The 72,089-nt window shown below is 43.6% G+C and overlaps 2 protein-coding genes across 3 annotated transcripts in view; one reads left to right on the forward strand and one right to left on the reverse strand.

Moving 5' to 3' along the window:
* Positions 1–12,753: 12,753 nt before the first annotated feature.
* Positions 12,754–22,223, reverse strand: LOC111536741 (endogenous Bornavirus-like nucleoprotein 1). Its single transcript, XM_023203170.2, has 2 exons — positions 22,081–22,223; positions 12,754–14,804 (listed from the first exon to the last, which is right to left on the reverse strand). Exons 1-2 carry the CDS (start codon positions 22,203–22,205, stop codon positions 14,315–14,317), a joined length of 615 nt encoding a protein of 204 aa, XP_023058938.1. The 5' UTR covers positions 22,206–22,223; the 3' UTR covers positions 12,754–14,314.
* Positions 22,224–67,803: 45,580 nt separating this feature from the next.
* Positions 67,804–72,089, forward strand: part of PAX5 (paired box 5) — a 200,449-nt gene continuing 196,163 nt past the window's right edge. For both annotated transcript variants that reach the window (XM_023203171.2, XM_026456150.1), the window contains exon 1: positions 67,804–68,594. In XM_023203171.2, the coding sequence (XP_023058939.1) occupies positions 68,549–68,594 (46 nt within the window). In that variant the 5' untranslated portion in view covers positions 67,804–68,548. The remainder of the gene's footprint in view (positions 68,595–72,089) is intronic.

Raw genomic sequence — 72,089 nt, forward strand, 5'->3', positions numbered from 1 at the left:
GACAAAGAAGATGTAGTCCCTACTCTAGAGGAGCTCAAAGTCTAGATAGATGGGAGAGGGCATGATTCAGAGAATTCCTGGGGAAGGCAACACTGAATAGAGTCTCCCTGGAAAGAGCAGAGAGGGAAGACCAGTGAAGACAAAGGAAACAGCAAGTGCAAAGCTACACTGACATGAGGGAGGCCGGCTCAGTTGGGCACACATAAACCTTGCTCATACACCATGAAACCCGAATATGGAGGGTGTATCAAGGGGTACAGAGCAAAGCCAGAAAGAGAAATATGCTACCCTACCTTTGTTAAAAGGCAGTGGTTGAGCAGTACAGGAGAAAGTGGAGAAGATGCAGGCCTGGGGATCTGGAGACTGGGGTCCAACCTGAGCTCTGTGCTAATTCAGTAGGTGACCTTGGGCAGGTCTCTTCTGCTCTCTTGGGCAGGTCTCTTTGACCTTCTGTAAAATGATGGAATAGAATTATGATGATGTCTTAGGGGCTCTCTTCCAGCTCTATCATTCTGTGATTCTAAATCCTTTTATAACAAACTCTAGGAGAGGAGCTTTTCTCTTGCAAATGGAGTGTAAAGTTAATCCTGCCTGTGCTGAGGCTAACTAATGTGCGTGTGTGGTTTATCCTACTTCATTAAATCCCGACTCCCCACAGAGCAATGCATGAGGCAGCCTAGGCAGGTAAATACTGAAGTGTTGCTGCACTGGGTCTGTTAGTGGAAAATGATTTCCCCCAACTCTTTCTCAAGTTTATCAACACAAAGCCTATAACCCCCATTTTCCACACTGTTACCTTGCCACATGTGCAGATTTAGACCCAGTCACAGGGTATGGCAAGTTGGATCCTCATACCTTATTTTTGTGGGCATCCTCCACACCCCCCACCGTGCTACCAGCAACATCATTGTTATCCATATGAAGAAACTGAAGCTCAGACAGGTCAGGCCACTTGGTAGGTGAGGCACAGCCTTATGTGATATGTGACCCATATAGTGAAGGTAATGCTTCTGTTGACTGAATACTCACCAAGGAGTGAAAAAAACACAAGCTCTGAGGTAAAGTTCTCATGTGAAAAACTTCCCTAAGGTTCTTGTCATTTGTAAAGATCTTGTAGGTTCCAAGTCACTTTTTTTTTTTTGAGAGATGGTCTCACTATGTGGCCTACACTGGAGTGCAGTGGTACAATCTCAGCTTACTGATGCCTCAACCTCCCAGGGTAAGGTGATCATCCTGCCTCAGCCTCCAAAGTAGCTGGAACTACAGGTGCTCACCAGCATGCCCAGACAATTTTTATATTTTTTGTAGAGACAGGGTTTTATGATGTTGGCCAGGCAGGTGTGAAACACCTGGGCTCCAGTGACTATCCTGCCTCATCCTCACAAAGTGCTGGGACTACAGACGTGAACCACCACGCACAGCCACTTTTTCTACAAGTGGCTAAAAGAGAACGCTCATTCCAGGTTGTCTCTTGAAAACAAACAGTAATTGTCTTGGACTCCCTCAATTCTTTTATTGTGAAGTATAGTGCAGATACTGAAAATGCATAAAGTATATGTATATGTATATACTTTAATGAGTAATTAAAAGTGAATGCTAATAACCCCCATCCTAGCAAGTATATAGAATGTAATGTTGGTTGAAAGAAGCAAGACACAGGCCAGGCACAGTGGCTCACACCTGTAATCCCAGCACTTTGGGAGGCCAAGGTCTGCAGATCACTTGAGGCAGGAGTTCGAGACCAGTCTGGCCAAATGGTGAAACCTGGTATGTACTAAAAATAGAAAAATTAGCTGGCCATGGTGGCACGCACCTGTAATTCCAGCAACTCAGGAGGTGAGGCATGAGAATCACTTGAACCCAGGAGGCGGAGGTTCTAGTGAGCCAAGGTCGCACTACTGCACTCTAGCCTGGAGAACAGAGTGAAACTGTGTCTGGAAATTTAAAAAAAAGAAAAAAAAAAAGGCAGCATGACACAGAGAATACATCCGGTATAATGCCATTCATATTAAGTTAGTAAAACTAACAGGCTCAACATTTTGCAGAAGTGGCCCACTCTTTGCACGGTCCTATGTGGTAAGTAGACCTGACAAGACTTTGTCCTCTTTCACCTCACTGAGGATGAACCCTCTGAGGACAGAGAGGGACAGAGGCATTGATTGTTACAGCTGGAAGGAAGCTCATATGACATTCACTCACTCAACCATTCATTCATTTCTCAGATACTTTTGGGGATTTACTATGTAGGGGATCTCTGGGCTGGGAATGTGGCGGATAAGGTATCAGGGGATCTTTCATGGATCTTGTCTTGGAGGAACAGGAAAAGCTAGAATGAGTTGAGTCCTAAATGGAGGAAAGAAGTGAGAGTTGAGGAGGTGCCTGGCTCTGGGCCAGAACACACCCTCAGCCCCTCTGAAAGAGCTGGAGGGGTGCGACCCACCAAGGGTACAAGGCAGAAGAGACTCCTTGGGCCTCAGGAAGAATGGGTAGGCTACCGCAGATGAACCCAGCCAGCCTCCCTGACCAGTCTCTGTATTCAGTCACCTAAGGGTGCTTTATGTGCAAACAATGAATCCCAAAGGAATCAGAATTAGGCTGCAGAATGTGAGAGGAAGAGCCCTGACACTGCCTGCTCCAGTGCCTTTACTTTGTGGATGAAGACACTAAGGTCCAGAGTGAAGTCCCTTTCCAGTGTCCCCTGGATAGCTTGAGGGGAGCCCTAGGACTCGAATCCAGGTTCCTGCTTCCCTTACCAGTGTTCTTCTTCCGCCCAGACATGCAACAGTATCTTCCAAGATGAGTTTTTAGAATCATCAGTTTTGATGGTCATGAAATCTGGAAAAGATCTTAGTGGTAATGTCTAGTCTAGAGGGTCCCAAACCTGCCTGATCATCAAATCACATGAAAAATTTATTTTTCAAAATATGAACTCTGGGACCCCCAACCCTCAGAGATTGGAGTTTTGGGGTCTAGTAGGAATGGAATTTAGTAGGACAGGTTGGCCATGTATTTTGTTTGCATTTTTTTTGAGAAAGAATCTCGCTGTCGCCCAGGCAGGAATGCAGTGGTGTGATCTAGGCTCACTGCAACCACTGCCTCCTGGGCTCAAGCAATTCTTGTGCCCCTGAGTAACTGGAATTACAGTGTGCTACTGTGCCCAGCTAATTTTTGTATTTTTAGTAGAGACGAGGTTTCACTATACTGGCCAGGCAGGTATCAAACTCCTGACCTCGTGATCCACCTGCCTCAGCCTCCCAAAGTGCTGGGATTACAGGGGTAAGCTACCGCGCCCGGGCCCCAGATGTATTTTTTAAAGCTCTCACTTGCCACCCTCCAGCCCCAGCTGATTCTGATGATTAGCAGGTAGGACACTCACAGACCTAGCCGACTCTGTCCAGTTGAGAGGAAGAAACTGAGGCCCAGATTAGGCGAGGTAGAGTGACTGGACAAGGTCACATGTCATTCTACCACAAATTCTTCTATTGTCCAGGATAGAATTAAGCCAGCCTGCATATCTAAGAGCCTTGATATGTTAAGAGTGTTTTCTCCCAATATGGTTCTTTAGGTGAACACATTTCATTTTTTGAAGCAGCTTAAAAGATTCCCAGCCACACTGCAAGGCACTCAGATCTGTGCAATATTTACAGTGATTTTGTGGTTCATTAAACAAATTTACCTAAGGAACATGAAAGAAATCATCTTGTTTACAGTGAAATCCTGACAAATATATGTGTAGCAAAGACAGACAAACACACATAAACCTGGATTGCCGGGTGGGACATGGTTTGCTGCCACATTCAATTTTTCTCATTAGAACTTGTTTTATTTGAGCATGACTCAGTACCCCATGTAAATGCAAGGTTGTTAATCTTACTACTATATGGAAAACAAATTAATTAGTATGTATGCTTTTGGAGATGAGTTGTTAGATTGGTGTTGGAAAGATTGGGAAAATACACTCATTACTCCAAATGATATCTGATAACACATCTGACTTCCACTTGAAGATCTGTTCCAATATATGGGCAACAAATATAGCTAATAAAAATCAAGCTTTTGTGTTCAGCAGCTAAATGTTCATGTTGGCCAGATTCACACATGAATAACTGCTTGTCACTGTCCATCGTCCAGACTCACCTGCAACAGGCAGCTTCTCAGTTCTCAGGTCTGAGCTCACGTCCAATATCCAAAACCAGCTGAGATGATTTCTTTTCTCTTCTTGCCTACTACACTTTATTTCTCTCTCTCTCTCTCTTTTTTTTAATTTTGAGACAGTCTTGCTCTGTCACCCCAGATTGGAGTGCAGTCGTGTGATCTTGGCTCACTGCAACCTCCGCTTCCCAGGTTCAGGTGATTCTCATACTTCAGCCACTGGAGTAGCTGCAATTAAAGGCATGCACCACCACCCATGGCTAATTTTTGTATTTTTGTAGAGACGAGGATTCACCATGTTGCCCAGGCTGGTCTTCACACTCCTGAATTCAAGTGATGCACCCACCTCGGCTTCTCAAAGTGTTGAAATTACAGGCATGAGCCTCTGTTTCCAGCCAAACTTTGTATCTCTTCCCAGTTCACCTGCTCCCTTCTTTCAGCAGTCATAATGAACACACCTCATTTTTCCAGAAGACTGTAAACTCCCTGAGGGTAGAGACTATATTCCAATTAGAGAGTCAAATACATGTTGATCAGAATACCCTGCTGCAGGAAAAATATACAAAGAACAACAAGGAAGCCCTTAAAGTACCAGTGTGGAACAATCACCAAGATATATTGTTAAGTGTACACATACCTCTGCAAGCATACGGTGACACTGATTACCAAGTAAAAAATAAGTAAATAAATAAACAACACACACTAAAAGTAAAATCTAATAAAAAGGATATATTTCCTCAAAGTAAAAACAAACAAAACCAACCAAATACCCACAAAACACTAAAACTAAATAATAAAAAATTGTCATTTGGGGTATCAGACTATAGGAAATCCTTTAATTTAAAAAAATCTGTTTCATATTAACATATTATTACCCAGACTATTTCATCAGGGATCTCCAAAAGAAACATAAGGTATCCAGTGTTTCTCAAATGGTTCTCATTGCTTTTAAAAACTGTTCACTTAAGGGTCAGGCACAGTGGCTCATGCCTGTAATCCCAGCACTCTGGGAGGCTAAGGCAAACGGATTGCTTGAGCTCAGGAGCCAAGAACAGAGCCTAGGCAAGCAGTTCAAGACCAGCCTGGACTACATGGTGCAACCCCATCGCTACCAAAATGCAAAACATTAGCTGGACTTGGTGCCGTTTTCCTGTAGTCCCAGCTACTCAGGAGTCTGAGATGGGAGGATCGCTTGAGCCTGGGAGAGGAGGTTGCAGTAAGCCAAGATTGTGCCGCTGCACTCCAGCCTGGGTGACAGAGTGAGACCCCATCTCAAAAAAAAAAAAAAGAAAAGAAAAGAAAAAATATTCATGTTTTAATATCTCATAATATACAAGCTGCCCACTTATATACTCTAGGCAACATTTTTAAAGTAGGTTTTTTTTTCATTATTTATGTATTTGTTTTCAAGACAGGGTCTCTCTGTCACCCAGGACAGAGTGCAATGTTGCAAACGTGGTTCACGGCAGCCTCAACCTCCTGGGCTCCAGTTATTCTAACTCAGCCCCCAAGTAACTGGGACTACAGGTGCACACCATCATATACCATGCTAATTTTTGTGTTTTTTTATAGAGACAGGGTTTCACCATTTTGCCCAGGCTTGTCTTGGCTCCTGAGCTCAAGCAAATCCACCAGCTTTGGCCTCCCAAAGTGCTGGGATTACAGGTGTGAGTCATGGCACCCGGCCTAGGCACCATTTTAAACCAGAATGTAGATCCTAACTCTGCTGTCAGCTCCATGAATGAACTCGGGAAAATTCTTGCTCTTCTTTGGGCCTGTTTCTCCATCTCCATTCTCCCAGTAGAATGAGATTATCTCTGACGTTCCGTCGAGCTCTGAAAGTCACAGATTCTCTGGCAAACAAAATATATCAAAAGTCTCCTCCAAAGTAAGCACATGCTTTGAATAGCAATTGGAGGTTGAAAGGTCTATGAGGCCTGTTGAAAATAAGTTACAAATGTACCTGATGTGAACATGCTTTCCTAGCTTCAAAACCCAGAAGACATTCCAGGAGGTTGTAAGAAACCAATGCATCATCTTTGGTTCACAACAGCTGATGTTATTACCAAAGTCTCAGCATTTCCACTTACTCACCGTCCAGCCTATTGGGCAAAACCCTAAGTTGAAACTGAGTTTCCTCAGCTATAAAATGGGTATAATAATTGCTTTGCCTCTTTCCCAGATTCTTGGTATAGGCACTTAATTTATGACAGCAACAGAGATAAGAGAATCAAGAGCCTGCCACAGGCTTGTCAAGCCATTTGTAAAAATGAAGTAACAATGTTGCTTATTAAGTTACATTTGTTGCTGATTTCCCTTGGTTGTGGCAAGAGCATGGTATGAGACTATCCTACTCATCCATTACTACAGGCAAAGTAAAAGTGTAAAAAGCCTTTGGCAAAGCGATTTGCCCATATATATCAAGAGCCATGCAAGCATTCAGGCCCTTTGACCCAGCAAATCTAGATCTGGGGATTTTACAGAAATGACAAAAATAGGAGAACGTGATATCAATGAAGACATGCACTTTGGGATTATCTCTGGTAGTGAAAAATTGGAGTCCTTCTAAATATATAATACTAGGGAATGATAAATCCACTCAAAAGAGTATTAAGCAGCCATTAAAATAATTATTAAAACATTTATTTTAAAATGATAATTATGAAGACCTGTGGCATTATAATGATAAACTGTCAAGTGAGAAAGCCGAATGAATATGAAGCTGTAACTACACTCATAAATCACCTATGTAAATTTTGCCTGAAGTAAGAGGAGCACCGAACAGTTCATTTGTTACACTGGTAGGATTATGGATAATTTTCTTCCGTTTTAATTTCCCTTATTGTTGTAACATTACAAAGTAAATAAAAATCTGGGAAAAAATAAAATAAGGCAACAGATAGGTACACTGTGTTGTATCCTTCGTAAATCCTTTCACTGAAGAAAGGGATTAAATGTGGCTTACCATAGCAAATCATAAAATAAGACTCACATTTTGCATTTCCTCTACACCCTCCTACCTCTCTGAGAGTAAATTAAAATATAAACACCAGAGCTGAGTTTTTAAAATTAGGATTATCTCAGCCTGGCCGCATAGCAAAACCCCATCTCTACTAAAAATACGAAACTTAGCCAAGCATGTTGGTGGGCGCCTATAGTCCCAATTACTTGGGAGACTGAGGCAGGAAAATCATTTGACCATGGGAGGCAGAGGTTGCAGTGAGCTGAGACTGCAACACTGCGCTCCAGCCTGGGCAATAGAGCTAGAGTCCGTCTCAAAATAAATAATTAATTAAAAAAATAAAATAAAATCCAGGATTATCTCATTATTCTATTTGAAACATATAAAGAGAGAAACTACACTTTTTTCTTCTGGATTAAGTTTCCCTGGCCAAGTTCCATATGTCTGTTCTTCCCTATTGGCAGGTCATGGGTCTCCCTTCCTACCACAGGAGTTTCTCAACCTGTTGACTTCGCTCGGCTATCGCACAGATGGTGGTGAAATCATTAGATTGAAGGAAACCCAACAGTTCTTGCTTTGTGAAATGAGCATGCTATTTCTGCCCAGGCTACCACCTGGGTCTGGGATCAGGATCTCCTGAGATGATGTGCAGGAAGACACAGAAGTGCTTTGCAAATCCTCCAGAGCTGTGTCCATTTGGATCTTTTTTCTTTAGGAGACAATGTAACATAATGGAGGACTACAGGGATAGAGTGGACTTAAGGGAGTGAGGAGATGGGGCCTGGGTTTTAGGCAACCCTAAAGTGTTAGTGGTCAAACGATTTGTGTGGAAAATCAGACTGGCTTTCAAATTCCAGCTCTGCCGTCTCCTAACTGTGTGATCCTGGGCAACTCCCAGTGTCTGAGTCTCAGAGTTGAGGCTTCATCTGTGAACCCGGAGCACTAACAAAACTGGCTGCACAGGTTTGTTTTGAGGATGGAATATGATCATGTATGCAAAGCACAGTGCCCAGTGAGTGTCCAAGAGATGTCCGTTTTCTCATGAGTCTTGCCCCTCCCATGAACTCACTGTAGAACCTGTGGCAATTCTGCTTCCTTCTCTGGGCCTTAGTGTCTCCATCTGCAAAATGGGAGAAGGGGTGGACTCAACTGTCTCCCAGGGCTGTTTTAGCATATGGGCCTGTGGTTTCACAGTGGTGGTTGTAGCAATATCCTAAAGGCAAAATCCATCTCTACAAAAAATACAAAAATTAACTGGGTATGGTGGCACATGTCTACAGTTCCAGCTATCTGGGAGGACGGCTTGCACCTGGGGTCAAAGCTGCAGTGAGCCACGATTGCACCATTGCTCTCCAGCCTGGGTAACAGAGGAGAGACCTCGTCTCAAAAGAAAACAAACAAACAAACAAAAAAACAGAAAAAAACAGAGTGGAAGGTATAAGCCCATGTTTGCCACAATGATCATGAACTTATCATGTAGTTATGAAGACTTTTATCAAAATATTTGCCTATTACATTAAATCTACTCATTCTCTCATTTTAGCTCTATAACTTTAATGAAAAAAATGTATTTTTTTCACCAATAAAGTAATTAAGTTACCCAAAGTCAAAGCTAACTACTGCAGAGTCCTAACAGACCCAATAACAACCACTAATTGAGAACCTATGACCATTACACCTCATTCAGAAGTGACCTTTTAAACTGTATTTGAGGGATGAGTAGGTGTCAGCCAGGCAAGATGGAAATTAACTCACACAGGAGGGAGAAAAAAAAACTACGTATGTGAAGACCTGGATCAAATAAAATATCATATATTTGAAAACCTGAAATTCAAATAGGTAACCCACTCTACTCAAATTTTAATTAGTTATCAAGTCCTGGTTGACTGCCTAATAAATTTCAGGAATTCATCAACTGCCTCTAGATGAGTTCTCCATCCTGTGAAATTATATCTAAAACTTTTATGTACATGTTTTTGGGAGAAAAGGGATTTGACATAAAACGGAAGACTTACTGCCCTAAGTTGTTGAAGCCATAATTTTATTTCAATTTCAAAAGCCATTTACCTTAATCAAACCATTATTTCACTTCAAATAATACTATGTAAAGAGCTCTAATCTATACAAAAAAGCAGAATTCTAACTAAATTTACCCATGATCTGTTAGGTATCCCCTATGTGCCAAATGCTGACAAACTAAAGGGGCTACATTCCAAATTATACATATTGAAGGAGTTCTACGTTAACATACCGTAAGACTCACAAACTAGGAATATGGCATCTTCAACTCTTAAAAATGTCATATCCTTCCATTTTCAAAACAAATATTCTTTTAAAATCCTCAGCCTGGCCAGGCGCGGTGGCTCACGCCTATAATCCCATCACTTTGGGAGGCCAAGGCAGGAGGACCACTTGAGGTCAAGAGTTCGAGCCCAGCCTGGCCAACATGGTGAAACCCCGACTCTACTAAAAATTACTAAAAATACAAAAATTAGCTGGGTGTGATGGCGCACGTCTGTAATCCCAGCTACTTGGGAGGCTAAGGCAGGAGAATCGCTTGAACCGGTGAGACGGAGGTTGCAGTGAGCTGAGATCATGCCACTGTAATCCAGCCTGGACAAGACAGTGAGACCTCGTCTCAAAAAAAAACCTAAGCCTAATAATTTTTTGCTAAACCTAAATCTTACAAAAATATTAAATGAGAAAGAAACATTATGACCAGGAACAAGAAGAAAGCATGCTTCTGAAAGTGGAATTAGACTTTATATTTGTTTAAAATACATTTTAAGACTGTCACAAGTGGGCCAGGCGCGGTGGCTCACGCCTGTAATCCCAGCACTTTGGAAGGCTGAGGCGGGCGGATCACGAGATTAGGAGTTTGAGACCAGCCTGGCCAACATGGTGAAACCCCGTCTCTACTAAAACTACAAAAATTAGCTGGGCATGGTGGCACACGCCTGTAATCCCAACTACTCAGGAGGCTGAGGCAGGAGAATTGCCTGAACTTGGGAGGCAGAGATTGCAGTGAGCCGAGATTGCACCACGGCACTCTAGCCTGGGTGACACAGCGAGATTCTGTCTCAAAAAAAAGAAAAGAAAAAAAGGTTGTCACAAGTGTACTATTCATCAACCATTTTAAAAGAGTAGATAGTATTCCACCACTTATTAAGAAAGAGGGAAGCTGGGCACAGTGGCTCATGTCTGTAATCCCAGCACTTTGGGAGGCCGAGGCAGGTGGATCACCTGAGTTGGGAGTTTGAGACCAGCCTGATCAACATGGGAAAACCCCATCTCTATTAAACATACAAAATTAGCCGGGCATAGTGGCGCATGCCTGTAATCCCAGCTACTCGGGAGGCTGAGGCAGAAGAACTGCTTGAACCTGGGAGGTGAAGGTTGCAGTGAGCCAAGATCACGCCATTGCACTCCAGACCGGGCAACAAAAGCGAAACTCTGTCTCGGAAAAAAAAAAAAAAAAAAGGAGGAGGGAAAGGGGGGCCGGGCACAGTGGCTCAAGCCTGTAATCCAAGCCTGAGGCGTGTGGATCACCTGAGGTCAGGAGTTTGAGACCAGCCTGGCCAACACTGTGAAACCCAGTCTCTACTAAAAATTCGCCAGGCATGGTGACCGGCACCTGTAATCCCAGCTACTCAGGAGGATGAGGCAGGAGGACTGCTTGAACCTGGGAGGCGGAGGTTGCAGTGAGCCAAGGTTGTGCCATTGCACTCCAGCCTGGGCAATAAGAGCAAAACGTTGTCTAAAACAAATAAATTAATTAATTTAAGAAAGAGGGAAAGAGGGTACAAAGATATACAGTTTTTTGCTTATATATATATATATTTAAATGTAAGGACCAATCACCAATTTTCTCTTAATGGTTACCCATAAGGAGAAGGGCAGGAACAGGATGGAGACCGGATAGAAGGTTTGCCTTCTCTGAATAGATTTTATTGTGTTCTGCTAATCTGAATTTGGAACTTTATAAGCATTTTACATGATTATAAAATTAAATCAAAATTTTAGGAGGTAATTCTAAAAAACAACGTATCAAAAGCAAAATGAAACAAATGAAACTGTTATCAAGTTGATGATCTAACAGAAAGAAAATCTGAATTTAATCAAGCTTCTAGACCTAACTACCAACTCACAGAAAATAAGAGGACACTGGAACATGTCAAACAATACTACATAATTCAGACTAGAGGAAATTCTAGAAGACAATCTATTTAGTACAATAAATTACAAGGAATTTAATGAAGAAGAGATAAAAGAGAACCTATAGATTAAAGGACACTTAAGTTATCAAACATTACAGTATATTAATTGATTCAGATTCAAATAATCTGTAAAAAAAAGTAGGAGCCAATCTAGAAAATCTGAACACTGGGTATATGAGGATAAAAGAATTATTGGTAATTTGTTTAGCTGTGATAATGATATAATTTTTTTTAAAAAAGAATATTTACCTTTCAGAAAAATATGTGTATGTGTGTGTGTATTCACACATGTGTGTATTCACATACACACACACATACACACACACACACACGCAGTCAGCCTTCTATGTCAATGGCTTTAACTGACCTTGAAATGAAAATATTCCACACACAAAAAAAATTGCAGCCGTACTGAACATGAACATTTTTCTTGTCATTATTCCTTAAATAATACAGTTATTTACATGGCATTTACATTGTTTTACATATTATAAGTGATCTAGAGATGATTTAAATAATACGGGATGTACACAGGTTATATGCAAATATTCCACCATTTTGTATCAGGGACTTGAGCATCCATAGATGCTGGTATCCCTGAGTGGTCCTAGAACCAACGCCTCACAGATACTGAGGGACACGTGTGCATGTGTTTAAAGATTGGTCAGAATTTGGTAACTGCTGAAGCTGGCTTATGGGACACTGAAGTCAATTATATAACATTTTATTTTCGTATATATATTTTTGATTTCCACAATAAAAAATGTAGAAGAGTTAGTAATTACTTCTACAACCAATAATATCTCTTCCTTAACCAATAAAATACATAGCTGATTTTTCCTCCATAATTCCTATGGCATTTATTGTCTCATGTCATCATTTGGTTGTCTTATATAACAATCCTTCCCAAATTTGAGATCCCCCTCAAAAATTATTAAACATGCTGACTTCCTTGGGTGGATCTTTTCTTCAATCAGGAGATCTGCCTTTCTAACATATGAGAATTACAAGTCACTGCTACTGGGGATAATAAAAGAAAGGGAATCAAAAAGGAAAACAAATGATAGAACATCCATAGTTTTTATAAAGAAGGCGGAGGAAAGAGTAAAGGAAGTACAGGAAAAGAGGCTCAGACCTTAGAAATAAACTCCTACATCCCTCAGTAGAAAGAGCGGAAAGTCATATGTAATAGGCACTGAAAGTCTATGTTTTGGCATGAATTTACTACAGGCAAAGCCACCATCATATATCTATATGTACCAAGGAAGACTAGACTGTTAAGTGTCACGTATATACAGTCTCAATGGAGCCTAAGGAAGCTAACCAACAACTTCAGATCACAAAATCAGAGAAGCGCTGAACATTTAGAGGAAGAATAGAAAGGAAAAAAATGCCCCCGAGTTGTATAAGCAAAACAAATGTGTAAGCCCACTTATATTTAATAATGTCTCACTGAAATTAAAGTAATAGTGGAGAGTTTGAAGTCTCCACAGATAAAGAGATAGTGCTATACTCAAATTTACTACAAATAATAGTAAATGTAAAATATGTATTTATACAGTCTTTCGCAGATTTATGAACTATCTAACATTCACAAATCCTATTTTTTAAATAAAGTTTTAAGTTTCAACCACTTGTATCACCAGAATTTTGAGACTTAACTCCCATGGTTAAGAGATTTCCAAGCTGTGTTCACACATGTAGTCCCAGCTACTCTGAAGGCTAAGGCAGGAGGACCACATGAGCCCAGGAGTTCCAGACTAGCCTTGCTCTATTTAAAAAGCAAGACTCCACTGCCAAAAGAAAAAAATAAAAAATAAAGAAGGGAATTCCATAAATTACTTGGCTTCTTATATTCTATCTCTTCAGTGAAACAGTATATCACTTACGGCTAAAACTATGTCTTTTATCACTGTAAGTCCCCAGTACTGCTTACACCCTACACAGAGTAGATGCTCAATAAATGTTTGATGATTTGGCAATGAATGGGATAGGAGGGAATATTAATATAAGTGTCAACAAATTACTCCGAATATCATAAGTAGGTTTATGAGTATGGAAAAGACCCACCCTCAAGGAGTTTGTGATCTCTTCTCTTACATCATACTGCTGTTTTCAATGTGCCATAATTTTTTTTTTCAGGGTGGGGTCAGGGAAACAAAACAAAATAGCTATGGATGCTGTTTAACAATCAGCATTTCATAAGCAGTTGAGAATTTCTGTACTTTCACAAAAATGAAAAAATCTCTCTAAAGATTATTATGTGAGCCCAATCTATCCCCAAATCTTTTTTTTTTAATATGGGGAACTGATTATGTTCCCCATATTGTAACCTGTCATTCCAAAATTCTTCAGAATGTTTAATGTTCAAGTGTCCATATTCCCAGTCCCTGTTCTACTGGATGCCTGGTGGGATGCAACCATCTGAATGAGTGGAAGTATAATGTCCGCACCAGTTATTATATTAGGAGCCTTGAACCCAGAATATGTCTGATTAAGTCTTTTAGCCCAATAATTTGCCACTGCTGCCAAGTTTGGTAATTTTGAAGGACAAAGTTCAACCATAATGGGGTGACGCAGGGCACCCCCGTACTCAAAAAACTTTCAAAGTGCTTTCTAAACAAGTTTCTCTTTCTCCTTGAATACAACAGTATCAGTCACAACTGATGGCAATACAATAGATCCATCCATACACTGCTCTAAGAACATCTTGATGGTATAATATGCTGTCATTTGCGCTCTACCTGCTACTAGTTTAATTTGGTCAAGTAGCTCTTTCCCTGGAGACTCAAATTCTACTAGACTCAAATTCTATTAGACCAAAGACAAATGATCTCAACCAGGGTCTTGACTTAAGTCAATCACTGGCCCTGCATTATAACTGAGCAACAAGGTGGCACAATCACCATGTGTTGGTTGCTGGAGAGCTACCATTAGGGTACTGAATTGCTTCTGAACCTGGACACTGTTGGCACGGATTCTGTCACTTGACCCCTACTACTATGCCAATGCCAATCAGTAGATCACAACAGTACAGTACAGATAGTAGCTGCAAGGATGTAAATTGCAGATCCTTCCCTTTGTGGCTTTGGCTATACAGCATTTTAGTTTTGTTCTTTCCACCAAATGAAGTCACAAGGTATGACTCCTTGGAAACTCCAACAGTTAAGAGATAATCATGTATTCCATGAAATAAAAAGCAAAGAAAAGTCAAACTTGTCTTAATGAGATGGAAGTGTTGGATCAAACATTGATTTAGCTGTTCTGTGTCCTCCACCTCCCCAATGCCTGAATGTGGTTCATCTGCATCGGATGGATACTGTCCAAATTTGCCACTTGGCTCAAAAGACTGCTGCCCAGTGAATGGTATCGCAGATAGAGGCTCAGAGGATACGTATCCATGGGTTCCTCCATGGTGAACAATGGTCTTGGTTGCTGAAGCGGTTGTTTCTGATTGGTTCCTATGCCCAGATCTATTTGTGAAAGGAATAATAATAATTAGAGAGTAACAGCACACTTAAATGGGCATCGGTACTGAATATATTGCTTATTAATTAGAAAGAAATAGGATTATAATATTATTGGATTAAGGAAATAAAATAGAAAACATATATTTGAATATTTGTAAGAGTGTACAAAAGTCAAGTTAATTATCAAAAACGCAAAATTTGATTTTATTTGGCTAAAATTAAAAAAACAAATGGTAGGAGCAAACAGTAAGTTTTCTCTACTTTCTCATCACTATCATTTACCAGTCATGACACTGTTCAACTTCTTCAATGAATCCCACACCTAATTCATGTTTTTCCCAATCTATCCACATTCTCCCATCAACTTCAGCATCTCTGTAGATTCTCTACTCCAAGCAGAAATCAGCAGAGAGCTCATTTCAAAGGAAAGATAAGAAGCTTTCTTTTCAGTAGGTTAAATGTGAAACAGTAAGATAACCAAATGGAAATATTCAGTAAGGTGTAAAAGGGGAACATGAAATCAACAAAATGGTTAAGAAAAGGAGATGCCAGCCGGGCGCGGTGGCTCAAGCCTGTAATCCCAGCACTTTGGGAGGCCGAGACGGGTGGATCACGAGGTCAGGAGATCGAGACCATCCTGGCTAACACGGTGAAACCCCGTCTCTACTAAAAAATACAAAAAACTAGCCGGGCGAGGTGGTGGGTGCCTGTAGTCCCAGCTACTCGGGACGCTGAGGCAGGAGAATGGCGTAAACCTGGGAGGCGGAGCTTGCAGTGAGCTGAGATCCGGCTACTGCACTCCAGCCTGGGCGACAGAGCGAGACTCCGTCTCAAAAAAAAAAAAAAAAGAAAGAAAAGGAGATGCCAATTTGATCACCATAGAAAAGTGATTAATGAAACAGGGTGTGATCTCAGGAAAAGGTAATTTAGAGAAAGAATAAGCTAAATGTTTATTCTGGCCTTCTATATAATGTTATGCCTAACCCTAGATCATTTTGCTTCTGTCATCTTGCTCAAAGCTGCCAAGTACTACTGGATAAAAAGTTATAGAATCCTTCAAAGTGTTCATTATAAGTTCATTTTAATTTTGACAGAGTACTACTACTAAGCAATCCTTTATTCTCTTATTGTTGATTCATTAGAATGCAATGATTTCTAACTTACAAGCTTTCAGCCTCCTGGGAAGCTGTTAAATTAGTTATCTCAGTGGGTACCCAGGGCAATGCATTACATAAAGACTATCTCTCACATACATGTATTAACATTTTTCAAATGTGCAGTCAATTTTGTGGTTAATAAAATAAAAAGTCATCTAAGAGAGAACTGAGTAGTAGCTTTTTTCTAATATGCATATTCTCCATTGATGAATACTAAAAATGTAACTACAATCATGGGGTGGTCCACAAATTGTTTCAAAGTTAAACAAGTTGTCATCTTCAAAATACTGGTAACCACTGCCTGAAAGTATTCCCCACAGCACTTAAACATCCTTTCCCCATTCTAAGCTTCCAATTATCCTCTGCCCTCTCCTACTTCTGCTTTCATTTTCCTAAGGAAATCAAACAAATCCTCATAGATACTCCCATCTACCTCAGTCCATCTGAATTTATTCTTTCTCCTCTACCTCTATAAATATTTGATGATTTTGCAATTACTGTTCTCTCTCTTCCCTTGGAGAAATAATTCAACAACATGTATACCTGATCCTATCTCTAACCTGCCCCCCCCCACCAAAAACATCAAACAGGTTTAGTCACAAGTTTCTTCCTTTCTACCTAAAAACATTATTAGATCTTACCTAAATGGAAAAAAAATTATTTGATCTGCTGTATGTTCTAACTACTATTTATCTCTTATTTTTGCTGTCAAGTTCTCAGGGTTAGCAAACTACAGTCTGAGCCAGCCACCTGTTTTTGTAAGTAGGGTTTTATTGAGAACAGCCACCCCCATTTCTATAGGTACTATCTAAGGCTGCTTTCCCACAAGGGCAGAGTTGAGTAGTTAAGGTATCATATGACTTAGAAACTTAAAATATTTTCTATCTGGTTTCTTAAAAAAAAAATTGCCAATCCCAGGGGCTCCAAGTATGATCTACATTCAATGCCATTGTTTCCTGGGGAAGCAGGATGCCATTAAAAATTTTGGAGCAATAAGGTACCATGAATAAAAGAGCATTTCAATACCAGTTTTAACAACAGCATATAGGGCAGATATAAAAGAAGACCACTTCAGAAACTAGTGCAAGAGACTGAGCATTAGGCACAAAGGGAGGAAAATGAAAAGAATGAACTTTTTGAAGGAATAAGCATTAAGACTACATGACATTATCATAAAGACAAAGCTAGCAGCAAAATTTTAATCCTTGATGATGTAGCTTTCAAAATTTGCATTCTCTCCTATAATCTACCCTATACGAATAGCTCTTCATATTTTCCTCTCCTTCCAACTGTGAAGTTACTAAAATCCTAACACTAATTCCATATATTCTGTGTGCCAGGCATTCCCCATGCTTGCTGTCTAACTCCTGGGTAAGCAAATCTTATAGTCAACAGGCAGTACCAACAGAATTGGTTGAATGAGAACACAGGGACAATGTCAGAGGTGGATGAGTACTCACCTGTACCTACCTCCCACCTTGGAAGGCTGAGGGAGGATAGCTTGAACCTAAGTGTTCAAAGTTGACAGTAAGCTATGATCACACCACTGCACTCCAGCTTGGGTGACAGAGCAAGACCCCATTTAAAAAAACAAACAAACAAAAAAAAACCAAACTGATAAACCTGTTTACTCCTGTGCTAGTTATAAAAATGTGTATAAAATACAAACGTAATAAAGACCTAAAATTGAGAGAAAACTCCCAACTTTGGGAATAAATGCATAAAGTGAAACACTTTACTTAGTACTGTGAGCATATTAAATCCTTCTCAGCCTTCATCTTTTAAACTCGGCTCAAAATCACTTCCCACCAGATTAAATTAAATGCCCCTTTTATAGGCTTCCATAGCACTTCACATTTCACAACACTCATCACATTTCTAATTATTTATTCAATGTAAATCTCCCAGAAGCACAGATCACAAACCCCAGGAGGGGCAGGAACTATATACACTCTGCTAAACAATGAATCACCAAAGCCAAGCAGAGTAACTGGTATTTTGGGGGCCATCTATAAGTATCTATTGAATTCATAAATGAAATATAACACCAGGCATTTGTTCTTCAGCCCTCATAAATCTAGTATGTGCTTAAAATACAGAAATTATGATACGATAAATTTCTCTGCTGTCTTTCAACTATTCCAAAGTCTTTGAAATTCTTTTTTTTTTTTTTTTTTTTTTGAGATGGGGTCTCGCTTCTGTCGCCCAGGCTGGAGTGCAGTGGCGCAATCTCGGCTCACAACAAGCTCCGCCTCCTGGGTTTACGCCATTCTCCTGCCTCAGCCTCCCGAGTAGCTGGGACTACAGACGCCGGCCATCTCGCCCGGCTAGTTTTTTGTATTTTTAGTAGAGACGGGGTTTCACCGTGTAGACCAGGATGGTCTCGATCTCCTGACCTCGTGATCCACCCGTCTCGGCCTCGCAAAGTGCTGGGATTACAGGCTTGAGCCACCGCGCCCGGCCAGAAATTCTTGTATCTACACAGTAGATGTTTCCATTAGGTAGTGATGGACTACTCATTAAAAAGAGAGCTCTTGAAAAATAAGTGTGTGTCCAAAAATCAAGGACAGCTCAGACAGCAATAACAATGCCAGTTTATTCTTTTTTCCACTTGTAGCTATACACATAAAATAAAAAATAGTTGTCTTCTTAGCCACTCAAATTTCTGCCCAAAATGTCAGGGTGTTATGATGGTAGTTCTGGTAATAGAACCACCTTAATCCCAAAAACCAAATGGACAAGGGCCAAAAAGGTACTACATTCTTGCTGGAGTTTTTTGTTTGTTTTCCAGAAATAAATAAACCCACCTGTAATGCTTTTCTTCTACAGGGTATCACATGCCTGTGCCCTTGTTGTACTGTCCTTCAGGTGGCTATGCTGTTATTATCACACAAATTGAACGTGGCTGTCTGAATAACGCTCATAGCATATATCAGTTTATATTGAATTGTTAGCCTCAGAGGAATTCAAATAAAAGATGAATCCTTTCCTTTTTATTTAATAGGTAAATTAATTCTAAAAGAAGTCAAAGGAATTATGCTTCTTTCAAAATCCTCACTGGATCCATCCTGAGGATCCAGTGTGGACTTAAGATAAAACATAATTCCAGTGCAGCACAGAAAAAATTAAAAAGCTAAAATACAGAGTTACAAATGTGTACTACTCTTGGAGCCATCCCAAAGGAAAGCGATTAAGAATAGAGCCATAGGCACACCTGTGAATGTATGCCAAAAATAAAAACTACAGAACCATAATAAAAACTGAATTCCTTGGGTCGAAGGATTTATCTCTTTCCCTGAAATGTAGAAAAATGAATTTAACAATTTAGCCCCTATGGCCTTTAAGAGGATTTTGTACCATCTGTACTTGAAAATTGTGCTGGGCATAACGTGCTCTCTTATTTAGGTAGCTTATGTATGCCTGAGGCTGTTTTGGTTTATGTTACCGCTTTAATTACGTTCAAATGAATTTAATTTACTTGTTTAAAAAAGTATTCTCAGAGGACAATATATGTTTTTTACATACACACACAAACCCTTGACTCAGAAGGCTTTCTCAGCTTTTTTGATCCCTGTACGTGACTCCCAAATATTCTAACTAGATAACAAAATCAGATTATCTAATACAGACTTCTCAATCTACCCACAGGAAACTAAAGTACAAAGAGATAGGAGGCCTATCCAAGGTTATGCAGCCCGTTAAGAACACAGCTAGAAGTGATTCACATTTCTGTGATTCTCAGCCAACTGTTCACTAACATTTTTAAATACAATTTTCAAATAAGTAATTTCAAATAAAAAAAAAAGTCTTCCTTCATTCCAATATTTGCATTGGTTCTAACACCTAAGTTTACCTCACAAATATCCATTTTACCTCCCAGCAGAGTTTAAAAACTATGAATGAGACATTTCAGTTGGAAGGAAAACACACATTTGTCAGTTTATCATCCAAGAATCTCCCAAGTTAGTACTCAAAGACTTTATCAATCCGATGACCAGAAAAAATGTTTCTTATATAAGATCCTAAAATATAATGGAAATGGAAATGAAACTTATCTAAGAATTAAAATAGCTTAACAAATATAAAACAGTTATAGAATAACTGCAAAGACTCTTCCCATTCAAAAGAGGGAGCAGTGTTCATTGACCGAATTGTTTTAAACTAGATATCTTAAGGCTTATTTAAGCTTTCAGAATTTACTTTTTTGGGGGGACGGAGTTTCGCTCTTGTTGCCCAGGCTGGAGTACAATGGCGCGATCTCGGCTCACCGGAACCTCTGCCTCTCGGGTTCAAGCGATTCTCCTGCCTCAGCCTCCCAAGTAACTGGGATTACAGGCGTGTGCCACCATGCCCGGCTAATTTTTGTATTTTTAGTAGAGACAGGGTTTCTCGATTTTGGTCAGGATGGTCTGGAACTCCTGACCTCAGGTGATCCGCCCGCCTCGGGGTCCCAAAGTGCTGGGATTTATAGGCGTGAACCACGGCGCCCGGCCCCACTTCATACAATCTTTGAACCACGGCGCCCGGCCCCACTTCATACAATCTTTAATCAATCCTTCTGCTCTCACAGTCTACCTACTGGTCATTCTGACCTTTTGCTCTTATTTACTTCCAAAGCACCTTTATCCTCCCTAGATGTTCCTTCTTGATGACATAGGCATCACTCTTGGGCCGATTTAAATCAAATCCACAGCCTCATTTTCAGTCCAAATTTCACTGGAATGTGATGAATATACTTTCAACGTAAAATTTCTTTCTTAGTCTTAATAAGCTGTCCTCATAGTGACAGGTGAAACACAACTGACTAAGGGGTTAAAATGTCCATTTTTAAAATGCGACGGCCACTCTGAATCAAATCTGAGACTGGGGTGGAGAATCCAAATGTGTAAAACAAAGGTCACAAAAGGCAGAACACAGTATTTCGGGAGGAAAAAAATAAGCTAAATTTAGTCACATAAGTCCCAGCTCTTCTTGGGATATAGACATGATTTTTATGAGAATTAATCCTATCCGGAAACATTTCCTTCACCTTTCCCTTAGCCCTTTTCCTTCGGTCATGCAGTCTCTTATCCTGATACCTAACATATTAATATAATCCTCACTTGCGATCCTTCCTGAGCTTATTCCCCATCCTCAGACTCCCTTGAAAGCAGCAATGCTAAACTGTCTCCAAAGCATAATGCTTTCCTAAATACACACACAATCCATTTAAAAGTCTTTGTATGTGACAGCCTAACTATTCAAAACACGAAGTCACTTCTCTAACAGTCCTAGATAAAATTTTAAAAAGAAAAAGAAAACCACAAAGTCAAGAGCTTCTGAGGGGACCTGAAAAGTCATCAAACTGACTCTCATTTTATAGTTGGAGAAACGGGCTCAGATAAACTTACTGAGCGAAAAAGGCCCTAATGGAGCCCCTAATTCAACAGTGTAATCTGAAATAATCTTAAATTCAGCCTCAATAAGAGCTTTCTGGAGTCGCCAGCGAGTTCGTGGGGGAGCCACGGCTAGAACACAGGCCTCCTGATTCCCAGCCACAGCTTTTCCACCGAACCGGCAGCTCTTCCCAAAAGTTGAAGGCAACTGTCCGCTCACAGGATGGGAGGGATAAAGGGCGCCTTAGTAAACACAGTCCAAGTCTACTTGTTTTACATGAGGAAAGGGACACAGCTCCCGAAATCTTGGAGTCCACGGCTGCAGCTGCTGCTTCTGACAGCAGAGGTGGGAGGTGGCCCGGGACTGCTCGGTCCTCAAAGACTGGACTCCCTCTCGGCGCGCCGGGACCTCCGCGCCTCACTGACTGGCTTCCCTACAAGACCGGGGGTCTTGCGGGAAAGTAAAAACGGCACACACGCCACCCCCACCGAGGCCCCGGACGCCCAGCCGCTCTAGAATCACGGCCTTAGCCCTTGGAGGGCCAGGGAAACGCGGACCCCCAGACCCGCAGCCCGGCCGCGTGGGTAGGCGCGCAACTGAGGAACCAGGAGCTGCGCCCTGCCACGAGCGAGGGGCGACGTCGAGGCCGGCGAGGGGCACGCGCTAGTTCCACAGCCCGGCGGGCGAGACGTAGGGTAGGCAGGCGTCCCAGGCCGCGGGTGGTTCGGGGTCAGTCACAGACATACTCACTGCCGCGGTTGCAAACAGGAAGCACCAGCTGGGAACCAAAACGCGTAGAGGGACGGGGAGGGGCGAGGACAAATGAGGTAAGGAGGCCGCGTCCGCGCAGACCCGGGAGGAGGGAAGGCATTTCCGGGACAAGGCCGCTCTCGGCGTCGCCTTTCTGTGTCCGCCCACCTGCCGCGCCTGGTGTGGGCATGCGTACTGAGTGCGAACGCTTTCTCTGCCCCGCCTATAATCTTTAGGTTTGCCTTCCTTGCTTTGCCCCTTCCCCTTCCCATCTTCTCTTGAAGTTACCTAGGCTGCGTCTATTATTTGAATGACTCGTACGGAAAGATGCTATTTACCGGGCAAAAGCCGAGGAGTTCGTGCCCGTTTATGCCCGCAAGGAAAACTACAAGTCCCATGAGGACCCGGGCGGGATTGAGGCCGGGCTCCGCCTCCTTCTCCCTGGCGCTAGGTGGACGCCCCCCCAGTGCCACGTGGCGCGGGAGCCGAGCTGATCGCCTACGTGAAGAAGGCCCGTTGCGGCTGGCAGCTTGGCCCGCGGTCCTGGGTAGCCCTGGAGCGGGAAACGCCTCCTTGAGAGCGCATGGCTTCAAGCTTCTTCCTTGCGCTTCTGATCTTAGGCTGATCGCTTTTACCTTTAGGTTTAAGTTGAACACAGTTCACACTGGGCACTTCCTCCCCCTCTTTCTGGAATTCCAGGCAACAGATTTAACACTTTATGAATCTTAAAGACCTGCACTACTGCTAAATATTGGAGTTAATGCTGATCCTTTGGAAGCCTCCGAAGGCTACTAGGCTGTGATGGGAGCCTCTGGTTTCAGTTGCCCTTCTCACACCTTATTTTAATACTCAAGGTAAACCCATTTGTACAACTTTAGAAATAACTGTCAACCTAAGGGAAAAACTGAGGCAAAGGTAATATAGAGAATTTATTTGGACCAAGTCTCAGGAGTGCAACCTGGGAGCATCAATTCAAGTTACCTTTAATTTAATACATGATCTTAGCTGCAGTTTCAAGTGAGTTATTTGATTAGCCAGGAAGCTCGAACTCTTGGCTTAAAGGTTGATCCTTCCACCTCTTCCTCCCAAAGTACTGGAATTACAGGCGTGGGTGACTGCACCTGGCTACAAGTGAATTTTTAAAGGAAAAAAGAAAAGAGGCCCTTGCTAAATTGTATGGCAAGAATTTACGTTAAAATAACAACCTATCCATTGGCTATACGTTGTTCTTTCTATCACGAATTCTAGGAACACGAAGATAAAGGGTGATGCTTGTACAGGACAGAAAAGAACAAAGTGCCTTTAAACAATTGCTAGTGTGCATGGGGATGGTGCTGACTGACATCTCATACTCAGGTCCCTCTGGGCGTGATAAATTTTGAATGCCTGGCCAGGCTGGTGGGGTTGCTCACACCTGTAATCTCAGCACTTTGGGAGCCTAAGGGGGAAGGATCTCTTAAGGCCAAGAATTCGAAACCAGCTTCGGTAATATACCGAGAGGCTCGCTCTTAAAAATTTTTAAAAATTAGCCGGGCGTGGTGATGCGCCACGCAACTGCACTCCAGCCTGGGTAACAGACTGAGATCCTGTCTCAAAAAATAAAATTAGATAAAGAATAAATCTCCTTTTTACAAAATCCTTTTATAAAAATTAAGTAAAAATTAAAATTTAAAAAAAAATTAAATTTTAAATATTAGCTGTGTGATGGGGCAAGCCTGTAGTCCTAGTTACTCAGGAGGCTGGGGTGGAAAGATTGCTTGAGTCTGGAAGTTCAAGGTCACTGTGAGCTGTGATTACACCACTGCACTCCAGCCTGGATAAGAGACCCCATATCTTTAATTTAAAAAAAAAATTGAGGGGCCAGGCATGGTGGCTCATGCCTGTAATCCCAGCACTTTGGGAGGGTGAGGTGGGAGGATCTCTTTAGTCCAGGAGTTCAAGATCAGCCTGGGCAACATAGTGAGACCCCATCTCTATTTCTTAAATTATTAAATAGAAATAAAAATAAATTGTTTTGTTCTGTGAGTTACCAGGAATGTAAAAAAAGATTAAAATAAAATAAATTGTTGCATACTTTTAATATAGCATAGACTGCTCTGAGCTATTTTTCTCCTGTCATAATGAAACACTTTGCCAATTCATTGGCACCTCTCAATTCTCAAGGTAAGTGTGGCTTACGTGTGTTAAGAGATGGGTGGTGTTAGAAAGTGCAGATAAGCACTACATTTTTAAGCAACTGGTCTCACAGAACCAGGAGTCTGGCTGGGAAAACAGTTAAAGTCTAAGAGTTTGGCTAGAAAAGAATTAGAACATTTAATTAACATTATGGTAAGTGCTGGGAAGGAGAAGGACAGGGTACTATGAAAAGGTAAAACTGGAGAACCACTTTGCAGATAAGGAAAGAGGCATAGAAGCAGCTCACAGGTGACTGGATTGTTTGTTTAGGTAATGTGTATTGTGTAAAACAAATGTCACCTTTTTAAAAATATTGAGCTTTTATTAAGTGCCAGTATTACTCCTGTATATCTATTATATATAATATTTTAAATTTCAACAATACTTTGTGGGTTGTATTTTTTTTTTTTTTTTTTTGAGATGGAGTCTTGCTCTGTCACCCAGGCTGGAGTGCAGTGGCACTATAACATCTCACTATAACCTACCTTCCAGTCAAGTGTTGCTCCCACCTCAGCCTCTCAAGTAGCTGGGACTGCAAGCTCACGCTACTGTGACCTGCTAATTTTTCTTTCTTCTTCTTTTTTTTTTTTCTCTTTTTCTTTTTATAGAGCTGTGGTATCCCGTGTTGCCCAGGCTGGTCTTGAGCTCCTGCTCTCCTGGGCTCAAGCAAGCCTCCCGCCTCTTCCTCCCAAAGTGATGGGATTACAGGTGTGAGCCTGAATTACAGAGCCTGGCCAACACTTTCAAGTTGATTTTTTAAATTCTCATTTCACACAAAAAAAAGAAAGGAAGGAAGGGAAGGAAGGGAGGGAGGGAGGGAGGGAACAGATGTAGAAAGGCTAAGTAACACTTATAGAAGGCCGTAAGTTTAGGACATATAGTCATGTGCTACTTAATAATGTTCCAGTCAGAAACAGACTGCACATACTACAGTGGCCCCATAAGATTATTTTATCATGTTTTTATTGTACCTTTTCCATGTTTAGATATACAAATACCATTGTGTTACAATCACCTATAGTATTCAGTATAGTAACATGCAGTTATCTAGGCTAGGAGCAATATGCTTTACCGTATAGCCTAGGTGTGTAGTTGACTATACCATCTAGGTTTCTGTAAATACACTCAATGACGTTTACACAACAATGAAGTTAGCTAATGATGCATTTCTCAGAACGTATCCCAGTCTTTAATGACACGTGACTGTACTCCTAATTACCATGTCCCATCTTCCTACTATCACACATGCATTCAACACAGATTTACTGCTTTCCCATGCTCAGAATGCTTCAGCCTACCCCTTTAGTTTATGTCTTAAAACCTTAAAACCTTAAAACCTAAAACCTTAAAATCCTTTGGATGGCATAAAAGGCACTTCTTGAGCTGACATCTGCCTACCATTGACGCTGAATCCTGAGCAGTTGCCAGAACACACTATGCCCTCCCACGTCTGTGCCTTTGCAGAGAACACTCCACTGCCTGTAAAGTTCTTCTCCCTGTCCTTCTAACATATACCTACTCACCCTACTCTGCTGAAGTTTTGGGTCTTCAGGGAAACTTTCCACCTCAGCCTCTCTCTGCACATACACAGCATTTCTCTTTCTAGTTGAAGCTGTCTCTAGTCCCCGCTTCTCCTTTTTTTTTTTTTTTTTTTTTCAACACAGGGTCTCACTCTGTCACTCAGGCTGGAGTGCAGTGGTGTGAACACAGATCACTGCAGCTTCAACCTCCTAGGCTCAAGAGATGCTCCCACCTCAGCCTCCCAAGAAGCTGGGACTACAGGCATGCACCGCCACACTGCACCTGGCTAATTTAAAAATATATACATTTTGTAGAGATGGGATCTTGCCATGTTGACCAGGCTGGTCTTGAACTCCTGTCTCAAGCAGTCCTCCCACCTCAGTGTGAACCACAGTGCCCAGCCCCTACTTCTTGAAATCACGGGTGACAGCTTGCATAAGTATCCTGAAGTATTTCTTACACCGTATCTTCTAAAGAGACCAACATTTATTTGAGAAGGGAAGCACCTGTTCTTCCCACAGCAGTGGCAGTAGTACATCAACAGTGCACAGCTGAATTGGCACAGGGGCCAGGACAAAGCAGAAATCTGCTGCAGAGAGCAGGAAAGGTAAAGGATATTCTGTAGCAGGATCTGGGCAAGCGGCACTCATCCATATCCTTTGCATTGCAAACAGAGGAGCTACCTCCTTCCTTTTTATTTTCCAGTTTATTAATGGCTCCTAGAACCTCTAAGAACTAACTGATTTTGACCTCTTAACAGCTGCCTTTCAACTACCATTCATGCACTGCAAGCCTACTGTGTAAATGGGCCCTTGCTAACCACTTCAGATATATTGTCTCTTGTCCAGCTTCAAGTGACTCTCTAAGGGAGGGATTAGCCCCACCTCACTAGTATGGAAATGGAGACTTGGAATGATCAAGTGACTTGCTCTGAATTATACAGCTGGGAAGTGGTGAAGCTGGAATTCAACTCAAGTTATGTCTAGATCTAAAACTCATGCTCTTTTCTATGCTCAAAGCTGCATTTCAAAACTGAACTTTAGCATGGAGTCTATGATGACTGGCTCATGTCTTTCCACCCAGCACCTAGGCCAAGGCCAAGCACAGAGAGGGCTCACAGTGGACACTTGGAATGAGTAGATTCTGTATGGAATGGTTGGTAAATGAAGGCCTGGGCACGGTGTGAACAGTGTTGTGGGACAGCAGAGGAGGGGGTGGTGGCTGATTAGGGAAAATGGAGAAGCCTCTGCAGAGGAACAGAGTTGAGTGAGGCCTGGAGAAATAAGTAGTCAGAAAAAGACTGACAATTCAGCATTCTCACAGCAAAGACCACTAACAGGCAATTCACAGAACAGGAAACCCAAAGGCCATGAATAGGTGCTCCACATCACCAACAGTCAGAAAAACACAAATTATCTCATGCACAGTAGATGAGTGTGTTAGGAGAGCTATTTGATAGTATCTATCACAATTATAAATGAGGTATGTTCTTAAATTTATGTACAAACATTGTGATAGAAAAAAATGGAAATATTCATTAGTAGGGAACAAACTAAACAAGAACACATTTATACTATTAAAAAATATTATGCCACTTTTGGCTGGGCATGGTGACTCACGCCTGTAATCCTAACACTTTGGGAGGCTGAGGAGGGCAGATTTCCTGAGCCCAGGAGTTTGAGACAAGCCTGGGCAACATAGCCAGATGCAGTCTCTAGGGGGACCAAAAAATATATATATATATATATGTGTGTGTGTGTGTATATATATATATGTGTGTGTGTGTGTATATATAGCCACTTTTAAAAGAATAAAGGAAATCTGCATGCACTGACATGGAAAGATTCCCAAAGACTTACACTTAAGTGAAAAAAGGTAAATTCCAGAGCAGTATGTATATAGTGTTCTCATTTTTGTTATGTTTTTAAAGGATACAAGTGTGCCTGTATATAGATATGTGTGTATATAAGTGCATAGACAAAATACTAGATGAATACCAATCATTAACAGTGGTTATTTACCTCTCAGGAGGGGAGTAGGAATGGAGGAGATTGAAGAATAACTTTCATTTTAAAAAGTAAGATGTGATTCATTGAGAAAAACAGCACATTACTTCTGTGGCATTCACATCAAAAGTGCTTAACTTGAATATAACGATGAGGGACCTATCTAAGACTAATTGAGGTACACTCTGAAAATGCTGTACTTATGTCTTCATAACTGTCAGTGTCAGGAAAAGGAAAGAAAGACTGAGGAACTGTACCACATTAAAGGAACAATTGGCAACATCCAGATCTAGGTTAGAGGACAATACTGCATTAACGTTATTTCCCTGATTTTTATATTTACATTATGGTTATGTAGGGGACCGCCTTGGTTTTATTTTTCAGGTTGAGCACACTGAAGTACCTGGAGTAAAAGGGCATCATGTCTGAAACTGATGCTTAAGTGGCTCAGAAAAAAAAATTCTGGGAGCTAGAGGGAGAGAGAGAGAGAGGAGTGTGGTAAAAAGTAAACATTTTGGGGATCTGAGTAAAAGATATATGAGAATTCTTTGTACTGATTTTGCATTTTTTCTCCAAATGTGAAATTATGTCAAAATATAAAATCAAAAGACAAAATGAAAAGAATGAGTGAGAGTTTGCTAGGTAGAGAAGCAGGGGGATCTTCTGTCAAAGGAACAGGATCAGCAAAAGCATCACACAAGTGTGCGAGTCTTCTGTGTTGACAAGCCCTGACTCTGAATATCCAGGACATAGCATGGTGTGGGTAGACAGGGAGTAGAGGGATGATGAGCAGCATAACCCACAAATGGACATATTTCCCTGCTACCTAAGATTGGAAGTGAAGACTCTAGGCCTCCATTATACCCAGCCTCAAGTCTTGCAAGACATAACATGAGTTCTCATGGCAGCTCAGTCTTTGCATTGGCGATGTCTCTTCATCCAGTGACTGTGTGGAACAATGGAAACCCTAGAATCATGGCCGAAAGGGACATCTAGTCCAACTCTCTTATTTTGCAGAAGGGACAACTGAGATGCAAAATGAAGAAGAGATTTGCAAGGTCCCAGCAAAGGTTAGTGTTGAAACTGGCCTGCAGGCTGGGCATGGTGGCTCATACCTATAATCCCAGCACTTCGGGAGGCCAAGTAGGGTGGATCACCTGAGGTCAGGAGTTCGAGACCAGCCTGGCCAACAAGGTGAAACCCCGTCTCTACTAAAAATACAAAAATTAGCCAGGCATGGTGGCACACGCCTGTAATCCCAGCTACTGAGGAGGCTGAGGCAGGACAATCGCTTGAACCCGGGAGGCGGAGGTTGCAGTGAGCCGAGATTGTGCCACTGCACAATCTCTGTCTCAAAAGAAAAAAAAAAAAAAACTGGCCTACATTTCACAATCCATCATTCTTTCTTCTTCTTCTTTTTTTTTTCTTTTTGAGACGGAGTCTCGCTCTGTCGCCCAGGCTGGAGTGCAGTGGCCGGATCTCAGCTTACTGCAAGCTCTGCCTCCCAGGTTTACGCCATTCTCCTGCCTCAACCTCCCGAGTAGCTGGGACTACAGGCGCCCGCCACCTCGCCCGGCTAGTTTTTTGTATTTTTTAGTAGAGACGGGGTTTCACCGTGTTAGCCAGGATGGTCTCGATCTCCTGGCCTCGTGATCCGCCCGTCTCGGCCTCCCAAAGTGCTGGGATTACAGGCTTGAGCCACCGCGCCCGGCCTATCCATCATTCTTTCTATTGCACCAAAGTCTAAATGATAAGGGAGAAGAAATAGAAGGCTAGCAAGGGAAATGACTGAATGTTAAAGTTTGGACATTTTTTATTTGATAAAAATACAAACTTAGTGTCTGTACAATTTTAAAAGTAAACAATACCAATGTTATTGTAGAAACTGTCATCACTTAAGCCAATAGATTCCAACTGGTAAGTGATATTCAATTCAAGCTCCTAGGTCTGAAGCAGCAATCAAGGTGATTCTCAGGAATTCTCAATGACATTGGTACCCATCTGGATTTGTTGAAAAGTTTAACATCCTTTTGTATTATTCATGATTTTGCAGTTCTTCAAATTGCAAGGTGATGGAGAGAGCACGCAATTTTCAACCAGGCTATGAAATCATTCTTGAAAATTTGGACATTCATATAGATGGCGTTTAATTTTTCTTGGAGACTGCCTTACCTTATGAAATCATGAAATTTAAAAATGTATATTATAAATTAAACTATATAAATGATAATATTCTCATTACAGTAAAATCCTAGGGATAAGGAACTAGTATTTCAAGGGTGCCATTCCTGGTTTTTGTTATTATTCTTAGTTGGAATTTTATTCCTCAAGGCTTAGCTCTAAGTGACTATATAATGAATCCTGACTAGCAAAACTGTTGGGATTCTAATTTATTTAAGAATCATCAGATTCTGTACAAGAAATCTTGAAGCATGTCATCAGTAACATGCTGAGAAGCTGCCTAAAAAGGCATGCCTTTCTTTTAAATGTCCATGAGCCCTGGATCCACAGATTATCAGACATGAAGGATCACACATGCTCAAAGAGGGCTTATTTAGGTGTCATCTATAGAGGGGCTGCTCTCTTCAGCTGCCCATCCTGGACCCCAGAATTATGCCTACAGTTTTCAGTTTCCACACGTCTTTGTGGCAATGCTACCATGAATTATTTTACTCAGGACTTTAGATTAACCACAAAAGAAACTAATTGAAAATAATTAAGATCATTCTGTCATGTGAGCCACAGTTTACTGCAGTCAACTTAAGCACAATTATATATGATGAACTATAGACATGATGCTTTGTGTTTCAACCATTATTATCCATTGTTTCTTACTCAATTGGTGAAACCATTAGCAATATGAGGCTTTAAAAGGACTGTCTCTGTGATGTCCTCTTCCTCTGCCTCCCTTCAGGATCTGATATTCCTCTGTGGTTGATTGACCAGTCTGCATGTGGGTGGTGTGTTTCTTATATCAGACCTATTAATTGCAGAAAGTTCTGTCTCCCTATCCCCAATACCTCAAACTTTCTGTTTCCTGTACAGTCTTCAACAACTCTAGTTGCATGGCTCTAGCAATCCCTGTTCTTGCTTGTTATGGACAGATCTGTTAAAATCCTGGAACTTCTACACAGTTTCTTCAGAATGTTTGAAGTCTCTCTCCAGAGAATGGCTTTTTTCTCATTGTGCTATGCTGTTGCTCTCAGCACTTACCCCCTGGAACTTTCTCTTTTCTGTGCCTATGCTCAGCTGTGTGGAAATAGTGAGAGAGTTTTTATTATCATCTATGTTGGTTTCTTGGCACAGAGAGAATCTACCCATCTGAATATTAGCTAAAGAAAGCTCCAGACTGGTAAGAAAGCTCTATTAGTGAACGACCAGGCAGGGTGGCTCATGCCTGTAATCCCAGCAATTTGGGAGGCCAAGGCAGGAGGATCCCTTGAGCCCAGGAATTTGAGACTAGCTTGGGCAATATGGCAAATCCCCATCTCTACCAAAAAATACAAAACTTTAGCTGGGCCTGCTCGCGGGTACTTGTATTCCCATCTACTTGGGAGGCTGAGGCAGGAGAATCACCTGAGCCCAGGAAGTCCAGGCTGCAGTAAGCCATGATCATGCCACTGCACTCCAGCCTGGACAACAGAGTGAGACCTTGTCTCAAAAATAAAGAAGGAAAGAAAACCAGTGCAGGCCAGGCATGGTGGCTCACTTGTGGGAGGCTGAGGCAGGAGGATTGCTTGAGGCCAAGAGATTGAGACTAGCCTCGTCAACATAGGGACCATGTCTCTACAAAAATTATTTAAACAAATAAATAAAACCAATGCAAAACTGTATCTTAGATAAATGCTGTATATGAGAGGCTCTGTGAGAAACTATAATGGAGATATGGACCTATTCAGGAAAGTTAGAGAAGGCTTCTACAAAGTCAGGACATGAGATCTGAAGGATAAGTAGGAATAAACTGAAAGAAGCATGAAGGGTAAAGTATTTCAGGCAGAGGAAATAGCAGGTGCAAAGGTCCTGGAGCAAATCAATAGAGACTGAAATGTCACTGGAGCTGGAGACGAGAGTAGAGGGGAGTAGGAGCACTGGAGGGCCTGGCGACATAAGGAGGGGCCAGACTGGGGCTTTGAATGCATGCAAAGAAATTTTATTTCTATCCAAGGAGCAATGGGAAAACAGTGTTAGAACAACAACAAAAGAAATGTATACTCATACACTGTTGGTAGGAGGGTAAATTGATGAAGTCTTTTAGAAGAAGAATTTGGCTGTACTGAATCAAACTAAAATATGATTTTGATAAAATGTTAATAAAATGACATAATGACCTTTGACCCAGCAAATCCATTCTAGGAATCTTTCATAAGTAGACACTACTACATAAGTATAGATAGATATAGATATAGATATATGTACACATGCACAAATATATTCATTGTGGCAATAGTAAAAAAAAATCAGAAACAAATTAAATGCCCATCAATCAGGAATAGATTAAATAGCATGTGGCACAACCATAATGGAAAACTTACATGTTTCTTAATTTATTTGAGACCATTTTTGCTTTGGCTATTTTGAAGTTGTTATTAAAAATATACACTTACATGGATGAATCATTTTTTATTAAGAAAAGTCCCTCTTTATCTTTGTAATAGTTTCTTCTTGACATCTGCTTTATCTGATATTAGTATAGTATCTGCAGTCTTTGTAACTATTTGCATAGTACATTGTTTTTTATCCTTTTGCTTTCAACTTGTCTTTACATAAAGTGCATGTCACATAGACAGAATATAGTTCTGTATTTCTTTCTTTTTTTCTTTTCTTTTTTTCCGAGACGGAGTCTCCCTCTGTCACCAGCCCAGGCTGGAGTGCAGTGGTGCAATCTCGGCTCACGGGAACCTCCACCTCCCAGGTTCTAGTGATTCTCCTGCCTCAGTCTCCTGAGTAATTGGTACTACAGGCACCTGCCACCACACCCAGCTAATTTTTGTATTTTCAGTAGAGATGGATTTCACCATTTTGGCCAGGATGGTCTAGATCTCTTGGCCTTGTGATCTGCCTGCCTCAGCCTCCCAAAGTGCTGGGCTTACAGGCATGAGCCACCGCGCCCAGCTATTTTTTTTTTTTTTTTTTTTTAAAGAGACAGGGTCTTGTCCATTGCCTAGACTGGAATGCAGTTGCAAAATCATAGCTCACTGTAACCCTGAACTCCTGGGCTCAAGCAGTCCTCCTACCTCAGCGTCTCGAGTAGCTGGGACTACAGGCATACCCCTCCACCCCCAACTAATTTTTAAATTTTCTATAGAGACTAGGTCTTGCTAGGTTGCCCACACTAGTCTTGAACTTCTGGCCTCAAGTGATCTCCCCTGCCTCAGCTTCCCAAAGCGCTGGGATTACAGGCAGGAACCACCAAGCCCTGCCCCATTAATCATTTAAAAGTGTACAGTTCGGCAGCATTTAGTGCATTCACAATGTTGTATTAGGTTGGCGCAAAGTAATTGTCATTAAAAGTAATTAAAAGTTATGACAAAAATCGCAGTTACTTTTGCACCAACCTAATACAACCACCGCCACTTCTCTCTGGATTCAAAACTTTTTCATTACCCCCAGAAGAATACTCCATATGCTTTAAGTAATAACTCCCCATCTCCCCTTCCTCATTTTCTGACAACCACGAATCTGCTTTCTGTCTTGGATTTGCCTATTCAAGGTATGTCATGTATAAGGAATCATACAATATGTAACTTTTTGTGTCTGGTTCCTTTTACATAACACAAAAATGTTTGAGGTTCATCCAAGTTGTAGCATGTACCAGTACTTCATTCTTTTTCTGGGGGCGGGGTGGCAGGGGACAGCATCTGACTCTGTCGTCCAGGCTGGAGTGCAGTCTCATGATCTTGGCTCACTGCAACCTCCATCTTCCTGGTTTAAGTGATTCTCCTGCCTCAGCCTCCCCAGTAGCTGGGATCACAAGCATGCGCCACCATGCCTGGCTAAGTTTTGTATTTTCAGTAGAGATGGGGTGTCACCATGTTGGCTAGGCTGGTCTTGAACTCCTGGCCTCAGGTGATCCACCCACCTTGGCATCCCAAAGTGCTGGGATTACAGGCATAAGCCACCAAGCCTGGCCTCACTACCCATTTTCAAATTGTTTGTATTTTTGTTTTGAATTGTAAGCATTCTTTATATATTCTGGATACTAAACCCTTATGAGATATGATTTGTAAATATTTCCTCCCGTTCTGTAGGTTGCCTTTTCACTTTATTGGTAATATCCTTTGATTTGCAAAAGTTTTAATTTTTGTGAAATCTAATTGATCTATTTTTTCTTTTGTTGCTTGTGCTTTGGTGTCGTTTAAGTATCCATTGCCAAATCCAAACTCGTGAAGATTTACCCCATGTTTCCTTCTAATAGTTTTATACTTTTAGCTCTTGTATGTAGGTCACTGATCCATTTCGAGTTACTCTTTGTATATGGAGTGAGGTAGGGGTCCAACTTCATTCTTTTGTATGTAGTTTTCCAGTTCTCCCAGCACTGTTTTGAAGAGACTGTCTTTTTCCCCATTGGATGGTCTTGGCACGCTTGTTGAAAATCACGTGACCATAGGTGTTTGGGTTAATTTCTGGACTCTCAACTTTATTCTGTTGGTCTATACGTCCATCCTTATGATGGTATCACACTGCTTTGATTACTGTAGTTTTGTAGTAAACCTTGTCTCTACTAAAATACAAAAAATTAGCCAGGAGTGGCAATGTGTGCCTGTAGTCCCAGCTACTCAGGAGCCTGAGGCAGGAGAATTGCTTGAACCCTGGAGGCAGAGGTTGCAGTGAGCTGAGATCATGCCACTGCACTCCAGGCTGGGTGACAGAGCAAGACTCCATCGGGGAGGGGGGAAGAGAGAGGGAGAAGGAAAAAGAAGGAAAAGGAAGGAAGGAAGGGAAAGAGAGAGAGAGAGAAAGAAAGAGAAAGAAAGAAGGGAGGAAGGAAAGTAAGAAAGGAAGAAGGAAAGGAAGAAAGAAAGGAAGGAAGGAAGGAAGGAAGGAAGGAAGAAAGAGAGAGAGAAATCAGAAAGTGGGAGTTCTCCAACTTAGTTTCTGTTTTTCAACATTGTTTTGGCTATTTGGGGCCCCATGCAATTTCCTATAAATTTCAGGATCAATCTTGCCGTTTTTGCAAAATGGCCATTGGAATTTTGATAGGGATTGCATTGAATCCATAGATCATTTTCGGAGTATTGCCATAAGTTTTCTGATGTATAACAATGGAATTTCATTACATTAAATTAGGTCTTTTCAAATTTTATTCAGCAGTTTTATAACTTTCAGTGTACAAGTCTTTCCTCCTTGGTTAAATTTATTCCTAAGAATTGTATTTTATTATTCTGGAATTTTATTTTTTTAGGATCACTTTTTGATGATGTATACATACACCACTGGTTTTTGTGAGTTCATCTTGTACCCTGTAACTTTGCTAAATTCACTTACTAGATCTGATAGATCTTTTGTGTATTCCTTGGGATTTTCTATATGTAGAATCCTGTCTTCTGCAACTGTAAGTATTTCTTCCTTTCCAATTTGGATGACTATTGTGATTCCAAATGATGAGAGTGTTTTACTTTTTCTTCCCAAACTGCTCTGGCTAGGACTCCCAGTACCATGTGGAGTACCAGTGATGAAAGCAGGCATCCTTATATTGTTTCTGCTCTTAGGGGGAAAGCTTTCAGTCTATCACCATTAAATATGAAGAGCTTCCTTGTCTTTCGGTCTTTGTTTGGGGTTGGACAATAGGCAGCATGTGCTAAATTTAGGAGGGCAGGAGGGGAATGAGGTCACGCTGTTAGTGAGGTGGCTCCCTCTCTGCTACATCTCAATGAGTTGATTGTGTTCCTCTACAAAAGACCACAGCTCCTGTCAGGTGGCCTTCTTCGTATAGCCACTCCCTCCCTTCCTTGCCCTTTTAGGTCTAACTAAAAGGTGAATGCTCCCTGCAATGGCTAGCCCTAGGGTACCATACCTTGTTGTCTCCCCTAGCACTGCCCACCCCTCTGTAAACCATCCCTTCATGAAACTTTACTTAATTCCTCATTTAGAATGTACACCTGTTTCCTGCAGAGACTCTAATTCAAAGACTTAACACCGAGTAAATGGGCACATCTCTCTGGACTGCCGTCAGCCTGCAGTGGTCCAGCAAGACTCAAAAGTGAGTGAGGTTTTAACAACCACCTTATAATCTTTTCTGGTTTTGGATCATATATAAGTCTGTGACTGGGTATGGGGTAGGAGGAGTTTGGTGGGAACAAGGAAGAGAACTCGCTGCTTTTCATGTCAGCGATGTGTACCTGAGAGATGCAACTTGCATAAAACGTAAAACTTCGTATCCAAATCAGAGATGCTGAATTGAAGATCTGGAACTACAACTTCTTCAAATGGGAAGACAAATGTTTCTTCCACCTTTGCTTCTGATTCTGCTCATCATCCATTGTCAGTATCCTGGGATAAACCCTGATAAGGACCATGCTGGCTGCTTGAACTTTGGGGCTAATACCACCAAATATTCGAGCCCAGCCCAACTTTTGCTTCATAACTGCCTCTACCCCAAGGCCTAATGGAACCCACCTCTTTTGGCCCAAGGAAACTCGCATGCTGGCAACATTAATGTACTGTATTCATTTCCTAGGGTTGCCACAACAAATTATGAAAAAATAGGGTGACTTAAAACAGCAGGAATTTCTTTTCTCACAGTTTTGGAGGCTAGAAGTCCGAGATCAAGATGTTGGCAGGTCCATGCTGTCTGATGGCTTTAGGGAAGAACCCCTCCTTGTCTCTTCCTGGCTTCTGCAGGTTCTTGGCAATCCTTGGTTTGTAGATGCATCACTCCAACCTCTGCCTCTGTCATCACATGGCTACATCTTCTCCCTGTGTGTCTCCTTCTTCTTCCTGTAAGGCCATCAGTCATACTGAATTAAGAACCCATCATATCTTAACTGATATCTCCAATGATGCTGGTTTCCAAATAAGGTCACATTCTTTTTCTTTTTTCTTTTTTTTTTTTTTTTGAGACAGAGTCTTGCTCTGTCACCCAGGCTGGAGTGCGCTGGTACAATCTCAGCTCCCTGCAACCTCCGCCTCCTGGGTTCAAGTAATTCGCATGCCTCATACTCCAGAGCAGCTAAAGCTAATTTTTTTTTGTTTTTAGTAGAGACAGAGTTTCACCATGTTGCCCAGGCTGGTCTCCAACTCCTGAGTTCAGGCGATCCACCTACCTGGGCCTCCCCACATGCTAGGATTACAGGTGTGAGCCACTGCGCCTGGCCAAATAAGGTCACATTCTGAGATAGTAGGGTTTAGTACTTCACCATATCATCTGGGTAACACAGTTCAACCCACAGCAGTATATATTTATCATTTGCAAGGACTTACTTCTCCCTCTCTGAGTCATTCCAGTATTAGAAGAGAAAATCCTACTTATAAAGGAAACTTTACAACATTTTATTGAAGCAAAGCAACAGGTGAGCAGAAAAATCAAGGGCCCTCAACTAAAAGTCAAAGGACAGGATTATTGTGCCAGTTATGACATATTTTTCCTGTGTGAACTTTCAAGCCACTTTATCTCTGTGCACTTCAGTTTCCTCATCTGTAAAATGAGGACTTGTTTAAACTGTTCCCTGATTGCTTATGCTCAAGGTCCCTCTCAGTCAATTTACAATTACTCTCCTGTTATCTGTGCGATAGTTTGGCTTATTTGAAAACATCTAGAGGATTTAGTAACCTTAATTCCAAGTGTGAAATATAAAGCCTCCATTTAAAGCTCCATAATTGGAGCTTTAAACATCTGGGTCTCCCAGATTGTTTCTCCTAATGCTATTAAATCTTCTCATCTAACCTTGATTCCAGGAATATTGTGCGGTTTCCTTTTATGGAGACTCAGAATCATGCACTGGTGTCAGAGAGGAAAGGAGGAGAATGGGAAGATTTCGGGTCATGACGTATAATTTTCCTTATCATTCCACCTGTGAAATTGGCTTGCATACTTCCTCCCTGACTTATCTGTAGCTCTGACTCCTCCAGGGCAGGTGCTCTGTTTTATTCATCTCTGAGTGCACACAAGGACATGCATTTGCCCCCAACATAGTACGTGGCCCAGCCAGTATTGGAGGGGAAAAGGGAGGGAGGGGAAAAGGGAGGCCATTCGTAAGAGAAGTCCCATCACTGCTCTATTTTCACCCCCACCCTCCTCCTCTGATCCCCTAAACTCAGGTCCTCAGATCTAGGGACTGATTCTCCTTTTTTTTTTTTTTTTTCTTTTGAGACAGAGTGATTCTCCTTTTTAAAAAATTGTGGTAAAATAGGCTGGACATGGTGGCTCACACCTGTAATCCTAGCATTTTGGGAGGCCGAGGCGGGTGGATCACTTGAGGTCAGGAGTTTGAGACCACCCTGACCAACATGTCGAAACCCCGTCTCTACTGAAAATATAAAAATTAGCCGGGTGTGGTCCAAGTTTAGGGTACCAACTTGCAAGACCCTGTCTGAAAAAAATAAAAAAGGTTAATCCATGTTGTAGTATGTGTTAGAATTAGAAACTGACTCTTCGTGAGAGCTACAGAACCTTCAAATTCCCTTCCAATGCTAAGTTCCTCTTTCTCAGCAGGAAGACATGCCTTTTTTGATTAAGCAAGAGCAAGAACAGGACTGATCCGGCCCCCAGGTCTTCACCACACTGTCTTTGTATCCAGGCCCTTGAGACCTCAACTTTCGAGCTTCCTTGGCCTTCATTCGTTTAGTCATTTAACAGATACTTACTTGAGCTCCTGCTCTGTAGATATCTCCTCCAGTCCTATATTGAGTGTTTATAATCCAATAGAAAAAAACATATATATAAATAAATGCAGCCAGACACAGTGATTCATGCCTGTAATCCCAACACTTTGGGAGGCCAAGGCAGGAAGATTGCTTGAGGCCATGAGTTCAAGACCAGCCTGGGCAACATGGCAAGACCCCATCTCTACTAACAAAAAAAGAAAAAGAAATGTGAAATAAGGTACTCACAGCTTCTGAGATAGAAGTATTGTGGAGCTCATGGCAACACAAGAGTAGGAGTTCATATGTAACTAAGAGAATGAGAAAAGTTTGCACAAGTGATTCTCTGAATCTTGACATAAGAGTGAGTGTTGTCTGTGTGGAAACTGGAATCAGGCTGAAGCACACCAGCCAGGAGGCTCTGCCAGAGCCACGGCATAGAGGCATGACTCAGCCTTGTGTGTTTGTGAAACTGCAAGTAAGCTGGCCTGACTGGAGCACAGCATGTTGGGGAATGGAGGGAGAGAGGAAAACACCATGAAAGAATAGACGTACTGGGAAGCTATAGAGGAAGGTTTGGGTCTGGTCACAAAGTCCAGGTATAAGGAACTGGATTTTATCCTCAGGACAATCAAGACCCATGAAAGATTTTAAGAAGAGTAAAGTGGTCAATTACATGTTTTTTTACACCTTTTCTAGTGGCTAGTGTAGGGAAGTTGAGACTAGAGGTGAGAGGCCAGTTAGGAGACTATTGCCTAGACCAGGCGAGGGGTAACACAGTTATGGTGGGATAGGGGCAGCATTGTGCCTGAGCTAACAGCAGACTGGCTCATGACAGCTGATTGTCAAATTTTAAGGAATTTTGCAAGCTGGTTGTTAAGCCCAGTCATTCTTATAAATTAAATTATATAAACTTATAATTCAATAAATTATATTTTTCAGACTGGGTGCAGTGGCTCATGCCTGTAATCCCAGCACTTTGGGAGGCCAAGGCGAGTGGATCATTTCAGGTCAGGAGTTCGAGACCAGCCTGGCCAACATGGTGAAACCCTGTCTCTACTAAAAATACAAAAATTAGCTGGGCAGTAGTGGTGCCCGCCTGTAATCCCAGCTACTCAGGAGGCTGAGGCAGGAGAATCGCTTGTACCTGGAGGCGGAGGTTGTGGTAAGCCAAGATCACACCACTGCACTCCAGTCTGGGCAACAGAGTGAGACCCTGTCTCAAAAAAAAAACAAAAAACAAAAAAAAAAAGAAAGAAATTATAATTTTCAAATGATAATAAATATTCAAAATTCATCACTTCCTAATTCTAGTTTTTTTTTTTTTTTTTTTTTTTTTTGACACTGTCTTGCTCTGTTGCCAAGGCTACAGTGCAGTGGCACAATCATAGCTCTCTGTAAGCTCAAACTCCTGGACTCAAGTGAACCTCTCAGCTCAACTTCCTGAGAAAGTGGGACTATAGATGTTCACCACCATGCCTGCTACTTTATTTTTTAACATTTTGTAGAGATGGGTCTTCCTATGTTTGCCATGCTGGTCTCAAGTGCCTGGGCTCAAGCGATCCTCCTGCCTCAGCCTCCCAAAGTGCTAGGATCCCAGGCATGAGCCAGCACACCCAGCCCTAATTATTGTACTGTTGTCTTAGCTCTTAAGGTAAGTTACCTCTATTTTACCTGTATGGTGGAGATGTTATATAATGATGTGCTGCTGTGCATCTCTTCCCAACAAAGTGTTCAACACCATCATGGTGGTAACTTGAAACTAACCATTGTGGGGATATTTATATACTATGAAAATCAGCAGCTGCTTTACATCTGGACATTCTCCCCCAGAGACACAGTTATTAGCACATCACTGCATGGGGTGTCTGTGGCCTGGAGACACATGCTCCAAGAAAGGGAAAGTAGTAGAATCTTTTGGCCATATCTGGGCCGGCAGAGACAATGTGTTAGTTTTTAAGAACTCCCCTACTTTAGTAGCCTCTGTCTGCAGGGTGCTGTGCTGTTCTAAAGTCTATCACAGACCTTGCAGTAAGAAGGGAGTTTTGTTTTTGTTTTTGTTTTTGTTTTGAGACAGAATCTAACTCTGTCACCAGGCTGGAGTACAGTGGTATGATCTCGGCTCACTGCAACCTCCACCTCGGAAGGGAGTATTCTTTTAATTCCCAAGAACTCTGCTGGTTCTATAGTGCCTGAAGTGCAGGGCCAGTGATGTTATTTGTCTTTTTTTTCTTTCTTTATTATTATTATTATTTAAAATAGAGACAGAGTCTCACTACGTTGCCCAGGCTGGTCTTGAACTCCTGGGCTCAACCAATCCTCCTGCCTTGGCCTCCCAAAGTGCTGGGATTACAAGCAGGAGCCACTGCGCCTGGCCCAAGGATGTTATTTGTTGGCCAGTAATTTGCACTTGAGGGAGAATGGAACAGCAAAAATCCCATCTTCATCCTACCTCTCTGAGGTTTTGATTGAATATGTCTGGACATCCTTGGAAAGGTTTAACAGTAGTCATAGGGATATGTTAAGATCGTATTTTCAAGGCCAGGCACGATGACTCACGCCTATAATCCTAGCACTTTGGGAGGCCAAGGTGGGCAGATTGCTTGAGCCCAGGAGTTCAAGACCAGCCTAGCAAAATGTTGAAACCCTGTCTCTACAAAAAAACCCAAAAATTAGCTGGGCATGGGGGTATGCATGCCTGGAGTCCCAGCTACTTGGGAGGCTGGGGTGGGAGGATCGCCTGAGTCCAGGGAGGTTGAGACTGCAGTGGGCCGTGATTGTGTCACCTACACTCCAGCCTTGGTAACAGAGTAACACACCTTGTCTCAAAAAAAACAAAGGATCATACTTTCATATTATAAATAATACCATCACTTTAGATTGGAGAAAGATGGGGTGATGAGGGTGGGAGCAGAGGCAAGGAGACTGATTGAGCAACTGTGGCAGTCATCCTGGAGAGAGGTGACGAGAACTAAACCAGGAGAATGACGTGGGGTATAGATCTAAGAGATGAAACAGAGAGAGAATCAACAGTATATAGTGACTTGTTGGGGGTAGGGGAGGAGGGGAGAATCACTGGTTGGCTGGTGTAACCATTTATTGAGACAGAGAAACCAGAGAAAGAGTAGATGTTTAAGGGGACCACTTTTGAACTCATTGACTTTGAAGTGCTGGGACATCTAGGTGCTAAAGCCTGGTGGGCAACTGCAGAGAGAAGAAAGGCATAGAAAGAGAGAGCTCTGCATCTACATGTGTTGTGTATTGGGGAGTCTTCAGCCGAGAGATGATCATTGCAATCTCGGGCAGGAATGAACTTATTGAGGGGCAATGTGTAGAGTGAGAAGAGAACCAAGGACAGCACCCTGGGGTTGAACCTCAAGGTTTAAGAGGCAGACCAGGGAGTTGACGGATTGAGGGGGGAAGGATCGGATACCACTATAGCATGGTAAGAGAAATAGGAGAAAACTGAGAGGGACAGGTGACCTCGGGAAGAGAGTTTGGGAGACAGGATTGATTGTGGTGTCAGATAACACTGGGAAAGAAAGGGAAATGAAAACTAGAGAGGCCACTGGATGTGTGGGGAGCTAGGGGGGTCCCAGAGCCCATCTGCAGAGCAGTCTGAGTGAAGTGGGGAGCAGAAACCAGAGTGCTCTGGATTGAGGAGACAGTGGGAGATGCAGTTATGGAGGAACACACAGAAGGTCTTCTTATGAAGCCCATACTAGAGAGGGACCCAGGTCAAGGGAGGTTTGTAGATTTTTTACTGGATTTTTTAAGGTAAGAGAGACCTGAGCATGCTTATGGCTATGGAAAAGTAGAGAAGAGGCTGAAGAGACTGGGGATTATCAATCAAGTGACCCACCGACGTAGAGAAACCCTGGAATTGGCAGGTTTCTCAAGCTTTTCATGTACACATGAATCATCTGGGGATCTTGTTAAAATTCAGATTTTCATTCAGTAGGTCTAGGGCAAGGCCTGAGAGTTTCCATTCTAAGAAGCTTCCAGGTGATGCTAATGCTTCTTGTCGATGAACCGCACTTTGGGAAGCAAGGCACTGGAGCTCTGAATTGCAGTTGTGTGTCCATTTGTCCATCTCCATCCCTAGACCCTGAAGCAGGATCCTTCCAGATAATCACTACTGTCGAACACAGTCCATGTCATATAGAAGTTTCTTCAATGCAGGCCAGGAGTGGTAGTTCACGCCTGTAACCCCAGCACTTTGGGATGCCAAGGTGGGAAGATTGCCTGAGTTCAGGAGTTCAAGACCAGCCTGGGCAACATGGCGAAACCCTGTCTCTACCAAAAATACAAAAAAATATATATATATATTTATTATATATAATAAAAATATATATATATTATATATATATATAACCAGGCATGGTGGCACATGCGTGTAGTACCAGCTACTCAGAAGGCTAAGGTGGGAAGATTGCTTCAGCCTGGGAGGCTGAGGTTGCAGTGAGCTGGGATCTTATCACCTATACTCCAGACTGAGTGACAAAGTGAGACAAACACCTCTCAAGAAAAAAAAAAGTTTGTTGAATGCATTAAAAGTATGTTGAACACAAAAGACGTTTAATAGGTACTACCTATAACTAAAAAGTGGGGAGGTACCCTAAAGTACAATAACATGAGAATGGGTAAGTAAATTGTAGTATGAGTACGTATACTTCAGAATATTCTTAAGTAATTAAAGTGGTCATTATGAAATCCATATAATAATGTGGGGAAATTCCAATGATACAATTTTAGAAGGCATGTGAATTTTTGCTTATAATAGCCACTGTGAGATATTATGTATTTGGACAACAACTAGAACAGAACAGAAAAAAATCAGCAAGTTTGATTACTTGGGGCAATAGGATGATGGAAACATTTTTCACTTGGATTTCTGTGGATGTTACAAAAATTTAGGCAAAAAAAATAGCATAGTTACACCTGTGAAAGAAAAGAAATTAAACATGCATGTTCTAATTGTGGAAAATCAAAACAGAGATAAGTAAACCCTACATATGGTAGCTTAGATTTGGGATTGTATGTACTGTTTAAAAATATATAGGCTGGGCATGGTGGCTCATGCCTGTAATCCCAGCACTTTGGGAGGCCAAGGCAGGTGGATCACGAGGTCAGGAGATCGGGACCATCCTGGATAACACGGTGAAACACCGTCTCCACTAAAAATACAAAAAAAAAAAAAAAAAAAAAACTAGCCAGGCGTAGTGGTGGGTGCCTGTAGTCCCAGCTACTCGGAAGGCTGAGGCAGGAGAATGGCATGGACTCGGGAGGCGGAGCTTGCTGTGAGCCAAGATCGTGCCACTGCACTCCAGCCTGGGCGACAGAGAGCGACTCCATCTCAAAAAAAATAAAAATAAATAAAATAAAAATATGTAGGCCGGGCATGGTGGCTCACACCTGTAATCTCCCTTTGGGAGGCCAAAGCAGGTGGATCACATGAGGTCAGGAGTTCAAGACCAGCCTGGCCAACATGGTGAAACCCTGTCTCTACTAAAATACAAAAATTAACTGGGTTTGGTGGCACGCGCCTGTAATTCCAGCTACTCAGAGACTGAGGCCCAAGAATCACTTGAACCCAGGAATTGGAGGTTGCAATGGGCTAGGACTGAGCTACTGCACACTAGAATGGGTGACAGAGGGAGACTCTGTCTCAACAACAACAACAACAACAATATATATATATATACACACACACACACACACATTAACTTTTCTTTACACAATTACTATTATGATTTTGACAGCATCTCTCTTCCTTTGTCCCTTCTTTCCTTTCTTTCTTTCCTTTTCTTATGCTTTCCCTCTCCCCGCCACTTTTTAAGACATCTCTTCCTTAAGAAATTCCCATTCCCAATGATAGCTCATCAAAGAAGCACATGAATAGCTGACATTATGTAATGCTTTGACATTTGGCATTCCCAAGGCATTACCCCACCCCTGATGCAGAATAAGTTGTCAGAGCATGAAATTGGTATTTTTACATATTCTTAATGTACAGATGTCAGTCTGAAAACCATTCACTACTATTATGATTACGTTCTTTGTCTCATTTTCTTTGTATGCCAAGATTTCTTCTTGTAATTTCTTTTCTTTTGGGAGTTTCAAAGAGGGAAGACAAAACTTTAATAATCCAGTTTACTGATGCTGCCAAAAGGAAAAAGTAAACTTTTAAGTCTCTGACCACTTTTGGCAATGATACACCTGGAACAGAAGTAAAGATGTAACAAGAAGGACCAGATGCAAACTGAAAATACAATCAATGGCCTACTTGATGGTGCCAGATTCCTCAGCTTGTTCCAAATCAGGTATGCCTGCAGTTTACAGGTTTGTTACTCTGTGTTAATGACATAAATGAATAGCCTAGGCTTATGGGAGGAACAGTATGCCTAAAAAATAACATTGTAGAAAACACACAAGGTAAGAAGCAGAAGGGATTTAGAGACACCCTGGTCCATTCTCCATGTATTCAGTGATGCAGAGATGAGGAGGAAAATATATTCTAGATAAGGTCAAGGAAGGTCTCCCTGAAGAGATGACATTAAGTGGAGACTTGAAGAAGGAGCTAGGCATGCAGAAAGCCAGAGGGTAGAACATTCCAGGCAGAAGAAATAACATGAACTAAGGGTCTGAGAAAATAATAATTCCTAACATTTATTTAACACTTACTATGTGCCTGACGCTATTCTAAACACTTTACATATATTACCTCACATATTCTTTTTTTTTTTTTTTTTTTTTTTTTCCAGAGACGGGGTCTCACTCTGTCACCCAGACTGGAGTGCAGTGGCATGATTATAGCTCACTGTAGTCTCAAACTCCTGGGTTCAAACGATCTCGTCTTGGCCTCTCAAAGCACTGGGATTACAGGTGTGAGCCACGGAGCCCAGCCTACCTCCTGTATTCTTCACACCAGCTCCATGAGGCAGAGAATATCATTGTCTCCATTCTACAGGTGGGGAAATGAAGCACACCACGGTTAGGTAACCTCCCCAAGGCTGAACAGCCAGTAAGTGCTAGAGCTGGGATTCTAACCCAGCAGTACAATTCCAGAATCCACATGCTTAACCATTTTGCCATGCTGACAAAGTTGGGGCTGAACCCCAAGTCTCCCGACTTCTACTTCAATGCCTATCCCAGTCATATACATGTGTGTTGGTACTTATACACACTCCTGACTTTCCCTCTCAGGAGTCTGTATACACAAAGGACATCTGAAGGTGCCTTCTTTAATCAAGGTGCTAGAATTGAGATGCGCATGGGGAATCTGTGTTGGCACTCCACCCTGAGGAGCGCTGTCACCTGAAGAGATAGGCTTCACGTCTCATGTGGAAATTTCCTAGGTGTATCCCCCAGTGCAGGCAGCCCTGGGAAAACTGGTTGAAGATGGTGGCAAGGACAGAAATGATGGCTCATTGCCAGTCTATTTGGGGCCTGAGATGAAAGCCCAGGGCTATGGTAGATTCAGCTCAGTGATATGTGGTCGGAGTCCAGACCATCCCAAGGAGGCAGGTCATGGACCATGGTAGTCATGGAAAACATCTACAACAGGCCAGAGCTCCATAAGGAAGGACTTGAGCTAAACTGGCAATTTGTTAAGAGCTCTAGGTTGTTTGAGACCCATGCTGCCTCCTACCTGCCTTTCACTTCATTCATTCATTTGTGCATTTAATTATTATTTTATCTGGCCATTTATTCATTCAATAAATGTTTACTCTGTGTCTGCCACATGCCATTCCTCTGCTAGGCAGTGAGATACAAAGATGTAGTCCCTACTCTAAAGGAGCTCAAAGTCTAGAGAGATGGAAGAGGGCATGGTTCAGAGAAGAATTCCTGAGGAAGGCAACACTGAATAGAGTGTCTCTGGAAAGAGTAGAGACGGAAGACCAGTGAAGATAAAAGAAACAGCAAGTGCAAAGCTACACTGACATGAGGGAGGCTGGCTCAGTTGGGTACGTGCAAACCTTGCTCATACACCATGAAACCTGAATAAGGAGGGTGTGAGTATCAAGGGGTACAGAGCAAAGCCAGAAAGAGAAATATGCTACCCTACCTTTGTTACAAGGCAGTGGTTGAGCAATACGGGAGAAAGTGGAGAGGATGCAGCCCTGGGGATCTGGAGACTGGGGTCCAACTTGAGCTCTGTGCTAATTCAGTAGGTGACCTTGGGCAGGTCTCTTCTGCTCTCTGGACTTGAGTTTGACCCTTTGTAAAATGACAGGGTAGGATTATGATGATGTCTTAGGGGCTCTCTTCCAGCTCTATCATTCTGTGATTCTAAATCCTTTTATAACAAACTCTAGGAGAGGAGCTTTTCTCTTGCAAATGGAGTGTAAAGTTAATCCTGCCTGTGCTGAGGCTAACTAATGTGCGTGTGTGGTTTATCCTACTTCATTAAACCCTGATTCCCCACAGAGCAATGCATGAGGCAGCCTAGGCAGGTAAATACTGAAGTGTTGCTGCACTGGGTCTGTTAGTGGAAAATGATTTCCCCCAACTCTTTCTCAAGTTTATCAACACAAAGCCTATAACCCCCATTTTCCACACTGTTACCTTGCCACATGTGCAGATTTAGACCCAGTCATAGTCTATGGTAAGTTGTGTCCTCATACTTCATTTATGTCGGCATCCTCCACACCCCGCAGTGTGCTGCCAGTGACACCATTGTTATCCATATGAAGAAACAAGTTCAGACAGGTCAGGCCACTTGGTAGGCGAGGCACATCCCCATGTGATGTGTGACCCATATAGTGAGGGTAATGCTTCTGTTGACTGAATACTCACCAAAGAGTGAAAATAGGCAAGCTCTGAGGTAAAGTTCCCATGTGAAAAACTTCCCCAAGGTTCTTGCCTTTTGTAAAGATCTTGCAGGTTCCAAGTCACTTTTTTCTTTTTTTTTGAGACAGGCTCTAACTCTGGAGTGCAGTGATGTGATCTTGGTTTACTGCAGCCAGGCGATCGTCCTGCCTCAGTCTCCTGAGTAACTGGGACTACAGGCATTACCTTGCCCAGCTAATTTTTTATTTTTTGTAGAGATGAGGATTTGCCATGTTGCCCAGTCTAGTCTTGAATTCTTGGTCTCAAGTGATCCTCCTGCCTCCGCCTCCCAAGGTTCTGGGATTACAGATGTGAGCCATGACACCCAGCCACTTTTTTTTAAGACTAAAAGAGAACACTCATTCTGGGTTGTCTGTTGAAAACAAATGGTAATTGTCTTGGGTTCCCTGAATTCTTCTTCTTTTATTGTGAAGTATAGTGCAGATACTGAAAATGCATAAAGCATATGTATATAGTTTAATGAATAATTAAAGGTGATCCCTGATAATCCCCATCCTAGTAAGGATATAGAATATAACGTTGGGTGAAAAAAGCAAGACACAGAGAATACATCCAGTATAATCCCATTTATATGAGGTTAGTAAAACTGACAGGCTCGACATTTGGCTGAAGCGGCCCACTCTTTGCATGGTCCTGTGTGGTATGTAGACCTGACAAGACTTTGTCCTCTTTCACCTCACTGAGGATGAACCCTCTGAGGACAGAGGGAGATAGAGGCATTGAATGTTAAAGCTAGAAGCGAGGCTCACGCCTGTAATCCCAGCACTTTGGGAGGCTGAGGCGGGCAGATCACAAGGTCAGGAGTTGGAGACCATCCTGACCAACATGGTGAAACCCCATCTCTACTAAAAATACAAAAATTAGCCAGGCGTTGTCGTGGGCGCCTGTAATCCCAGCTACTCGGGAGGTTGAGGCAGGAGAATCACTTGAACCCGGGAGGCGGAGGTTGCAGTGAGCCGAGATCATGCCATTGCACTCTAGCCTGGGCAGCAGAGTGAGACTCTGTCAAAAAAAAAAAAAAAAAACAACAACAACAACAAAAAAAAAACCCAGCTGGAAGGACTATCCTATGACATTCATTCACTCAATCATTCTAATTTCTCAGATACTTTTGGGGATTTACTACGTAGGGGATCTCTAGCTGGGAATTCACTATGTAGGGGATCTCTGGGGGATAAGGTATAGGCAGATCTTTTATAGATCTTGTCTTGGAGGAACAGGAAAAGCTAGAATGAGTTGAGTCCTAAATGGAGGAAAGAAGTGAGGGTTGAAGAGGTACCTGGCTCTGGGCCGGAACACACCCTCAGCGCCTCTGAAAGAGCTGGAGGGGTGCGACCCACCAAGGGTACAAGGCAGAAGAGACTCCTTGGGCCTCAGGAAGAATGGGTAGGCTACCGCAGATGAACCCAGCCAGCCTCCCTGACCAGTCTCTGTATTCAGTCACCTAAGGGTGCTTTATGTGCAAACAATGAATCCCAAAGGAATCAGAATTAGGCTGCAGAATGTGAGAGGAAGAGCCCTGACACTGCCTGCTCCAGTGCCTTTATTTTGTGGATAAAGAGACTAGGTCCAAAGTGAAATGGCTTTTCTATTTCTGAGACGAGAGTCTTGCTCAGCCACCCAGGCTAGAGTGCAGTGGTGCGATCTCAGCTCACTGCAACCACCGTCTCCTGGGTTTAAGTGATTCTCCCATCTCAGCCTCCTGAGTACCTGGGATTATAGGCACCTGTCATTATGTCAGACTAATTTTTGTATTATAGTATAGATGAGGTTTCACCATGTTGGCCAGGCTGGTCTTGAACTTCTGACCCCAGGTGATCTGCCTGCCTCGGCCTCCCAAAATGCTAGGATTACAGGCGTGAGCCACTGTGCCTGGCATGGCTTTTCCAGTGTCCCCTGGATAGCTTGAGGGGAGCCCTAGGACTCGAATCCAGATTCCTGCTTCCCTTACCAGTGTTCTTCTTCTGCCCAGACACACAACAGTATTTTCCAAGATGAGTTTTTAGAATCATCAGTTTTGATGGTCATGAAATCTGGAAAAGATCTTAGTGGTAAGATCTGTCTAGTCCAGAGGGTCCCACACCTGCCTGATCATCAAATCACATGAAAAATTTGTTTTTAAAAATGTAGATCCTGGGATCCCAGCCCCCAGAGATTAGGGTTTTGGGGTCTGATAGAACTCGAATTTGTAGGCCAGGTTGGCCAGGTGTGTATTTTAAAGCTCCCACTTCCTACCCTCCACTTCCAGCTGATACTGATGATTAGCAGGTGGATTCTATCCAGTTGACAGAGGAAGAAACTGAGGCCCAGGTAAAGCGAGGTAGAGTGACTGTGCAAGATCACATGTCATTCCATGATGAATTCTTCTATTGTTCAGAATAGAATTGAGCCAGGCTGCATGTCTAAGAGCCTTGACATATTAATAGTGTTTTCTCTCAATATTGTTTTTTTGGTGAACATGTTTCATTTTTTGAAGCAGCTTAAAAGATTCCCAGCCATGCTGCCAGGCACTCAGATTTGTGCAATGTTTACAATGACTTTGTTGTTCATTAAACAAATTTACCTAGACTTACCCAACATGAAAGAAATCATCTTGTTTACAGTGAGATCCTGACAAAAATACGTGTAGCAAAGACAGACAAACACACATAAACCTGGATTGCCGGGTGGGACATGATTTGCTGCCACATTCAATTTTTCTCATTAGAACTTGTTTTATTTGAGCATGACTCAGTACCCCGTGTAAATGCGAGGTTGTTAATCTTATTACTATATGGAAAACAAATTAATTAGTATGCATGCTTTTGGAGATGAGTTGTTAGGTTGGTGTTGGAAAGATTAGGAAAATACACTCATTACTCCAAATGATATCTGATGATACACGTCTGACTTCCACTTTAAGATCTGTTCCAATATATGGGCAACAAATATAGCTAATAAAAATCAAGCGTTTGTGTTCAGCAGCTAAATGTTCATGTTGGCCAGATCTATACACATGCTGGCCTTCTTTGTTTTAAAACAAAGGACAGTTTGTCACTGTCCATCAGCCAGAGACTCACCTGCAACAGGCAGTTTCTTAGGTCCCAGCTCCCATCCAATATCCAAACTCAACTGAGAGTGACCTCTTTCCTTTGCTTGCCTACCACACTTTCTATCTCTTCCCAGTGCACCTGCTCCCTTCTTTCAGCAGTCATAATGAACACACCTCATTTTTGCAGGAAATTGTATGCTCCCCAAGGGTAGAGACTATATTCCAATTGGAGATTTACACGCGTATTGATCAGAATACCCCACTGCAGGAAAAATATATGAAGAAGAACAAGGAAGCCCTTAAAGTACCAGTGTGGAACAATCACCAATATATATTGTTAAGCGGACACATAACTCTGCAAGAATACGATGACACTAATTACAAGGTTACCAGGGAGGTATACTGGGTGGTTGAGGGGCAGAGGTAGGAGGAGACTTTTCCTCAGGTTCCCTCTGTACCTTTTAAATTTGAGCTATATGTATGTACTCCCTAGTCCAAAAAAGAGCAAATTATAATTTAGAAGTAAAATCTAGTAAAAAGAAAATATTTGCTCAACGTAAAACAACAACAACCAAAACACACACACAAAAAAACCCCACCAAAACAAAATAAAACAAATAAAAATAAACAAATGTCATTTGGGATATTACACTTTGGGAAGTCCTTTAATAAATAAATCTGTTTCACATTAGCTTAGTGTTACCCAGACTTATTTCACCAGGGAGCTCCAAAAGAAACATAAGGTATCTAGTGTTTCTCAGATAGTTCTCACTGCTTTTAAAAAATATTCACTTATGGGCCAGGTGCAGTGGCTCATGCCTGAAATCCCAACACTTTGGGAGGCTGAGGCAAGAGGATCGCTTGAGCCTAGGAGTTTGAGACCAGCCTGGATAACAGTGAAACCCCATTTCTACAGAAAATTAAAAAAAAAAAAAAAAAAAAAAAAAAAAGAGGCAGGAGGATCACTTGAGCCTGGGAGGTTGAGGCTGCAATGAGACATGATTGTGCCACTGCACTCTTGCCTGGGCCACAGGAGTGAGAAAAAAAGAAACTATATTTACTTATGAATATCTCACAAAACACAAGTGACCCACTGATGTGCTCTAGGTAACATTTTTAAACCAGAGCATAGATCCTAAGTCTGCTGCCAGCTCTGTGAATGAACCTGGGCATGTCCTTCCTCTTCTTTGGGCCTCAGTTTCTCCATCTCCAAAATAAGCCAGTGGTATGAGATTCTCTCTGACATTCCTTCCAGCTTTGAAGGTCAGATTCTCCGGCAAAAAATATATATCAAAAGTCTCCTCCAAACTAAGCACATGCTGTAAGTAGCAATTGGAGGCTGGCAGAGGTCGATGATACTTTGTTAAAGAGAAGTTACAAACATACCCAATGTGAACACATTTTCCCAGCTTCTCCGAAAACCTGGGGGATTAAAAAACAAAACAAACCCCAGAAGACATTCCAGGAGGTTATAAGAAACCAATGCATCATCTTTGGTTCACAACAGCTGATGATATTACCAAAGTCTCAGCACTTCCACTTACTCACTGTCCAGCCTATTGGGCAAATCCCTGAGACTCAGTTTCCTCAGCTATAAAATGGGTATAATAATTGCTTTTGCGCTTTCCCAAATTCTTGGCATAGGCACTTAATTTATGACAGCAACAGAAACAAGAGAATCCAGAGCCTGTGACAGGCTTGTCAAGCCATTTGTAAAAATGAAGTAAAAACAATGCTTATCAAGTTACATTTCATTTATTGGTAGATTTCCCTTGGTTGTGGCAAGAGCATGGTATGAGACTATCCTACTCATCCATTACTAGAGACAAAGTAAAAGTATAAAAACCCTTTGGCAAAGCGATTTGCCCATATATATCAAGAGCCATGCAAGCATTCAGGCCCTTTGACCCAGCAAATCTAGATCTGGGGATTTTACAGAAATGACAAAAATAGGAGAACGTGATATATATGAAGACATGCACTTTGGGATTATCTCTGGTAGTGAAAAATTGCAGTCCTTCTAAATATATAATACTAGGGAATGATAAATCCACTCAAAAGAGTATTAAGCAGCCATTAAAATAATTATTAAAACATTTATTTTAAAATGATAATTATGAAGACCTGTGACATTATAATGATAAACTGTCAAGTGAGAAAGCCGAATGAATACGAAGCTGTAACTACACTCATAAATCACCTATGTAAATTTTGCCTGAAGTAAGAAGAACACTGAACAGTTCATTTGTTACACTGGTAGGATTATGGATAATTTTCTTTCCTTTTAATTTCCCTTATTGTTGTAACATTATAAACTAAATAAAAATCTGGGAAAAAAATACAATAAGGCAACAGATAGGTACACTGTGTTGTATCCTTTGTAAATCCTTTCACTTAAGAAAGGGATTAAATGTGGCTTACCATAGCAAATCATAAAATAAGACTCACATTTTGCATTTCCTCTAGACCCTCCTACCCTTCTGAGAATAAATTAAAATATAAACACCAGAGTTGAGTTTTTAAAATCCAGGGTTATCTCATTATTCTAGTTAAAACATATAAGGAGACAAAACACACTTTTTTCTTCTGGATTAAGTTTCCCTGGCCAAGTTCCATATGTCTGTTCTTCCCTATTGGCAGGTCATGGGTCTCCCTTCCTACCACAGGAGTTTCTCAACCTGTTGACTTCGCTCGGCTATCGCACAGATGGTGGTGAAATCATTAGATTGAAGGAAACCCAACAGTTCTTGCTTTGTGAAATGAACATGCTATTTCTGCCCAGGCTACCACCTGGTCTGGGATCAGGATCTCCTGAGATGATGTGCAGGAAGACACAGAAGTGCTTTGCAAATCCTCCAGAGCTGTGTCCATTTGGATCTTTTTTCTTTAGGAGTCAATGTAACATAATGGAGGACTACAGGGATAGAGTGGACCTAGGGGAGTGGGGAGATGGGGCCTGGGTTTTAGGCAACCCTAAAGTGTTAGTGGTCAAACGATTTGTGTGGAAAATCAGACTGGCTTTCAAATTCCAGCTCTGCCGTCTCCTAACTGTGTGATCCTGGGCAACTCCCAGTGTCTGAGCCTCAGAGTTGAGGCTTCATCTGTGAACCCAGAGCACTAACAAAACTGGCTGCACAGGTTTGTTTTGAGGATGGAATATGATCATGTATGCAAAGCACAGTGCCCAGTGAGTGTCTAAGAGATGTCCGTTTTCTCATTAGTCTTGCCCCTCCCATGAACTCACTGTAGAACCTGTGGCAATTCTATTTCCTTCTCTGGGCCTTAGTGTCTCCATCTGCAAAATGGGAGAAGGGGTGGACTCAACTGTCTCCCAGGGCTATTTTAGCATATGGGCCTATGATTTCATGGTGGTTCTTGTAGCAATGTCCTTTTCTTTTTGTTTTCCTTTTTTTGTTGTTGCAGTTTTTACTTAAACAGAAATAAAATGGGCATATGGGCAGTCTATTTATTTTCTTTGCTGCACAGCCTTGCATTGTGACTGGTGACTCTGATGGCCAGCTGGGCTGCTCTTTCCACAATGACTTTATGGTTCTTGGAGGAAACATTGTAAGCGGTCTTAGCACAGTATGATTTGCTGCACTTCGGCAGCACTTCCAGCTCCTTGATGTTGTGGACCAGGAACTTCTGTAAGCTACTGGGCAGCATGTGCGTTATTTTTTTGTTGCTCCCATAACCAATGTTGGACATCAAGAACTGGCTCTTGAACCTTCTATGAATCCTGTTGTCAATACGTCCGGTTGTCAATACCTCTAGGTGTCTACCAGTTACACTTAATTTTGACATACCAGTCTGACTGCTGCCAGATGAATGTCTTGTTCCTCTTTGAAAATCTTGGGCTTCATCTGATCTTTGACAAACCTGAGAAAAACAAGAAATGGGGAAAGGATTCCCTATTTAATAAGTAGTGCTGGGAAAATTGGCTAGCCATAAGTAGAAAGCTAAAACTGGATCCTTTCCTTACTCCTTATACGAAAATTAATTCAAGATGGATTAGAAACTTAAATGTTAGACCTAATACCATAAAAACCCTAGAAGAAAACCTAGGTAATACCATTCAGGACATAGGCATGGGCAAGGACTTCATGTCTAAAACACCAAAAGCAATGACAACAAAAGCCAAACTTGACAAATGGGATCTAATTAAACTAAAGAGCTTCTGCACAGCAAAAGAAACTACCACCAGAGTGAACAGGCAACCTACAGAATGGGAGAAAAGTTTTGCAATCTACTCATCTGACAAAGGGCTAATATCTAGAACCTACAAAGAACTCAAACAAATTTACAAGAAAAAAACAAACAACCCCATCAAAAAGTGGGCAAGGGATATGAACAGACATTTCTCAAAAGAAGACATACATACAGCCAACAGACACATGAAAAAATGCTCATCATCACTGTCCATCAGAGAAATGCAAATCAAAACCACAATGAGATACCATCTCATACCATTTAGAAGGACAATCATTAAAAAGTCAGGAAACGACAGGTGCTGGAGAGGATGTGGAGAAATAGGAACACTTTTACACTCTTGGTGGGATTGTAAGCTAGTTCAACCATCATGGAAAACAGTATGGCGATTACTCAAGGATCTAGAACTAGAAGTACCATATGACCCAGCCATCCCATTACTTGGTATATACTCAAAGGATTATAAATTATGCTGCTATAAAGACACATGAACACATATGTTCATTGCGGCACTATTCACAATAGCAAAGACTTGGAATCAACCCAAATGTCCATCAGTGACAGACTGGATTAAGAAATTGTGGCACATATAGACCATGGAATACTATGCAGCCATACAAAAGGATGAGTTTGTGTCCTTTGTAGGGACATGGATGCAGCTGGAAACCATCATTCTCAGCAAACTATCACAAGAAGAGAAAACCAAACACCGAATGTTCTCACTCATAGGTGGGAACTGAACAATGAGATCACTTGGACTCGGGACGGGGGAGGGGGGAGGGATTGCATTGGGAGTTATACTTGATGTAAAGGACGAGTTGATGGGTGCTGACGAGTTGATAGGTGCAGCACACCAACATGGCACTAGTATACATATGTAACAAACCTGCACGTTATGCACGTTATGCACATGTACCCTAGAACTTAAAGTATAATAATTAAAAAAAAAAAAAAAAGAAAAGAAAATCTTGGGCTTCATGAGGAGTCTGAGGGCAGCCATGATGCGAGTAGGAAGTGGCTGCCACCTCCATAGGCAGCACCGAGGAAGAGAGGGCGATGTCCTTTTATTATTTTTATTTATTTATTTATTTATTTATTTATTTATTTATTTATTTTGAGACGGAGTCTCACTCTGTCACCCAAGCTGGAGTGCAGTGGTGTGATCTCGGTTCACTGCAACCTCTGCCTCCCGGGTTCAAGCTATTCTCCTGCCTCAGCCTCCCAAGTAGCTGGGATTACAGGTGCCTGCCAGCATGCCTGGCTAAGTTTTGTATTTTTAGTAGAGACGGGATTTCACCATGTTGGACAGGCTGGTCTCGAACTCCTGACCTCAAATGATCTGCCCATCTCAGCCTCCCAGAGTACTGGGATTACAGGCATGAGCCACTGTGCCCGGCAGGCAATGTCCTTTTAAAAATAGATTATATGTGAATGTGTAGCTCAATGGGACATAGCCATGGGAATGGGGTTGCAGAAATTTTCTGTAAGATTAGGCTGTCAGCTCCATAATCCTACCCTTGCTTTACTCCTGAATGTGCTTCCTCTAGTTAACATTCCAAAACCACTCAACCCTTCCAGCTGGGATTATTCCAAAGATAGAGCAGATGTTGTAATGCCCCTCAAGGTGGCACATTGAGGGTTCCCGTGAAAAAATCTGTCTGAGCAGATCTCTTTCTCTGGAATTTCAGAGCAGATTTTTTCACAGGATCCTTTGCTGTGCCACCTTGTTTGTTCTTTCTGAGGGTGATGACTCCCAAAGAACTTAGACCAGTGGCAAGAAGCTGTATGGAAGCTAATTTGTGCTCAGTGAGGGAAAGGACTGCCTAGAAGGCAAAGGGTTCGTGAGCTCACAGTCCCTGGAGGTATTCAACCTTAGAATGGACCACTGTTCGCTTGGATGCTGTAGAGAGGCCAGCCTGGATACAGTTCATACACTTAAATGAGGCCCACTACCCCAAGTCCCTATGCTACTAATGAACTATTTACCAATTGATTATCACTTAATTAGCAATATAGATGATCCCAAATTTACAATGGTTTTACTTAGGACTTTTCCACTTTACAACGGTGTGAAAGCAGTATGTATTGAGTAGAAATCATGCTAAATTCTGAATTTTGCTCTTTTCCCTGGGTATCATACCAGAATATGCAGTGAGACACTCTCTCAATGCTGGACAGCAGCAGTGAGCCTCAGCTTTCAGTCAGCCCCGTGATCATGAGGCTAAACTATTGATGCTCTGCAGTGTGTTGTGTGGCCAGACGACTTTGCCCTACTGTAGGCTAATGTAAGTATGCTGAGTATGTTTAAGGTAGGCTAGGCTAAGCTATGGTGTTCAGTAGGTGTATTAACAACATTTGTGATTTAAGGTATTGTCAGTTTACGGTGGGTTTATCAGGATGCAACCCCATTGTAAGTTGGGACACATTTGTACATTAATTTTTTTTTTTTGAGACAATGTCTTACTCTGTCACTGAGGCTGTAGTGCAGTGGTGCCATCCAGCTCACTGCAGCCTCAACCTCGCAGGCCCAAGTGATCCTCCCACCTTAGCCACCTGAGTAGCTGGGGCTACAGGCATGCATCACCACCCCTGGCTAATTTTTGTAACTTTTTCTAGAGACAGGGTTTTGCCATGTTACCCAGCCTGATCTCAAACTCAAGTGATCCACCCACCTTAGCTTCTCAACTGCTGGGATTACAGGAGTGAGCCACTGTGCCCTGCCCGTACATTAATTAATAAACTACTGGTTGCACCATCTTAAATACTCTGGCCTATTCTAGTTTCTCTCAGGAGAGTGCCCTCTGGAAGACTCCTGAGGGTGCCGGTTGGTGGAGAATCAGACTGAACACTTAGGATTCATCTTTCTGAGCCTTCTTTTCTACAGAGTGAAATTCTGCAATTTATAGGGTATGTGTCTCTGTGTGTGTGTATGTGTGTGTGTATATATAGACTAGAGTTCACCTCATTAATGCACTATTGACTGCAATATTGTCTTTTCATTTTTCCTTTAGGGTCTGAGGGTTTTTTTCCCCCTTTCAGCTCTGCCTTGCTGTGTTTTATCCCAGGAAGTCTAGATCCGACATTGTCTTTTCAGAATTTTAGCAGCAGTATCGTGACAGCTGTTAACCTTATGGCTCTCAGATGTGCTTGAGTTGAATTTTTTGTTCTTTGCTTTCTCTCCTTCAGTGCTGGAAAAGGATATTTTAAAAAGAAACACAATTTTTCAACCCATGAGTACTGTCGGCCTCTTCCTATATAAACCTGCATTCATACCTCCTGTCAAATGCTGGGCCATTGGCTCCTCTGCCAAAGGAGAAATGCATTTAGCTTACCAAAAAAGGTTTTCTGCGGGCACAGTGGCTCACGCCTGTAATCCCAGCACTTTGGGAGCCTGGGGTCAGGGGTTCCAGACCAGCCTGGCCACCAAGGTAAAACCCCATCTCTACTAAAAATACAAAAATTAGCCAGACATGCTGGCAGGCACCTGTAATCCCAGCTAGTTGGGAGGCTGAGGCAAAAGAATCGCTTGAACCCGGGAGGCCGAGGTTGCAGTGAGCCAAGATCACACCATTGCACTCCAGCCTAGGTGACAGAGTGAGACTCCGTCTCAAAAGAAACAAACAAACAAACAAACAAAAAAAAACGGATTTTCTGTAAGCAGCACTGGGGAATCCAAACCCATCCTAACAATACTTTGTGAAACAAATCCCAGCTGTTATATCATTTGGTCCTCACAACTGCCATGAGAAATAGGTTAAGTGGGTGGCACTTATTCTCCCCATTTTATAGGTTAGCAAACCAAGGGACACAGAGGTGATGTCATGCTTCTAGGATGTGGTGAAGTGAGAGCTAGAGTCATGGGCCGCAGAGGACCAGTGCAGGGAGGATTTTACTTTCACCACATTTATTCATTTATCAGACTCGCAAATGAGCATTTTTATGTGCAAGTCCTGTGCTGTTTTGGGGTTGCAGAGTGGGATCAGACACTGTCTCACTGCTTTCATGAGAGGAAGGGAAGAGGACAAGGAGCCATGACAGTGTGATAAAGGCATTCGCGTAAGTGTGGCACCCAGGGGGAGTCTGATATGCTCACTAGTGGAATAACTCTAGGCACAGTGCAGACACAAAAGCCCACAAAAGCAGGCATAGTGACTCCTGCTCATCCAGGGGGTGCCAGCAAGACACTCTTGCAAATCTCCAAAGGAAGTTCGGATGTTCCCATGAGTGTTACCTGGGAGTAGCAAACGCTGGGGTTTGTAAGTGGATCAGAACTTAAGATTGCTCTAAGCTGGGCGTAGTGGCTCATGCTTGTAATCCCAGCACCTTGGGAAGCCAAGGCAGGTGGATGGCTTGAGCCCAGGAGTTTGAGACCAGCCTGGACAACCTGGTGAAACCCTGTCTCTACAAAAAATACAAACATCAGCCGGGCGTGGTGCCTCATGCCTATAGTCCCAGGTATTCAGGAAGCTGAGGCCGGGTGATTACTTGAGCATGGGAGATAAAGGCTGCAGTAAGCCATGGTGGGACCACTGCACTCCAGCCTGGGTGACAGAGTGAGACTTTGTCTCAAAAAAAAAAAAAAAAGATTAATGCAGTTCTTAGTATAGCTCCTTGAGGACTCTGTTTCCTCAACTGGTCTCAGCTTCATCACCAGGGAATTCCCTGTATTCTCCTGCCTTGCCAGTTCCTAAATAAGCCAAGCATTTTCTCCCTCCAAGCCATTGCTCATCATATTGAACTGTTGGTCTATAGCATCTTTCTCCCCTTCTTTTCCAACTCACTCTTCCAGACCCAGATCAAATGCTGCCTCCTTTAAGAAATCTTCATAGATTTCCTTAGCAGGAAGGGAGGACTCCACTTTTGTTTTCCTAATTGTATATAAGTAAAAACCTGGGCCAGGTGCAGTGGGTCACGCCTATAATCCCAGCAGTTTGGGAGGCCAAGGTGGGCAGGTTACTTGAGGCCAGGAGTTAGAGACCAGCTTGGCCAACATGGCAAAACCCTGTCTCTACTAAAAATACAAAAATTAGCCAAGTGTGGTGGCGTGCGCCTGTAATCCCAGTTACTTGGGAGGCTGATGCATGAGAATCACTTGAACCTGGGAGTCGGAGGTTTCAGTGAGCTGAGATTGTGCCACTGCACTCCAGCCTGGGCGACAGAAAAAGACTGTCTCAAAAAAAAACAAACAAACAAAAACAAACAAACAAACAAAAAAAACCAGATCAAGTTCTTCCATGGATTAAAGGCTTATTTCTTCAGTGTGACTTCTAGCAACTTGAGGCAGGAGGCTCTCCTCTCCCTCCAGGACTAAGCACAAGGCTGTCTTTGCTGAATAGAATTGAATTAAAATGAGAGGAAGGGGGCACATCCATTACCCTTTGGTAATGGATGGTTTTTTGGTCCTTTTGGGGCAAATCAGGAATAGTTTGTCTATATGGCTGCTGGTACTTTGGGGATCTGGATGTTGCCAGCCTCACAAGTTCTAGTTCAGGGTGTTTAGACAGGTGTAGACCTGGTGAGTGGGGCAGGGGTCAGTGAATCACAGTGGCTTAGTTCTTGCTCTGAAAAAGCTTTTAAGCCATTGTTTCTCAATGGATGGTCCAGGTACTTCCTGCATCCGACTCACCTGGGGAAGTTACTAGACACTCAGGTTCCAAGCTCAGTCCCATAGCACTACACCAAGCTCTCTGGGGCTGGGGCCCAGGGATCTGCATGTGATTCTTCTCACACTGAAGCGCAGAAGCTACTGTTATAAGGGAACAGAATGACTTACTGCCAGAAGAGCTGGTGCCCAGAGGATAAGTCCTGCCCATGGGAGCCAGGAAACTAGGAGGAGTAGTGAGAACTGGACACAGACACTTCATCTCCAACCCATAAGGTAATAGGAAGGGTGAGCTCAGGGCTATGTGGCCTGAGCAGAGAATGGTGGCCACCAGCTGTGGCTCTGGGGGGATCTTTACAGCCTGAGAGGATTTGGTGAGGTTCATGAGGAGCATTCCAGGCTGAGGGTGGTTGGTTTGTTTTTCCAGACTGAGGTTTGTGAGGGAACTTTGTGCAAACTTCCCAGGGGAGAAGGTTAAAAAAAAAATCCAAAAAACTGATGGAGAGTAACCTTCCCTATGTTTCTCTCCTTTGGTCCTAGGGCCTTTCTCTTACCTCTTCCCTTTGGCCTGTGGGTCCATTTACTCCGTACAGTAAGGGGAGAATGTGTTTTAGCTGCTGCTCTGACAATCTTCATGTGGTACGGCAGGGGCCTGCCCACCCTAGCCATCTTCCTTCCTTTGTCCCATTCCTCAAACCACTGTGAATTCCTTCCCTCAGAAGCATTTGTCATTCCTACATTGCTCCCAAACCCTTGGGCAGCTCTTTTCTTAGCATTTTGCTTGTATGTTGATATCCAGTAGCCTCTTCTGCAAAGTGCAGATCTTAATTATGCCATCTGTTCCTTATTTATCTAGCAAAGTCCTACTTACCCTTCAACGCTCATCTCAGGTCACCCTCTAGAGATGTCCCCTCCAGCCTCCCCCTTTCCAGAGTCTGGCTTCAGTACCTTGCACAGTTCTCCCAGATCTCTCTTTGCTTACACACACCCTCACTCTCTTACCATCTAAGTTGAGGCCTGTTTCCCTTCTGGACAGTTCCTGGAGCTCAAGTGGCATTGTACTGTGGCTCCTAACCCAGGGCTGTGCACCCCTTCCCAGGCTGGCTTCGAGGATCAAAGGATGTTGTGTAAGGCTTGCGGAAGGCATCTCTGCAAACGTTCTTGCCCTCCTTCCTTGCTCTCATGACAGGGGACGGTACTGAGCTGACTTGTTAGGCCAAGCGGTCAGGGAACTCCAGCGCCTCAGGCTTTCTGACTGGGTCTGGAGAAAGAGTGGAGGGCTATTCGCTTGGGGTATGTGGTCCTTCAGGACCAAGGAGCATGACCTGCCTCTCGCCACCCTCTCCCCTCCATGCTAGCTGGGATTCAGCTTCAGCCTGGGTGGCCAGAAGGGGCACAGTTTTCCTCTGGGTCTTGGAAGCTACCCCAGGTGGTATACCCAGCCACCCAGCCTACACAGAAGACCTCAGAGGAAATGGAGGAGCCAAATGCTCACTAAACGGGCTTTGGTGAAAGGAGCCAAGACAAAACCCAGCTCTGTGCTTAATTAGAAAGAGTGCTTAATCCCTCCCCCAACAAATGCAGATTGCCCACAAAGGAGAACAGGAACCCAGTGGCCAGGAAGACCCGCAGCCTTATAAAGAAGCACTTTGGGCTGTGTAGGGCAGCTCCGCTATGATCTGATACAATGACTATTGTCAAGGAGGGTTGTTTTTCCATGTTTTTGTATCCTTTTCTTCACATTTTCTTTTGCTACCTAATTTCATGCATCAGAGGTCAAAAGACAAAAGGTCAGGCCTGGTTTAGAGACAGCAAACTCCCCACCACCAAGAACGTGTGTCCAAAAGAGTGCTTTGAGGCACCGCCTGCAGACACCGGCAGGTTTTCATCCCCGATTCTCTTTTGTCACTTCATGGGGTACATGAGTCTACATGCAAACTGCATGAGAAATGAGACACCAACTGCTGTGCCAAATTAGGAAAAAATTAACTAAACTGTTTCTATCTCATACCTTGTTTATAAGAATTTGTACCTAACAAGGAAAAGCCCATCTTGGAACTCTCAGCCCGCCTATGGTAGAGAACTTTACACACACACACACACACACACACACATGCATATGTATGTAAATATGTACATACATAAAATATATATACATATACACACATATATCCTATAAAAATAAAATCTGAGTACATATTTCTTAAATGTTTTTCTGGGAGGATTTATAAAGATCTGTCCAGAAAATTACCAATACTTGTTCTAAAAATTGTTTTAGTTGAAAGGATAGCAGCATTTCAGTATGAATAATTTAGCATGATTATTTTGGTATGTATTTAGTATGAATATTTTGTCCTCAGACTGCAAATGTTTTCAATGTCTCATTTTGGATTCTTAGGTAAAAGATTGCCAGAGTTTCCTTATGTGATAGGTCCACACCATGTGTTTATAATGAGGATACAATGTCATGATTTCCCATTAGAAATATTTTCATGATTTAGGGGGAAAATGACTTTCTGATTCTATGTTCATAAGCTCCTCATATTAGATATTTCAAATGGTTTTCATCCGACTGAAAATAAATTAGGGGATATTTTTAATTTTTCTTTGTGTAGAGGATTTTTTTTTTTTTTTTTTTTTTTGGTAGATTTGCATTCAGTGCCAGAAGGCTCCCACCCCCAGTACAAAGTGAAGGAAAAGTTAAGGCTTTGGAAGTGTCTCTGGTGATGGCTAAACACTGAGACTGGCTTCAGGGCTCATCTCAAAGGTGCTTTGGCCCAAGCGTGGCTCATCTTTTCCATCTTACTCTGGGCTGGGTTGCTAAAGATAGCGAATCAGCAGCAAATCTGAAAGATTTTTAGAGCACAATTTTATTTCCGGCACATTCTCAAATCCAGACTTCATATCCTGTAGTCCTCTGACCTTCCCAAAAGACTTTCCTCCCAAAAGAAAAAATAGAAATCAGCCCACAACCTGCCCTAAGGCTGAGGTATTCACTTGGCGATTTGCAGGTTCACATGGCAGACTCCAGGGAAAGCACCCCAATCCTGGGGTGATCCTCTCCCACAGCTCTGAAGTTACTACAGAAAAATGGAGAATGAAGTAAGCGAGAATATTAAAGGGCCTACTTAAAGGCGCGCCTCACTTCCGTTTAACACTCTGATCTGCGTCCAAAACTGAAAGAATCCTTTAGCTTGTGCGCTCACCCTCACTCAAAATCGCTTGTGAAGTAGGCTCTTTTATGTTCCAATACTTCATGGAATCAAATTATATCACATTAAAATGTTACTAGTTTAAAACACATTAAATAAATGCAAGTCTGGGCCGACGCATGAATATTTAAAGCTCACATCACACGGTGAAATAGAAGAAAAGGGGGTGAGGAGAGCTAACAGAACATCGTATAAGTACTGGTGGAAATAAAACATCCTATGTGCAAACTTTCTTTAGCAAAATATGGTTTTATTACTTACACTTATTATGGTATTGTTAAATTTGAAAAGAAATATAAAGAGAAATGAACTGATTTACACTTGTTTTCAATGTTAAACAACCAGAATGCCAGTAAATCTTTTCAATGCCCTATTTTGGATTCTTAGGTGAGAGTGGATTGCTGGGACGTGTTGGCAAATTTTAAATACAACTGATTGCCTGTATTCCATATTCATATATTGCGAATGTAACTCCAGGAGAGTGAATTTTATCTCAAAATTCTCCAAGAGTTGCCTTCAAATAGCGTCTCTGTGCATATGCATACGGCATACACTTGACGTCTGCCATGTGTACCTGTGCGCTGGAAACCAGTCGTGGAACTGAATTGAATTACTGGATTTGAGTTGAAATGAACCCATCCAAACGACCCAGGTCTGCGCTCTTTGAGGCTTCTCTCAGTAACATTTCTAATGAAAGCAAGAAAAGCGGTAAAGTAAAACAACAACAGCAACAACCCACCATGAGCCCCAGGTTACCCGAACACAGACCCATCGCGTATTCTAGCGCAACACAAGTATTTCCAGGTGGCGAGTCGCTGGCACATGGTGCCCCAGCGAGCCAGCACCCGGAGCTCGAAGCCCTGTATGCGCAGAGGACCCCACTGCCAGCTGAAATGGGTGTTTTGACCCAAACCAATCCTCAGCTCCTTTCTGCCGCGGGCGCCGCCTGAAACCCCGAGGCGGCTGCTGGCCCGCAATGTGCGCTTTTTGCGCTTTGCGCTGGGGAAGTTGCCGTTGGAGAGGCGCCCCCAATCCATCCCGGCACCGCCCCTAGGCAAGCCCCAAGTTTATACCGCAAGGGACCAACTCTCCGCGACTCGGCGTCCACCCTCAATGCTGACACCGTTCAGGCCCGGCAAACGAAGCAGGGCGGGGCTGGGCATTAGGGGCGCCGCCTGCCGAAGATGCGGTACCACGTGCGCGCTGTGCGGACCCCGAATCCTGTGAGTCCAGCTCCGGCCACAGGCTCTCGAAGAACTGGGCCCTTAGCTTTAGGGCGGGGCCTCTTCTTTGCCTCCTGCCTGGATGTCGGCTCCCACTCACGCTCTGCGCGAGCTCCGGAGTCGAGCCCCAGTGCCAGAGTCGTTCCCTGCGGCTTCTCCCAGGACTCGCACAGAGGGAGGCCCAGCGGCGGACGGCGATGGCCCAGCCTTTGCTAGATTCCGGGCTAGGCGTTTAGGGAAGAGGGGCACTGGGCCGGAACTGAGCTCCAGTTCGGGCTCGTCGAGCCCTGGAGCCCCCCACGATGTTTCCTGGCTGAGTTAAAGAGCCCGACCTTGGCCCCTCGCCTGGCAACGTCGGCCTCCCCCTCCCTTGCCCTCAGCGTCTTAGCTGGAGGGAAGCTCGCGGCGTGCCTAGGCCAACCCCTTCTGCGTCTCTTTTCTTTTCCTGTCACTCTCTGTTTTCGGTTTCTGCTTTCTCCTTCTCACAGAATGCCAGAGAGAGCAGGGGCCTGAAGGAGCCTCCGCACCAGCCCCTTTCCGGGGCCTCCAATCTGCCTTCCCCACAGTCTAGTCTCCCCGTTCCATATTTCTTTCTGTATAGACTCTGCTTGTATTTCCTCGCCGATTGAGCCAGCATGTGTCTCTGCTTCTAAATTTGCCTCTCCTCTTGTCCCTCGTGTAACATTAAACAAAGCAAGGTGTGCTGAGCTGGAGAAGTCCTAGCAATGTGGACAGAAGGAACGGCTTATTCCGTCCTCGGAACATTTCCGGTCACTACAGTTCGGTTTCCCCTTGAGGCGGCGCCAGCGCCGGTTCCGCCCCACAGGCCACTGCTACCGAGGCGCCCGCTCGCTGTCTCGCTCTCTGGCGGTGTCTGCGTGTGTTCGGGTGTGGGCACATGTATCTGTGCTTGCAAACCAGGGCGGGCTCTCCGAACCGAAAGCTGCGCGGAGTTGGGTTTCTGGGATTCTAGGGCTGCGGTCAAGGGAGATGGGGGATTTTCCTGGCATCCCGACGCCCATCTGAGCCTAGACTCCCCGCGTTACGGACCCTTGTCCCGTATCTCTAGGGTCGCAGCGTCCATTCCGTGTCCTCCGAAGTGGTTCGTCACCTGCTCTGCTGCGGGGACCCGCCCCTTGGGCCAACGCTGCGGGAGTCCGGACGGTCCGAAGCACGCTGTCCAGGCGCAAGGGGAGACCGACTCACAGGGGACGGGGTGGGCAAGGGGACGGCGGCTGGGCCTCGATACCCCGCGAGTGGGGCTCTGTGAGTCTGACCCAGCACCGGCGCCTCCGGGCCCGCGAGGTTTTGACGACCAGCGGGCGCCCCCTCGGGAACCACATTTGTTTGCCTCTGGTCTCCAGCGTCCAGAGCGCGATGCGGCGGAGCGCGGCGAACCCACGATTGGTGATGCTTGGCCTGATCCTCCGTTCCATGCCCTTCATGGCTGTGGGCAGGAACGGAGTAGTGGCTGATGTCCCCTCCCTAATCCCAAAGCCCCACAAAAGCCAAAATAAACATGCAAACTCTCACCAAAGCATCTCACAAACACAAAAACTAAAGCCAACACATGAAAACATAACCCCAGCCCCCATCAAAACGTACAGCTCAAAAAAATAAAATCCAAATCGAGGGAAACAAAACACACACAACACGAAATTCCCTAAGGCAACACACACACAAACGACACCCACTCACACCAAATCAAAACACATCTAAATACCGCGGAGAAGGAAAAGCCTTACAAACGACACACAAAAAGACAGCCTGCAAAGACAAAGGACAAAATCACACAAAATCAAAACTCACCCCAAAGACCAGGACTTACAGAGCAAAACCCGCTAAAATCAATCCTACGAAAAAATAACACGCAAAACACCCGAAACAAAAGAATCTCCCATGGATAAATGAAAACTCACAGAAAACAAACAAAAACAAAACAAACCCTCTACATGGAAACAACAACAACAACAACAAAACACCAACACCCCCGCCCCCAGCCCGGGGTGAAATGTCAATTCCAGGAGGGCTTTTGATCTCCAGGCGCGGACAGGCCGCACCTCCCAGGCGCTGCCTCCCGGCGTGGGCTGGGGCTAGGCTGCGGAGGGAATGAGTCGAGCGCTCGGAGATGGCCAAAAATCAAATTGCGGGGTAGGGACACGGGCCGGCAGGCTGCAGAGAGGAGGCGGCGCTGGGGAACTGCGCAGACCACTTGGTGGGGGGGCCGCCCGGGAATCCACAGCCACATTTCCGATTGTGGCGAAATCTGCTCAGTGGATATGTGATGTCCAGTTGCCGCCGGGGGCCCCCCTTTCCTCGAGCTCTAGGCTCTTCCCCCTAGGTTGCGACCCAGCCTCGTGACCACCCCCTCCAAAAAACAAACAACACTCTTGCTGAGGACGATTCACTCTCCAAAACTGCCTTTGTCCGGCGGGCCAAGAGTCCTCCTACGGAGCGCTCCCCCGCCCTGGAGAACCTTTCCCCGGCGACCACGCCGCTGCAGGGCCCCACAGGCTTCCAGTGGCCAGGTCCAGCAGCTGAACTAACTCGAGGCTGGGGAGGGGCACAGGGAGGGGAGGCTTGAGCCTGGGCCGAAGAGAGAGGGCTGGCCATGCCACACCTCTGCCCGGTCTCTCTGGATCTGATTTCCTCTCTGGAATCAAGTCCTGGGGCTCTAGGACTCCACAACGTCTCAGGGCTCCGGGGCAATGCGCTTCCATTTATGGGCCGGGGTAAGGTGTCTGGAACTCCCGCCAATCTCCAGGAGCTACTGAGATGTTCTGCTCTGCCCGGGTGCTCCAAAGCGGAAGCCCGGATTTTATCTCCAGCATTTCACAGCTTAACCTCCATGCTCTGGGCCAGAATGGAACTTGATGTGGGGAGGGGTTCTGGGACCAGGAGACTGGATGGGACCTGGGGGCTTTAGGGATCTGGCGCTGCCCTAGGGTCAGGGACCCAGCAATAGACAGGGCCCCAGCAAATTGGGGTGGGGGTTGGATGGCTGGGAACCCTGGGGTCGGGCGCCGCCCTAGGGGTGAATCTGAGTAAACCGGAGCGTCCCCTCTGTGCCTGGCAACACTGCCAGCCTTTGCAGCCCCTTTCAAAAGCGCCTGCGTGGCCGAGCAGTTAATTTCTTTAAAAACAAAAACCCGGCCTGCGCCCGTCTAAGCATCGGGATTTGCACATGGAGATGTCACAGGCCCCGCGCACAGTGCAGAGGGCCGCGACCCCCAAGCGAAGGGCTTAATAGAGGGTGCGGCTGCGAGACCCGGGCTCCCGGGCTCGGCTTCGGTCTGCCCCTTCCCGTAGGTGCGCTGGCTAGCGCCCGGCGCAGTCTGAAGCCTTCCTTCCCTCCCCCCCAACCCCTATAAAAGTCTAGGGCGGCGCGGCAGCAGCACTGCTGCTCTCCCGGCTTCCCGCTCTACTCTGGCCCGGCCCGGTCCGCCACGTCTGGCGCGTTGAGCAGGCCAGGCAACGCAGCGCCTACCCTTTCCTTGCTCCGGGCCGGCAGTACGGGGCGGCGCGCTGGGGGCGCGGCGTGTCTGGGGACATCTTGTGATGTTGGCGAGAACAGGACATGATCTCACATGGCGAGAAGCTCTTTAGTTCCTTAATCATTTCACGGTGCCTTCGGACGCTTTTTTTCCACCTAAAACGTTTAGTTTCAGCTCAGTGATCAGCTACCCCAGCTCCGCGGGGGAGCGGAAGGCTTGAATTATTCCGACCTGTGAGCGGCCCCTGACACCAAAAAGAAAAAAAAAAGAAAAAAAAAAGGCACAAAAAAGTGGAAACTTTTTTCCCTGTCCATTCCATCAAGTCCTGAAAAATCAAAATGGATTTAGAGAAAAATTATCCGACTCCTCGGACCAACAGGACAGGTAGGACCGCGATGCGGGCTCCAGACGTGCAAACTCCGGGACACAGCCAGGCCCTGGTCCCCACGCAGGGTGACCCTGGAGGAGGAGGGGGTGCCCGCATTTTCGTAGAGACTGTCTGTCTAACTGCGGCCTGTTATGTTTTTTCACCTGTCTGTTCACACACTTCTGCCTCAGTCCAAGTATCTGTGAGTTTGTTTGTGTTTTTCTGTTTCTGAATGTTTGTGCTGGTGTCCTTCCGGGGGTCTGCAAGTTAGGGCCTGTGTGTTTATATAAGGGGCTCAGTGTGTGCCTGACTGACAATAAGTTTGTGTGTCCCTGTATATGTATTTTTAAAAGATATAAAAATATATGAGTTTGTGTCCAAAAGTTTGTTTGCCTGTGTGTGTGTATCTTTATACCTGTGAGGTATTCGTGTGTGTTTATAAGTTAGTATTTGTGTGTATATTCTTCTAGGTATCCAAAATGTGTGGCTACTATGAGTGTTATTTATGTAATTGGGAAATATCTGAGTGTACATCCACTATTTTAATGGTCTGCGTTCACCTGTTATATCCCAAGTGATTTTGGAAGTGAGAAAGAGGTGGCTACACTGACCTTTCCGTTTTTGGATGTCAACAGCTGTCCAATGCATAAATGCCAATGTTCACATTGTGTCTCCAGGCAAACTCCTAGACGTGAGTCTGGGGCCTATGGAGACCCATGGTGTTTAGCATGTGCATAGTAAGGCCCAGTTTCCATTCTACTGGGAGACAGAACCAGGAATGAAGGTGTGAATTCGCGGCACGTGCCTCTTGGTGTGCAGTGGGTACTGTTGAGGCTACCATTTCTACAAACAAGTCTCCTGTGGTAGGCACAACCTTGAAGATGAGAGCGGACACCTGTGGGGTTAGTTGTGACATTTCTAGGGACCCCCAGCCTCCCTTCACTTTCACCTAGATAAGCCTCTGACACTGGCGTGTGTATTTGTGTACAAACACACACACATACACACACTGTGTCCTCAGGTTTTTTCCTGTGGGTGCCGCTCCAGTGGAGCACAGTGGGTGGATGCATGTGCATAGTCTGGGCATTCAGCTCTGGTGCCTGTGTGCACAGAGGCCTCTCTGGCATAGGTCCCCATGTGCCTCCCACAGGCCTGAGAAGTAGGTGGCAGGATGTGTTGATGTCTGAGAGGAGATATCAGAGACAGTAGGCCTCCATCTGCCCTGAGGCATGAGTCAGGTTTGGGGGCCCTCTTTCACTCACTAGACCACTGTGAAACTCCCACACAAACACACTCCTGGCCCTGGCAAGAAGTCCTTCCCCCATCCCTGTGCCCTCTGAGAACCCCCACCTCTACTCTAGCCTCAAATACAAGCTTAAGAGTAAAGAGGATAAACTTAGACCCCAAGCCCAGGACAGCTCCTGGGGCATAACTGTGTTTCCAAAATCGTAGCTGAAGAGAAGTGAGGGCAGAGATCTGAGGCAGAAGAGTGTTTCCAGGATGTGGGCTCAGGAAAAGGTACCTGGAAACCCCTCTGCTCCATCCTCAATTCTCAGAAGGCCCTTCTTCCTGGCAGTGGGTTTCTCAGCAGATGGGCTTTCAGAGAGACCTGAGCCTGGAAGTGGGCGTTGTGTATTTGTTGGGAATGAGCCGGGGATGTGTGAGTGTTGTGGAGAGGGTCTCTGCAGTCCTCAGGCTGGCTCTCCCGACAAGCTGTCTAGAAGAATGTAATTCATGACGGTCGATGGGCTCTTTGATTAGTTCAATCGCCTGAATAATCATTTAATCAATAAAGCATTTCATTCCTCAGCACAGTTGGACTGGGTGGGGCTTGGGGTGGGGTGAGATAGGGGAGCCCTAGGCTGGCCAGGGCTTAAAATCTAGCGAGCCACGCCCCCTCCTCACTGATGGGTTGGGGAAGAGCTGCCTGCCTGGAAAAGGGCGACAGTTCAAGTGAGACTGCACTTCCTCCTGTCCACTCCAGCCTGGGTCAGGGCTGGAGAAGAGAGGGAAGCTGAAAAGCTGTCCACGCTGGTGCTCAAAGGGGTGTCCAGGTCTGGTTCCTATGAGAGCTTCTTCCTTCTCCCAACTTCTAGGTATTTCATGGGCCGATAGACTTCCTTTTTCTTCCTTCAGAACCATATTCCATTTCTTACCCCAACCTCAGTTTCCCTATCTGCCCAATGGGGAGGGAGTGTGTCCTTCTGGCTCTAAGCCCATGATAAGGTCAGGTCAACACTAAGCAGGGAGCCACTTAAGGACCTTCTCCTCTAATGTCTTCCTTGCTGTAGGGAAAGAAAACAGAGGTTCAGAGAGGGTCAGGGACTTGTAGGAGATCATAAAGCATGAGTAATGGAGGGAATAGGAATGGAAGGTGACCTCTCTGCCCTTAGACCTCCTGTTCCTGCTGGGAGAAGAGACAGATTCCCCCCTCTCTCCATGGACTCCCTTGGAGAAAAACTACTATCGGGCAAGTAGTAGTCTCTCCTTGCCATGGGAGCCCTTGAGTCCTTAGGCCCAGGCAGATCTGGATGGGTTGAATACTTTCCCACTGGCCATTGGCATCAAGTCTCACAGTTCTGGAATGAGCCTGGGATGGAGTGATAGATAATAACAAACCCCTATCCATGAAGCTTCATCTAAGAAGCTTCACATCTCAGGGTTCTTAGGCTCATCTCAGAGCCTAAGAAGTCACATCTCAGGGTTTGTTCTCTGTATTAAATAAACTGGGAAGCAGAGACTTTAGAAGGGGTTGCCGGTCTCAGGTATTTGGGAGAAAGAGTTAGTCCCAGCGCCCCTGGCCTGCAGAACATGCTAGTAATGATAACACACCCCCACTAAGGCGGTTTTACATGGTTCTTGGAAAACCTGGTTAAATTCTCATTTTTTCTCCATCCTCTTCAAGAACTCCTGAAAACACAGCCAAGTCAAGTAGAGCAGACTCCTGATCCAGGGGCAGGAATCATGCAGGAATCTGCCGTGCCTTGACTTTCTGTATAATTTCAGGTCAATTTCGTTCCCTCTGATACTTAAATTTTTTATTTTTTAAAAATGAAGTTTAGAGAGAACTCAATGGGTTGAGACAGCCATGCTGGTAGCATCCCTGATCTTTCCAGAACTGAACAACCAGTCTGAGCCCTATTGGGCCTCACTTTGTCAGAAGCAAGAACAGGGAAATGGGCTGGACTTGGGTTGAGGGAGTCGATGTCAGGCTAATAGAGTACTGTTAGCAGCCCCCACATCCTGAGCGGCGGTAATGCAGTGCCCTGGGAGGCGAGGAAGGGAAAGCCAGGAGGGGGTGTGTCCCCAGTGAAGCGAGGTCTCTGGCTTCTCAAACATTATTCTCAATGGGCTGTCTTTCAGTACTAAAACTTTCAAAGACAATTCGGTTTACATAAATGAGTTTCATCCTGGATAGCTTCCTTTCGCGGTCTCCTGTCCCCAGCGCCTAGCACAGGGCCCGGCCCAAAGCTCTGCTACTGGGAGAAAGAAAGCCCATCACTGTAGATCAC

The sequence above is a fragment of the Piliocolobus tephrosceles genome, chromosome 14 (assembly GCF_002776525.5).
Source record: "Piliocolobus tephrosceles isolate RC106 chromosome 14, ASM277652v3, whole genome shotgun sequence".
Lineage (NCBI taxonomy): Eukaryota > Metazoa > Chordata > Mammalia > Primates > Cercopithecidae > Piliocolobus > Piliocolobus tephrosceles.

What these genes read in the sequence shown, in the direction of transcription:
- LOC111536741 (XM_023203170.2), bottom strand. Translation starts at nt 22,205, where the DNA reads ATGCCTTCCCTCCTCCCGGGTCTGCGCGGACGCGGCCTCCTTACCTCA. An exon ending in GTTTGCAACCGCGGCAGTGA is followed by an intron (nt 14,805 to 22,080) that starts GTATGTCTGTGA and finishes TTTCACAAATAG; the next exon opens with ATCTGGGCATAGGAACCAAT.